Source organism: Anomaloglossus baeobatrachus, chromosome 2 (assembly GCF_048569485.1).
Source record: "Anomaloglossus baeobatrachus isolate aAnoBae1 chromosome 2, aAnoBae1.hap1, whole genome shotgun sequence".
Classification (NCBI taxonomy): Eukaryota; Metazoa; Chordata; class Amphibia; order Anura; family Aromobatidae; genus Anomaloglossus; species Anomaloglossus baeobatrachus.
The window spans coordinates 558,624,359-558,696,447 of record NC_134354.1 but is presented as its reverse complement, the minus strand read 5'-3'; the positions used below and the strand labels follow the sequence as shown (position 1 = coordinate 558,696,447).

Below are 72,089 nucleotides of genomic sequence, written 5' to 3'. Positions count from 1 at the left end.
TTGTTGAATTATTATGATTATCATAAACTTGTGGGTACAGGATCTTGTCTACATTACATTTCTTCGGCGCTCTATTGGGAGACCCAGACGATTGGGTGTATAGCACTGCCTCCGGAGGCCACACAAAGCAATTACACTAAAAAGTGTAAGGCCCCTCCCCTTCTGGCTATACACCCCCAGTGGGATCACTGGCTCACCAGTTTTCTGCTTTGTGCGAAGGAGGTCAGACATCCACGCATAGCTCCACTGTTTAGTCAGCAGCAGCTGCTGACTATATCGGATGGAAGAAAAGAGGGCCCATATGGGGCCCCCAGCATGCTCCCTTCTCACCCCACTTGTGGTTTGTAAGGTTGAGGTACCTATTGCGGGTACGGAGGCTGGAGCCCACATGCTGTTTTCCTTCCCCATCCCCCTGAGGGGCTCTGAGGAAGTGGGATCTTACCGGCCACCAAGCCCTGAGGCCGGGCTCCATCCACAGACCCATAGAACCTGCTGGATGTGGAGCGGGAGTGCCGTTCAGGGACAAGGCCCTGCAACTTTCAGGTACTCTGTGTCCCCGTATGGCAGGCCACGCGCACCCCAGGCTTGCTGGGTGTGCTAGTGCGCCGGGGACTGTAGCGCTGTGCGCTGGGCTTATAGTCCCCGCAGATTACTGGGGGACTTTATGTGTGTGGATCGCCGCGCCGACCGCCCCTGGAGCGGTGGCGCAGCTGCGACTTGTAGTGCGGCGGGGACGCGCCGACCGCGCTTTTACGGCGGCGGCGCTTCTAACTTTAGTCCCCGGCTTTCTGCGGCCTAGCTCCGCTTCGTTAACGCCCCCCACCCTGTCAATCAGGGTAGGGGAGAGACGTTATTCAATCGGCAGCGCCGAGGGCTGGGGCACGATTTACATGCTCCAGCCCTCTCACTGAGCACAGTAGGACACAGGCTTCGCGCTTTTTCTCTGTGCACGCCCTAGGCCCGCCCCCAGGCTTGCAGCTCCCCAGGACGCCGGCAGCCATTATACACATGCAGTCTGGCTGGAGAACGCACGCAGGCTCTGGGGGACCCAGGCGAGGGGTTTCTGGCGACCACACACCCGCGCTCAGCGGGCGGTAAGCAGCACATACGTGCAGCCCCACTGGTGCCACAGTGTTATATTTTTCGCTGTACATAGACACTGCTGTGTCTAGATATATTTAATACTGCACTGTAAGGTCGCTTCTTGGCTGTACACCCTGTATTGCTTGAGGAGACAACAGCATGTCATCCGCAAAACGCAAGGGTGCCAAGGCACGGGCTGTATACACTACTTGTACAGCATGTGGGGCTAATCTACCAGCAGGCTCCAACGACTCTCATTGTGTGCAATGTTCAGTCCCAGTGGCACTTCGTCAGCCAGAGCCTACTGTGGTGGTAGCCCAGGCAGAGACGCCTGTGAACCCTGCCCCGGTGACGGGGACAGAATTTGCAGTCTTTGCTGATAAAATGTCTGTGACTATGACAAAAATCCTGGAAACCTTGCAGTCCAGGCCAGTTGCTCAGACCATAGACACTGCTGTGTCTATGTTCCCCGGTCCCCCTCAGTTGGAACTAATCCGTACTTCAAGGGGGTCCCAGGCATCACAGGCTGAGGGCTCTGACTCCGATGATAGTCCCAGTCCGCCTAAGCGAGCTCGCTGGGAGAGACCCTCCACGTCCTCACGTGGATCAGGGTCTCAGCGAGAAGGGTCCCTATATGAGGGTTCAGAGGTGGGTGATCAGGAGTCTTGTCCTGACGCCGCACTCAATTTGGATACGCCAGATGGTGACGCCATGGTAAATGACCTTATAGCGGCCATCAATAAGCTGTTGGATATTTCTCCCCCAGCCCCTTCTGCAGAGGAGGCAGCTGCACAGCAGGAGAAATTCCATTTCCTGTATCCCAAGCGTAAATTGAGTACTTTTCTGGACCACTCTGACTTCAGAGAATCCATCCAGAAACATAATACTTATCCGGACAAGCGTTTTTCTAAACGCCTTAAGGATACACGGTATCCTTTTCCCCCTGACGTGGTCAAACGCTGGACCCAGTGTCCAAAAGTGGACCCTCCAATATCCAGGCTTGCAGCTAGATCCATAGTTGTAGTGGAGGATGGGGCTTCACTTAAAGATCCCAATGACAGACAGATGGACCTTTGGTTGAAATCTGTCTATGAAGCTATTGGCGCGTCGTTTGCTCCAGCATTCGCGGCCGTGTGGGCGCTCCAAGCTATTTCAGCTGGTCTGGCACAGGTGGACTCTCTCATACGTCCAGCAGTGCCGCAAGTGGCGTCCCTAACTACGCAAATGTCTGCGTTTGCGACCTACGCTATCAATGCGGTACTGGACTCTACGAGCCGTACCTCAATAGCATCTGCCAACTCTGTAGTTTTGCGCAGAGCCTTGTGGTTAAAGGAATGGAAAGCAGATTCTGCTTCTAAAAAATGTTTAACCAGCTTGCCATTATCTGGAGACAGACTGTTTGGTGAGCAATTGGCGGAAATCATCAAACAGTCCAAAGGTAAGGACTCCTCCTTACCCCAGCCCAGATCAAGCAAACCTCCACAGAGGAAGTGGCAGTCAAGGTTTCGGTCCTTTCGAGGCTCGGGCAAGCCCCAATTCTCCTCGTCCAAAGGGACTCAGAAAGAGCAAAGGAGCTCTGATTCCTGGCGGGCTCACTCACGCCCCAAGAAAGCAACCGGAGGTACCGCTTCCAAGGCGGCTGCCTCATGACTTTCGGCCGCCTCCCTCCGCATCCTCGGTCGGTGGCAGGCTCTCCCGCTTTTGCGACATTTGGCTGCCACAGGTCAAAGACCGGTGGGTAACAGACATTTTGTCTCACGGGTACAGGATAGAGTTCAGTTCTCGTCCTCCGCCTCGGTTCTTCAGAACTTCCCCACATCCCGACCGAGCAGATGCCCTTCTGCAGGCGGTGAATTCTCTAAGAGCAGAAGGAGTGGTGGTCCCTGTTCCTCTTCAGGAACGAGGTCAAGGTTTTTACTCCAATCTCTTTGTGGTGCCAAAAAAGGACGGCTCATTCCGTCCTGTTCTGGACCTAAAACTGCTCAACAAGCATGTGAACGCCAGGCGGTTCCGGATGGAATCCCTACGCTCAGTCATTGCCTCAATGTCTCAAGGAGATTTCCTAGCATCAATAGACATCAAGGATGCTTATCTCCACGTGCCGATTGCTACAGAGCACCAACGCTTTCTACGCTTCGTGATAGGAGACGACCATCTTCAGTTCGTAGCTCTGCCATTTGGTCTAGCGACAGCCCCACGGGTGTTCACCAAGATCATGGCGGCAGTGGTAGCAGTCTTGCACTCTCAGGGACACTCTGTGATCCCTTACTTGGACGATCTACTGGTCAAGGCACCCTCTCAAGAGGCATGCCAACTCAGCTTGACTGTTGCACTGGAGACTCTCCAGACGTTCGGGTGGATCATCAACTTCTCAAAGTCAAATCTGTCACCGACCCAATCACTAACGTATCTTGGCATGGAGTTTCATACTCTCTCAGCGATAGTGAAGCTTCCGCTGGACAAGCAGAGGTCACTACAGACTGGGGTGCAGGCTCTCCTTCAAAGTCAGTCGCACTCCTTAAGACGCCTCATGCACTTCCTCGGGAAGATGGTGGCGGCAATGGAAGCGGTTCCGTTTGCGCAGTTTCATCTGCGCCCACTTCAATGGGACATTCTCCGCTAATGGGACGGGAAGTCAACATCCCTGGACAGGAAAGTCTCCCTTTCCCAGACGGCCAAGGACTCTCTGCAGTGGTGGCTTCTTCCCACCTCATTATCACAGGGAAAATCCTTCCTACCCCCATCCTGGGCGGTGGTCACGACAGACGCGAGTCTGTCAGGGTGGGGAGCAGTTTTTCTCCACCACAGGGCTCAGGGTACGTGGACCCAGCAGGAGTCCACCCTTCAGATCAATGTTCTGGAAATCAGAGCAGTGTATCTTGCCCTACTAGCCTTCCAGCAGTGGCTGGAAGGAAGGCAGATCCGAATTCAGTCGGACAACTCCACAGCGGTGGCATACATCAACCACCAAGGGGGGACACGCAGTCGGCAAGCCTTCCAGGAAGTCCGGCGGATTCTGATGTGGGTGGAAGCCACAGCCTCCACCATATCCGCAGTTCACATCCCCGGCGTAGAAAACTGGGAAGCAGACTTCCTCAGTCGCCAGGGCATGGACGCAGGGGAATGGTCCCTTCACCCAGACGTGTTTCAGGAAATCTGTCACCGCTGGGGGGTGCCGGACGTCGACCTAATGGCGTCACGGCACAACAACAAGGTCCCAACCTTCATGGCACGATCTCGCGATCAAAGAGCGCTGGCGGCAGACGCCCTAGTACAAGATTGGTCGCAGTTCCGGCTCCCTTATGTGTTTCCACCTCTGGCACTCTTGCCCAGAGTGCTACGCAAGATCAGATCCGATTGCAGCCGCGTCATACTTGTCGCCCCAGACTGGCCGAGGAGGGCGTGGTACCCGGATCTGTGGCAGCTCACGGTCGGCCAACCGTGGGCACTACCAGACCGACCAGACTTACTGTCCCAAGGGCCGTTTTTCCATCGGAATTCTGCGGCCCTGAACCTGACTGTGTGGCCATTGAGTCCTGGATCCTAGCGTCTTCAGGATTGTCCCAAGGGGTCGTTGCCACCATGAGACAGGCTAGGAAGCCCACGTCCGCTAAGATCTACCACAGAACGTGGAGGATATTCTTATCCTGGTGCTCTGCTCAGGGAGTGTCCCCCTGGCCATTTGCATTGCCTACCTTTCTTTCTTTCCTGCAATCTGGGTTAGAAAAAGGTTTGTCGCTCGGCTCCCTTAAAGGTCAGGTCTCGGCGCTATCCGTCTTTTTTCAGAGGCGTTTGGCACGCCTTCCTAAGGTGCGCACGTTCCTACAGGGGGTTTGCCATATCGTACCCCCGTACAAGCGGCCGTTAGATCCATGGGATCTGAACAGGGTACTAGTTGCCCTCCAGAAGCCGCCCTTCGAGCCTCTGAGGGAGGTTTCACTTTCTAGACTATCACAGAAAGTGGCTTTTCTGGTAGCGATCACGTCTCTTCGGAGAGTGTCTGAGCTGGCAGCACTATCATCCAAGGCTCCCTTCCTGGTCTTCCACCAGGACAAGGTAGTGCTGCGCCCCATTCAGGAGTTTCTCCCGAAGGTGGTATCCTCTTTTCATCTTAATCAGGATATCTCTTTGCCTTCGTTTTGTCCTCATGCAGTTCATCGGTATGAGAAGGATTTACATTTGTTAGATCTGGTGAGAGCACTCAGAATCTACATTTCCCGCACGGCGCCCTTGCGCCGTTCGGATGCACTCTTTGTCCTTGTCGCTGGTAAGCGCAAAGGGTCGCAGGCTTCTAAGGCCACCCTGGCTCGATGGATCAAAGAACCGATTCTTGAAGCCTACCGTTCTGCTGGGCTTCCGGTTCCATCAGGGCTGAAGGCCCATTCTACCAGAGCCGTGGGTGCATCCTGGGCATTACGACACCAGGCTACGGCTCAACAGGTGTGCCAGGCAGCTACCTGGTCGAGTCTGCACACTTTCACCAAACATTATCAGGTGCATACCTATGCTTCGGCGGACGCCAGTCTAGGTAGAAAAGTCCTGCAGGCGGCAGTTGCCTCCCCGTAGGGGAGGGCTGTCTTGCAGCTCTAACATGAGGTATTTCTTTACCCACCCAGGGACAGCTTTTGGACGTCCCAATCGTCTGGGTCTCCCAATAGAGCGCCGAAGAAGAAGGGAATTTTGTTACTTACCGTAAATTCCTTTTCTTCTAGCTCTTATTGGGAGACCCAGCACCCGCCCTGTTGTCCTTCGGGATTTTTGGTTTGTTTGCGGGTACACATGTTGTTCATGTTGAACGGTTTTCAGTTCTCCGATGTTACTCGGAGTGAATTTGTTTAAACCAGTTATTGGCTTTCCTCCTTCTTGCTTTTGCACTAAAACTGGTGAGCCAGTGATCCCACTGGGGGTGTATAGCCAGAAGGGGAGGGGCCTTACACTTTTTAGTGTAATTGCTTTGTGTGGCCTCCGGAGGCAGTGCTATACACCCAATCGTCTGGGTCTCCCAATAAGAGCTAGAAGAAAAGGAATTTACGGTAAGTAACAAAATTCCCTTCGTTTTAACTGTTTTTAAATTGTATCAGTGCACTGCTAATAAAGGTTTGTTTTCATATTGTACTATGGGTTGTGCGTCGTATGCAATGTCTTTTCTCCTTTTTTAACCCTTTACGTGCTCCATTGCATTATCAGCACCCCTTTGTTTTGTTTATCTGGCTATTGTGGTGCATTCTCCTCCCCTTGCTGCTAATGTAAACAGCAGACACACGTGAGTGCTCCAGCCACCGGCTTCCTGCAGAGGCTAGGGAGACTGTGTCCGCTGTTTAGGAGGCAGGAGCAGTGTGTCGCTGCAGTCATGTGTGGCCCAGAGGAAGTGCAGATCACTGCAGTGTCCTGGCCAGAGCACGGCATACCATCACAGCACAGCCCGCAGTCTCTGTGCTGAATGCTCACATTGCTTTGGTCCTGCCTCTGCACTAGAAACAAAGTCTCCTGTAACAGGATCTGCAGTGATGCAATGGAGAGGTGGGACAGAGCAGCACAGAACAGCACAGTTCCCTGCCTCTTCATGACCTCACTGCAGGTCCTCGAGATATGGGAGACTGTTTCTAGTGCAGAGACAGGACCAAACTGAAAGCTAGGTGACATCACATCTGTAAAAGTAAGCAATAAATATAGTATATATATATATATATATATATATATATATATACACACTCTCACACACACATTGGACGATCACACATATAAGAACGGGGAACATACATATTTCACGATGGGGGCCATATATACCTGGAAGGGACCCAGAATGGGGGATATGAGTACAGAATTTGGGGATGTTATTACCTCCATAAGCGTCAGCAGCAGACCTCTTACCCCCCCCCCCCCCCTTTTCTTTCTATTTTTTTTCCTCCTCTAAAACAAGGATGCATCTTATAGTCCGAAATATACGGTATATTTTTGAGTAAACTGTAAATAGTTTTTTATTCTATAAACTTCTGACAACATGTCTCCGAATTTCCAAGCAAAAAATTTTGTATTTATTTTCTGAAAATGAGAAATCGTCAAAATAACAAAAAAATGCATTGCTTTCAGACCTCCAAATAATGTAATTTTGACCATTTCTCATTTTCAGAAAATAAATACAAAATTTATTGCTTGGAAATTTGGAGACATGTTGTCATTAGTTTATAGAATAAAAGAACAATTTACATGATACTCAAAAATATACCTATAAAGAGAAAAATCAGAAAAACTGAACATTTTGAAGTGGTCTCTTAATTTTTGCCAGAGCTGTATATATAATATAATTATTCAACCAACTTACAGTTGGCTTTTAAAGCACTTCTTCAACCCCTTCATAAGAGCCCAGCTGCCCTCCATACCTAAGCCAATGCTTTCTAAAATGTTTCATGCCATATGCTGATGTGGGCTGATCGATCTGATGAGTGTCACATCCTTGATGTAAATCCATGGTATCATGCCCACAGAGGTGTGATACCACGGAAAACATGCGAAAGCCCACAGGGCGATGAGACGCCCATGGGGCTAGAGCCTCTGCTCATTTACATACAGAACACATAAGTAATAACACACATTTTTATACATTCACATTACACATTATTACAACACAGGGATGGGTAGGGAGGAGTTACTAGGTCACACAGCCCCCTACTTGTAGGTCAGAACACACAAATATATAGGGTAAACAAGAGGACAAGAGTCAAAAGTGCCAAAAAGTGAAAATACAATTTTATTAATACAATCATAGATGTGCAATCAGCAAAAAAGGAGAAGTAAAAACAAGGGATGTGAGTGAACGTAAACAGGACCGCTGAATAGATAATATTTGGAGATGACTAGTCAGGTAGATCAAAAAAATGCAGGGGAAATGTCAGAGTAAATGTTACTGGGATAGTATATAAAGTGCACGTGCAAAGATACATGTAAATAACCTGCTCAGTCCGGTGATGAAGAGTGTGTGCACACTTATGTATGTCAGAGGAACGGGGCAAAGCTTACATGGTCAAATATCCCTGCACGCGCAGCGTGCCCGTGTCCTCCTGCTGTTGGCGTGCTTGCCGTCGCTATGGCGGCCGCACTCTCGCGGGAGCGGGATGACGCGTCCCCTCTCTCGCGCGTGCGCGTTGCCGCCCGACGGCTGGCCCACCTCCACCATGACGCCGCTGACGCGTGTGCGCGTCATCTGAGGATATGACGTTTGTGGAAGTAAGAGGGCAGTTTACGATATAAACCCCTAGGCTTGAACGAGCATGGCGCTGCCTTCTCCCTCCCTGAGGAAGCCGAACTAGAGCACAGGCTCTTAGTGGCGAAACGTACGTTGGTGGGTTATGGGGGAGCCTTTTTCTCTGCATATTCAGGATTATGTACTTTAGACTATGTACTGGCCACTTTTTTGATGCACTGGCCACTTTATTGTATGCATTTATTCAAGTGATTTGACTACATATTTTCCCTATGCATTTGGGGTATCTGAGCAGGTTATTTACATGTATCTTTGCACGTGCACTTTATATACTATCCCAGTAACATTTGCTCTGACATTTCCCCTGCATTTTTTTGATCTACCTGACTAGTCATCTCCAAATATTATCTATTCAGCGGTCCTGTTAATGTTCACTCACACCCCTTGTTTTTACTTCTCCTTTTTTGCTGATTGCACATCTATGATTGTATTAGTAAAATTGTATTTTCACTTTTTGGCACTTTTGACTCTTGTCCTCTTGTTTACCCTATGTTATTTTGAGTCTGTGCAATGGTCTTACCGACCTGTCTGGGGTAATTATTGCCCAGCATGATTTCTCATACTGCTGTATGGGGGTTCCTATATTTAATCACATAAATATATAGTTTATACAGGAAAAAACGGGGGTGACATTGATATGTTCCTTTAAAACTAGTCTTTAATTTTATTTATTTTTTTTTTAATTTAGACTGAGTAATTGCTCCATTAAGTCTGGAACAGATTTTTCTTCTTCTTCCTCCTATGCTCCTCCATTCCAAAGTTATGATCGTTGGTAATAAACATTGAAAATCTCCCTTCAAGTGACTGGGCGTCTACCAAACAATGTCTCTGTAAGTGTTAATTGGATGGGGGCACAAGACAAAAACTACCAGAATCAATGTAACCGGTGGAGGAAGTACTAATAATATATATATATCTCTATATCCATTGAAAGATCATCGTTATCAATTAGACTTGTTCATCTTTTTGGATATATTCTTTCAAGCATAGCTGTCCTTGTAGTAGTTTTCACGTTACATAACTTACCACTTTCTAGAAACATATAAGTAATCATATGACACATTGCCGAACTAGGCACATGAGCATACCGCAATAAATGTTTACAACAAACTACATGTTAGTTATATAGTACCTGAAAGATTGTGAGGAACATAAACTTTATTTCAGGAATATGATTTATAGGCTATTTTTGTTTTCTGGTTAATGTTTCACATGTACTTAAAATGTTTGTAGGGAGTTTCTGGTATTTTTTTTATCATAAAAATACCAATGCAAAACCTATGTTGTCAAATGAACACCTCCGAGCTCCCGAACTGTCACACATTGGTGCTGGAGGAGACTACTGTGATCAGTACAGTAAGTTAGACTATCCCCCTTCTGTCATTTTAATGGTATTTGCAAAATGCTTTATGATAGTAGACTCTTATGTATCAAAATAGCATTGCAAAAATGATCCCCCCTTTTGGCACAAACGTCCCAATATTGTACAGCTCATTGTAGTCTCATTGCAAAAAAAAAAAAAGCTAATAAATCTTCCTGTAAGTGCATGTAGACAGACATGTTCTGTGTTAAAGGGAATCTGGCTCCAGGTTTTTGCCCCCCCCCATCCCCCCATCTGAGAGCAGCATAATATAGAGACTGAGACCTGCTTCCAGCAATGAGTCACTTACTGAGCTGTTTGCTATCAAATTGATAAAATTAATGTTTTCTCTGCTCTGTAGATCTAGCAGTTATACAGAGCTGATGAATATGCTGGTAGCATATTAGCATGCGAAGTAGTCCTCTAATGATAAAATCACTGTTTAATCAGCAGTAGATTATCAAAACTACACTAAGCAGCCCAGTAGGTGACACAACACTGGAATCGGGGTCACTGCCCCTATATTTTACTGCTCTCAGATTAGGGGTTAAAAACCTGGTGGCAGATTCCCTTTGTCCCTGGTGAGAGTGCTTTGATGACTTGGAATGAATCAAATTGTAAATTCATTTTTATAATTTTTCAGGGAATTCAAAGGAGGAAGTTAATAGCTGGGGTCCCCTTTTCTTATTCTGAGGGAAGATTGGTTACGCTCTGTCCTCTCACCCTATCCTGTCTGGCACTGCATTGACAAGCCTTGATGTAAGAGGGTAATGTGTAATTCATGACTACTAGTTGGATGACACTCCAGTGACACTAAAGGCTGCTTTACACCAGACAATCTATCGTGCGATAGATCGTCGGGGTCACGGTTTTCGTGACGCACATCCGGCATCGCTGGCGATGCCGGCCTGTGTGACACCTCCTAGCGACGCAGTATCGCTCACAAATCGTTCCATAATATCGGTTCTGAAATCGGGCGCTGGTTGTTCATCGTTCCTGTGGCATTACACGTTGCTCCGTGTGACACCACGGGAGCGATGAACATCGCATACCTCTCTCCCGCATCAGCTGCCGGCTCTATGTGGAAGGAAGGAGGTGGGCGGGATGTTTACATCCTGCTCATCTCCGCCCCTCGGCTTCTATTGGCCGGCGGCCGTGTGACGTCGCTGTGACGCCGAACGTCCCTCCCACTCCAGGAAGTGGACGTTCGCTGCCCACAGCGTGGTCGCACGAGAGGTAAGTATGTGTGACGGGGGTTACCGACTTTGTGCGCCACGGGCAGCGATTTGCCCGTGACGCAAAAAGGACGGGGGCGGGTACGATCGTTTGTGAAATCGCACAATCGGTCGTACCATGTAAAGCAGCCTTTAACACTTGCTATCTGGTTTCTGCACAGATTACAACTGTCCGTTTGAGGTCTTTGCAGGTGGCCACTTTGATCAGCGGAGAACCATTTTAATGGCTACATATGATTGGGTGCTGGTTCATATATAATGTACATTTTCCAGCAGGAGTGAGTCTGCAATGATAGTTTGTCCTCTTAACTTAAATCCCTTAGATAAGAGGTCCCCAACCTGTGGCTCGGGAGTCACATGTGGCTCACAGCCACATGACTTCTAGACTGGTACATTTGCACCAGCACTTGCAAACAACTATGAAGAGCAGGTCTCCAGATGGTGACATTTGTGAATAGCCCCACACAGATCTGAATGGAGGTTGGATCCCCTGAATCTTGGTATACTGCCTTGGTGTGATTTCTGTGGAAAAGCTTTGGCTGTCATTATGCTGATAATGGGGGCTCTGGGTGTCACTACTGTGCAAGGCGGGAGCTAAATGTGGCTCGCAACCCTCTCTGAGAGCAGAATGTGGGTCTTGAGGTCACAAAGGTTGGGGACCACTGCCTTAGACATGGCCTCTATGTAATTTGTAATTGGTAAGAGGGAGTGGACTTTCTCTGTTTCACCATCAGCTCCTCCTGAGACTGAATTGTGGGCTATTGATAGGTTGCAATGGCAGGTTGGGGTCTAATAATGATCCCCTATGGCTGTCATCTTAGAACACGTAATTGATGGCCGGGCAGTTTTCCACTGGCTGGCACAATACACTGCAATACATAAGCATAAGGGTAATCAGGCTTGTATACGTACAAGTCCCAAAGTGAAACTGAAAAAAGATAGAAAATATCAAATAATGGAAATTAATATTTCCTCTATATGGACTGCTTTATTATATAAAAAGTAAGAAAAAAGTTGATATAAGTGGTAGCGTTGGTGTGAATGGATATGCGGGACCCAGTCTATTAGTGCCATCAGTAACCTGTCCATGTTGGATGGGAGCCTTGAGAACCATCTTCTACCTCTCATCATCCGTGGCTCCTCTTTTGATTGTTGACTTCAACAATGATGTTGTGCCGGGCAGCTAACCAAATCAAGGTCCTCTGAATACAAAGCGATCAAAAGTCACATGTACTCAGAAATTATACCAATAAAAAGATCAACTCCTCCTGCAAAAGACAAACTCCATCCGTGGAAAAATGTTAATCTTTTAAAAACTTTTTTAATATTCAAAAGTAATAAATGTGAAAAACTATATATATTTTAGTATCTCATTAATTGTGCTGACCTGCAGAATACGTTTAATGCCTTAAAACTAAAATCATCCTAAAAATTGCTGTAATGTTTTCCTTCCGTCCTCCATGCTCCTCCCAAAAAATGAAGAAAAGATAATCCATTAATTATATGTATACCAAATTGGCATCATTAAAAAATACCTTACTTGTGCTGCAAAAACAAACCCTTAGATAATATAGCTTTATTGACAGAAAAATTAAACTGCTCTTGGGAAAATAAAACAAAATTGGCTAGTCCTAAAGTGCAAATTGTGCAGATTCTTAAAGGGAATTTGTCAGCAAATTTTTACCTCATCTGAGAGGAGGAGGATGTAGGCAAATAGGCTCTGAATCCAACGTTGTTTCACTGAGATTACTAAGCATTATGATTTATCAAGCAGCAGAGCTGAGAGTCTGTCCCGTACACACCAAGCTCTTAATAGAGTTTGTATGCTAACAGGTGTTAATCACAGGAGAGGCCGTGTCAGACGCCCTGCGTTTGACATTGTAGTCCAGCAATCATAATTACTAGGTGATAAAGCCTTTAGTTTAAGTAAACAACAGTACACAGCCTGATGATAGGCATAGTTGATTCTTTAAAGGGAACCTGTCACCAGATTTTTCCCCTATAAGCTGCGGTCACCACCAGTAAGAGCTCATATACAGCATTCTGGAATACTAAATATAAGTGCCTAAACCGCTCTGTATAACATAAAGATCTTTTATTATACTCACCTGTGGGGCAGTCCGGTAGGATGGGCATCGTTGATCTTGATCCGGCACCTCCTCTCTGCTTGTGATCGCCGTCATCTTTCCCTTCTTTGTGTGGTTGACACATCCTACGTCATCCGCACAGTGTCCTCCATGAAACTCCTGCGCACTACTCTCTGTACTGTAATGCGCAGGTACTGGGAAAGGTCAAAGACTGCCCATGCATGTGCACTACAATGCTTTGATATGCCCTCATCAGGACAAAGAGAAGTGCAGGAGCGCAATGAAGGATAGGCGGCCCTGGATAAAGATCAGTGACGCCCTTCGGAACGGACAACTCCATAGGTGAGTATAATGAAAGGTCTTTTTTATGTTATACAGATCTGCTTTGGTACTTATATACAGCATTCAAGAATACTGTACATAAGGGCTGTCTGTTGGTGGCCGCAGTGTATAGGAGAAAAATCTGGTGTCAGATTCCCTTTTAGCCCAATAACCCCTATAGCATGCTGACCTCAGATTATTTAGTAAAAACCTGCTGACCAATTCCCTTTAAGGGGTTGCACATTGAGCTCTGCTACATGTATGACTTAAAAGAATATATATTTTTTTGTCAGATTGAGAAACTAGAAATAAATCTAGAATAAATCATTTTGCTGAAAGATATTATTGACAGCAGGCGTGTGCTTTTGGGTGGTGCCTGAATTTCATTATAAGGCTGGTGTCACCCTTGCGATTGCCTCGCGTGTATCTCGCGCAAGTCTCGCGGTGCATCACCCGGCATGGACTCACACACTCCTCACAGGAGCATCACAGCTGCATAGAGATGAAAGCAACCGACCCGCTCCTGTGAGGAAAGTGTGAGTCCGTGCCGGGTGATGCAGCACGAGACACGAGCGAGATACACGCGAGGGAATCGCAAGCGTGACGCCGGCCTAAAAGCGAGTATAGAAGTTCTTGTTCCTAATCTTCAGCTGTGGAAATTTGCTCTTGCCTCTTTACTATAAATGCTATTATAATGCTAATATACTATTGTGCAGAATATTGTAAGAAAGACTAGTGTACCAATATAATATAAGAACACGTTTCTATATTACCCATTATAATAAGACACCGCTGTATCTTATAGTTAGATAAGGAGGCCTGAGGATCCATGGTATGTTAAGTATTTCAGTTATTTGGGGATTTCTGTGTCCTTGGTGTTGGATATTGCTTAGAGATCCCAATCCCAATTGAAGGATCTTCTTCACCAACCATCCTGAAACAATTGTGTCCTGACAGGTTGCAGTACGTGATGTGCCAGGTGTATTTCCTTTCCTCTACTTTGATGGTGCTGAGAATCAAATCTTTGTTTTTTCATACAGACTTGGTTTTTCATCAAGAACAAAGCCCTCATTTGGCTGTTCGTAGGGCGATACGAGGGAATCATCCACTGGCACCTTTTTGCCACATATCCTTTTATAAATTTGGTAAGCTGGGAAAATAAAACAAATAAAAGATTATATAAAATACCTATGAATGCCAAATTCATGTCTGTAATTTGTGGTTCATGTTCGTGCTTTAATTACTAAAATTTGTCGCCTGGATAAATTGGACTTAACACTGGGAATCCTGAAAGACCATCCGTCATGGATCTGCCATTCTCCCTTGCTCATACAGTAAATGAAAAGAATCGTGCAGTTGTTCATGGCTTGTGTGGCCTAAAGTACAGTTTATTGTATCTATTGGTTAGTATAAGAAGAAAAACTGACTGAAGAGATCCAAACTAATTGGAGTTGAACAAATCGCTTCTCGCAACCCCGGTCCATGTCAGTGCTATCTGGTCGTGGACAGGAGCTGCTCAAATTTCCTTACACTTCGGAATACTAAGCTCGGCTTATGTTTAGCCAGTATGGTGAGATGTCACCTGTTCTCCACATGCCACACAGATGATATCACGTTAGGTCGGCCGGTAAACCCGGAAGCTCATGCAGCTCCTGTCCATAGCCAGAGAACACTGACCTGGACAGGGTTATGAGGAGCAATCTGCTCAATTCTAAAACTAAAGGGAATCTGTCAGCAGGTGTTTGCCATGTATTCTGAAAACAGTATGCTGCAAGGGTTAACATTCAGATTACAGCCCTGCGTCTCTTATCACAAAGTTTGTTTTTGTTTACTTATCACAGTTTGTTTTTGTTTATGGGCGAGAGCAGCTCCCAGAGCTCTGCTACATGCAAAAAAATTAAATCTTTGATTATATCAGAATGGCTGCAGCCAGTAAACTACATCATTGGATTCAGGATGTTTTTTCCTACATCATTCTACTCTCAGATGAAGCAGCAAACACCTACTGACAGATTCCATTTAATACTGAAGGGGCAATAAAACCTGTAGAAATTGATGGAAACTGATTTATTTGTTTTGTTTTTGCCAAATGTAATGGTAAAATACATAAAGTGTTAAAACACAGCTATTAGTTTCTAATTAACATCTAAAAAGCATTAAGATAAAGTTAGAGTAACCGTCATTGTAATATTTATTTCATAAAACAAAAGAATTTAGAAAATAAGAAACTTTGTTATACAATTTTCTCGAAGAAATCTTCTTTTTTCTCTTGTATTGGTATTTCACTCTCAAGTTATAGGTAAATTTTGTAATATGTGTCTTCGGTGAGTACAGATTTTCCCATTGCTGAGATAAGAGATGACAGTTAGTGCTTTTATTCTATGGAAAGAGGGAGGAGCTAGAGGCAGACAAAAGCATTCTACTGCAAATGCTCCTAACACTACAGTTAGGCTGTACAGTGCGTTTTTGATGCAGATTTGGTGCGGCCATAGCCTTACAGTTCTCTATAGAATTTTATGAGCGACAAGTGTCATCTCCTATGTCAGTAATGGGAAAATCCGTATTCACCGATGACAGATTTTACAAGTGAGTTCAGAATTGTGATAATGAAGGATCAGATCAGGAATAGAAAGAAGCAGATTTCTCTGATAACATACTATATATTACAAAGTATCTTTTGATTTATGAAAAGAAAAAAAATTGTAAAGACCATATTGTAACCAATATATATTTTCATGTCAGTGTAGTTGTCATTCTCCATTTCTACTCCTGATTTTTAGCTTCGCACTAAGAACAATAAAAGCTAAGCAGGAGACTTACCTATTAGGAAAAGGATGGCAATCAGGATTTGGAAAATACTGTATATTAGTGGGAATGTGAAGATCAGTCCCAGCTGCTCCGGTGTGAATGAGAGCTGTACAATGGTAGAACATAGCTGCGTGTTCTGCAGGCCGGTCTCTAGCGCCACAGTGCGACACCTAAATATATTATTATCAGTGACGTACAAGTAATCCATCATTCAAATGCATTTATACCCTTATTGCATTATTTAAAAACCAGTGTTAACTTTATTCTTTATTAAATTCCTTCCTCTTAACTACTTTGCACTCAATCTTTACCTCCTTCATCTTTCAGAAGGAGCGCTCATAAATAGGAGTAAAGGGTGCTTTACACGCTGCGATATCGGTACTGATATCGCTAGCGAGCGTACCCGCCCCCTTCGGTTGTGCATCATGGGCACATCGCTGCCCGCGGCGCACAACATCGCTAACACCCGTCACACGGACTTACCTTCCCTGCGACGTCGCTCTGGCCGGCGAACCGCCTCCTTTCTAAGGGGGTGGTTTGTGCGGCGCCACAGCGACATCACACGGCAGTCGTCCAATAGCAGAGGAGGGGCGGAGATGAGTGGCTGGAATATCCCGCCCACCTCCTTCCTTCCTTATTGCCAGTGGACGGAGGTAAGGAGATGTTCGTTGCTCATGCGGTGTTACACATAGCGATGTGTGATGCCGCAGGAACGAGGAACAACATCGCTACTGACCAGACAACGATTTTTCATAAATAAACGACCTCTCTCAGACAAACGATTTTTGCCACTTTTGCGATCGTTTAAGATCGCTCCAGCCTGTCACACGCTGCGATGTCGCTAACGATGCCGGATGTGCGTTACAAACACCGTGACCCCGATGATATATCGTTAGCGATGTTGCAGCGTGTAAATGGCCCTTTACTCTATGAGAACTAGTCAAGGACGATTACAACTGCTCAGCTACTTGGTCAGTCTGTTTGTTTATATCACTGTCCAGCATCATTCTCTACAGTAGCGATGTCAATAAAGATGGAATACATTACCTTCGCCATGATAAATTTGCCATCACTGCTAGAAGAAAGCCCATTGTGAATCCTATAGCAGGGAAGACAGTTCCTACAATCCACAATTTTGGATCGATGATCCAGGATCCTTTGTACAATACTCCTCCAATCACGGCTACGGTGACAATGAGAATTCCTCCTGTTATTGATCCCACCTAAAACAAAAAAAGACCATGATTTTTTTCAGGGAGGAATGCATAGCATTTTTCTGCCCAAATATTTTTAAATCCAGCAGTAATAAAATTATGGCTTCTCAGTTGATAGTGTGAATCTTCTAGTGGAAAACACTTCTGTAATATAATTTTTTGACATTTTAATATACCCATTACATTTTTATTTTTCTCAAAGTTCAGGAGCCATAAATTAATTAATACCCTATTCTAGAAATAGAAATGTATTCAGACCTGAGAGGATCCAAAAATAATGTGAAACCCAAACCAGCCAATACACTTAAAGGGAATCTGTCAGCAGGTTTTTGCTAATTCTTCTGAGAGCAGCATAATGTAGATAAGGAGATTCTGAATGTAAGGATGTATCAAATAGATTACTGGGTGCAGCCATTCTGACACAATCAGAATTTTTAGCTTCAGTCATGTAGCTGAGCCAAGATAGCTTCTCCACCCACACCAGGCTCTCTATAGAGATTGACATGAAGTGTCAATCACAGCAGGGGGCGAGTCAGACAACATGACAGGAGCCAGCTAGTCCCAGCAATGATAATCATCAAGTGATAAAGCCTTTAGTTTAAGAAAACAACAGCACAGGGCCTGATAAGAGAGGCATAGTGTTATAGGGATAGGGAGTTTTGCACAAACTTCACCAACTGTCATGGTGGCATTGGACACTGTTCAGATTGTAGATTCTGACACTCCGCCCGATGGTTTCTCTGGTGACTGGGATCAACATAGGCAGACTCAGTCAATGACCTGCTGTGTGCTGATTCATAGGCAGGCAGCAAGAGTTATTCTTTGTTGGTCTGCTTGCTCCTTTAAATATGTTGTGGGGAGGCCTAACACATCTGCTCTTACTCCTATTTATGCTGGTTGAAACTCAGCCATGCCAGCTATAGTTTTTTTCTGTGTTTGTCTGTGAGGTGTGGTGTTCCAGACTGTGAAAATTATCATATAAGAAAACGGGTATATGCCGCGCTAAAAGACCACTGATGTCAGGATAATGAAACAATCTCTTTTTTATTTCAGCAATCCAACGCGTTTGAGAGACAAGGACTGTCTCTTTCTTCAAGGAAAAAAGAAATCAACTTGATCGTTGAAATCGTTGATTTCTTTTTTCCCTGAAGAAGGAGACGGTCCTTGTCTCTGAAACACGTTGGATTGCTGAAATAAAAAAGAGATTGTTTCATTATCCTGACATCAGTGGTCTTTTAGCGCGGCATATACCCGTTTTCTTATATGATATATTTTACCACGTTTTGCACGGGGCCGCTGCTTGGACCACGCGGACACTCACATGCTTGCTAAGGAGTTGTGACTGGCACAACCCAATCAGGTGAGTGTACCTCTCTTTACTCCTAATGGTAAATACCGGGTAAGACCTATTGCGCCTTCTGTCTCCCCATCTCTAGTGAACTGTGAAAATTGTGCTCTTTGCTCGGTGCGGTTGTGGAGATTTCCCCTGTTGTTTAGTTGCTTGCCTCCTGCTCTTGTGTTTCCTCCTGAATCATTTATTGTCTTAACCTTTGTGTGTGAATGCTGTGTGACACAGTTTTTGTTTTCTCTTGTCTGTCTTTATCAGTAGGTTTTATCACACTCCAGTACTGTCCTTCCCTGGGGTAAGGGGGAGGGGAAATCAGATCAGGACTGGTCAGGAGCAGGGTCAGGAAGGAAACTGAGGCTTCTCCACCATCAGGAGTATCCCTGAGATTAGGGATAACAAGGGCCCCCTTAGCTTGAGGGACAATTAGAAGCCCCGTCTCCCCTCTATCCCATAGTCATCATGACACATAGTTGATTTTTGTCTTTTTCCCCGTGCGGCATGCTGGCTTCAGCTTACATAGCAAAAACCTGCTGACAGTTTTCCTTTAATCCAGACTACACCCCAAATGTAATTTAGACCTTAAAATAAATTCAGACCCGGTCTATTTAATAAATCCACCCATTAAATAATCCGGGGACTTATGATATCCTGTATATTGCATGACAGCTCCATATATTATTAGAGACTCAAAGCTCAGTCCCTACATTTAATTTTACTTTCACAATTGTCTTGACTTTTAATGGCATAAGAATCTAGTGAAGTATACTCTACCTGACAGGTATTTGGAGGGGTTACTGTGGTGTTACCTAATGGAAACCATACAGCCCCAGATAATATACAGTGGGGGAAATAAGTATTTGATCCCTTGCCTTGCTGATTTTGTCTACTGACAATGACATGAACAGTCTAAAATTTTAAGGGTAGGTTAATTTTTACAGTGAGAGATAGAATACCCAAAATAAAATCCAGAAAATCACATTGTATAAATTATATACATTTATTTGCATTTTGCAGAGAGAAATAGGTATTTGATCCCTCTGGAAAACAAAACTTAATACTTGGTGGCAAAACCCTTGTTGGCAAGCACAGCATTAAGACATTTTTTGTAGTTGATGATGAGGTAATGTAACGTCTGCCCTTCACCACATACTCAGGATGACTGTCATGGACAGTCTAGAGCTAGCCACCAAGTCGTCAGGATCTCAAGAACCCTGAAACCCTTTAACCTCTGCAGAGGGATTTGGAATTACACAAGGTCCAGGAGATTGCTGCCTATGGAAGGCTACAATCCAGGAAAGAGTGGTCATCAGGCAGGGTCCAAACCAGGAGGCACAAAAAGTGACAAAATCGGCAGGCAGGAGCATAGTCAGGAAATCAGGCAGAGGTCAAAACCAGAGATGGCAGCAAGGTACAATAACGGCAGGCAGGAGAGTAGTCAATGAGCAAGCAGAGGTCAAAACACAGGGATCAATAGTCAGAACAGAACAGGAACCAGACACTAGGAAGAATACAAAACTATCTCTGGCAGTGACCAGCTGACAAGAGGGGGAATTAGAACTGTGTGGTGTCTTCCCATTGGCTGCAGCTGAATGGTGGTAACTTCAGCTGGAAGACACACGCTACCTACAGTCAGCCTGTAGTACTGCAGGTCACAGGGAAACCAAGCTTAGTGGATGAGTGAAGCCTGCACCCACCAGAGCCACTGGAACCGACTCCTCTCCTATCACCAGCACAGACTATGGTGGGAATATGGTGGTGCCTGGTGACCGAGGTAGAAGTTGTAGGAGCAGACTCCGGTGAGGACGTGACAGGTTTCTGCACATGTCAAGAAGAATTTTGGTCTACTCCTCTTTGCAGATCACCTCTAAATCATTAAGATTTTGAGGTGGTCGCTTGGCAACTTGGAGCTTCAGCTCCCTCTATAAGTTTTCTATGGGATTAAGGTCTGGAGACTGGCCAGGCCACTCCATGACCTTAATGTGCTTATTTTTGAGCCACTCCTTTTTTTGCCTTGGCTGTATGTTTTGGGTCATTATCATGCTGGAAGACCCAGCTACGACCCATTTTTAATGTCTTGGCGGAGGGATGGAAGTTGTCACTTAGAATTTTATGGTATATGGCTCCATCCATTGTCCCATTGATGCAGTCCTGTGCCTTAAGCAGAGAAACACCCCCAAATCATAATGTTTCCACCTCCATGCTTAACAGTGGAGACAGTGATCTTTGGGTCATAGGCAGCATTTCTTTTCCTCCAAACACGGCGAGGTGAGTTAATACCAAAGAGCTCAATTTTTGACAAATCTGACCACAGCACCTTCTCCCAATCACTCTCAGAGTCATCCAAGTGTTTATTGGCAAACTTCACACGGGCCTGCACATGTGCCTTCTTGAGCAGTAGGACTTTGCGGGCACTGCAGGATTTTAATCCATTACGGCTCAATGTGTTACCAATGGGTTTCTTAGTTATAGTGGTCCCAGCTGCCTTTAGATCATTAACAAGTTCCTCCATGTACTTTTAGGCTGATCTCTCACCTTCCTCATGATCCTGGATAGCCCACGAGGTGAGATTTTGCATAATGCCCCAGATTGATGTTGATTAACACTCATTTTGTATTTCTTCCATTTTCTTACTATTGCACCAATAGTTGTCTCCTTCTCACCCAGCGTCTTACTTATCGTTTAGTAGCCCATTCCAGCCTTGTGCAGGTCTATGATCTTGTCCCTGACATCCTTAGAAAGCTCTTTGGTCTTGTCGATGTTGTAGAGTTTAGAGTCTGACTGATTAATTGAGTCTGTGGACAGGAGTCTTTTATACAGGTGACAATTTAAGACAGCTGTCTTTAATACAGGTAACAAATTGATTAGGAGCGTCTCAGTGGTCTGTAGGAGCCAGAACTCTTAATGGTTGGTAGGGGATCTGTGACGCCCTGGCAAAGCCAGGTTGTCACAGAAAGAGTTAATCCTCCTTGGTAATCTGATCTCACACCGGTGCAGCAGGACAAACCACAGCCCCCAGTGTAAGAGAAAAGCAGAGCAGAGGGGAGGGGCTGGAGCAGAGTGTTTGGAGAGGCAGATAGAAGAGGAGTCTGGAGTTGTAGCTCCCAGGCTGATGGTGAAGCGTGCTCCGAGAGGGCCGGGACAGGCTGCGAGTGAGGAAGGGGCCAGAGGTAGCCGGGCAGGGTAGTGGCCCCCCGGTACCTGGGTGACCCGGATCACTGCAGGGGAGTGTATTCCCCGTTCCCGGCTGAGGAGAAAGAGGAAGAGAGTGGAGAGAAAGGCACCTGGCTGCAGGGAAAGAACAACATGAGCTGCTGCACCGTGTGTGGGACACTAACACCCCCGTACCGAAGGCTGTGGACACCGGCAATTCCTAGTTACCAGTGACTCTGTGTGAAATACTTGTGAGTACGCCCGTGCCCTCGGGCACCGCACCGCAGCACTGCGCCCTTCTCCCTGCTTACCCCATCACCGGACCCCGGGACAACCAACCCCCTACCCACGGAGGGGAGGACTAACATCTAGCTGCTCCATACCATCGCTCCCGGGATCCCCATAAAGAGCAGCGGTGGTGTCCACAATCACCACAACCGTGGGTGGCGTCACGGACAATCTCCCTTAACAAATCCCCTTTTACTGTGGAGCCTGGGATCACAGACCGGGTCACGCCACCGTGATACCCACAGAAGTGACCCTGTGGCCCGGATCTGAGTACCCTCTGGTCCCCGGGCGACACATTTGGCGTCACGAACAGGATCGAACCCATCCAGTTACCTGGAGGAAGTGCGCCTTATTCTGGACTGTCAGCGGTGATCCGCTGCAAAAATTTTGAAAGTCGCCATCTTTGCCGCCATTTTGGGCGCGAAAATCTCCCGCCCAGCGCCTTCTTCCCCAAGCGGTGGGCGCGAAAAAGAGGCTCCGACCCCTGAGACCGCGGGCGGAAGTGAAGCTCCGGAGGACCGGAAGCGAAAGGAAAACTTTAAAAGTTGCTGAAAGGACTGCTCCCGAGTACCAAGGGGGAGCAGGAGGAAGATACCGCAGTTTATGTGACCAGGACTGTAAAGGCAGGGACGCCAGGACTTTGCCTAATTCCGTTCCTGGACAAGCAGTAGCCGCAACCCCGATGATATCTTACCCGGCTCCGGCAGTCCGCCCAGCCGCCACGGTGATGACGTCGGCTCCGGCAGTCCGCCCGGCCGCACCGGAGGTGGCACCCGATTGTAAGTCCGCCCCAGATGTGGCGCCAGCCGCTCCCAGGTACCCCGTCACGGCTGTGGAGCAGCCGGAGTGCACCTGCAGAGAGGAGGAGCAGGCCAGTGAGAGATGGAGCCCTCGGCAGTTAGCGAGGCCGGTTGTAGCCGGCGCCGAGGGCATCCAAGTGGGCCTGGCTTCTGAGCAGGAGGCAGAGAACGGAACCCGTGCCCCGTACTGGGAGTGGCGGCAGCGGCAGCGGTAGTGGAGCATGGACGGCTACCCACAAGTTAAAAAGTTGACTGTTTTATGGACTGTCACCCCTGTTGAACGCCCTCAAGTTCAGGAGGAGGCCATCTGCCCCGCAGGTGTGGGGTGGCAGAACGGTTTAAAGTTTTAGAAAATGTACCTCCCGATGTGGGAAGATGTATGATTGTAATGTGTTGATTTTTCCAGTTTTAATAAATGTTGGTGGCCAGACGGCCCGAGGACGGGCCATGTTTTACCAAGGGGGTGTGTGACGCCCTGGCAAAGCCAGGTTGTCACAGAAAGAGTTAATCCTCCTTGGTAATCTGATCTCACACCGGTGCAGCAGGACAAACCACAGCCCCCAGTGTAAGAGAAAAGCAGAGCAGAGGGGAGGGGCTGGAGCAGAGTGTTTGGAGAGGCAGACAGAAGAGGAGTCTGGAGTTGTAGCTCCCAGGCTGATGGTGAAGCGTGCTCCGAGAGGGCCGGGACAGGCTGTGAGTGAGGAAGGGGCCAGAGGTAGCCGGGCAGGGTAGTGGCCCCTCGGTACCTGGGTGACCCGGATCACTGCAGGGGAGTGTATTCCCCGTTCCCGGCTGAGGAGAAAGAGGAAGAGAGTGGAGAGAAAGGCACCTGGCTGCAGGGAAAGAACAACATGAGCTGCTGCACCGTGTGTGGGACACTAACACCCCCGTACCGAAGGCTGCGGACACCGGCAATTCCTAGTTACCAGTGACTCTGTGTGAAATACTTGTGAGTACGCCCGTGCCCTCGGGCACCGCACCGCAGCACTGCGCCCTTCTCCCTGCTTACCCCATCACCGGGCCCCGGGACAACCAACCCCCTACCCACGGAGGGGAGGACTAACATCTAGCTGCTCCATACCATCGCTCCCGGGATCCCCATAAAGAGCAGCGGTGGTGTCCACAATCACCACAACCGTGGGTGGCGTCACGGACAATCTCCCTTAACAAATCCCCTTTTACTGTGGAGCCTGGGATCACAGACCGGGTCACGCCACCGTGATACCCACAGAAGTGACCCTGTGGCCCGGATCTGAGTACCCCCTGGTCCCCGGGCGACACAGATCAAATACTTATTTCTCTCTGCAAAATGCAAATACATTTATTTAATTTATACAATGTGATTTTTCTGGATTTTATTTTGGATATCTAATCAGCAAGAAATCAAATACTTATTTCCCCCACTGTAGTTACTCCAATGACAGATGTGGTATTGGGGTTGTCAGAATTTTGATTGATGTCACCCCTATATCTGCACCAATGCTGATGGGCTCTTTCATACAGTGTTCATGCCTCTATTAAGAGGTTTGTTCTAGCTGAACAAACTAACTGATCAAATTAACTCATGTAGCATCCACAATGTGTGGTTTACAGTATGTCAATGCATCCATTTTTTATTCATAATTGCTTTCCATACCTTTAATATAATTTTTGCTTGTTTGGGCCACTTATAGTTTACAAACATTCCAATTCCAACAGGAACCACTAGAGTTGCCAAAGAAATACCTAATATAAAGAGAAAAGCATGTTGCGAGTATTAATAGTAGGAAAATCATCCTACTTGCCATGAATTAGTTATCATATGCTATAAGTAATGCAGTAATCTCCTCTCTGGTACTAATGGTCAACTTTTAATATTCTGTGAAAGTGCCTGTTTAAAAGAAAAAAATGATAGAAATAGCTATGGTCAGTAATAAACAGAGCAATTTATTTCAATTAGATAATTTATAACTAGTGGAAGTCATGTTAAATGTATCACTCTTGTTACCCTCACACTGACAAGCAAAAGGGTAACAATGTTTTGAACTTTTGACTTTCAGACTCCATATCTTACTATTTACTACAGCTTTGACCGTGAGATAACCATAATTGTATAGACAATCATCTTGGCTATCTCATACATAACTTTGACTTGTAACTATTAGGCATATGATTAGTTATGCAGATTATTGTCATGTCTGCAACACTGCTGAGTTTGGACCAACTGCGCCACGAGCAGAGCTCACCCCAGAGGGACATAGCTAATTGACTACCTGGTCTTCAGTAGAGCCTCTGGTGGTGAGGATAGGCTGGGCTGCAGGTAGTCCCCAGGTACCACTCACAGGGCAGTTCCCGGATCTGCAGCAGCTGACTGATCGGTCAAGGCAGACATACGAAGCACAAATGGTACAGGCAGAGACGGAGTTAGACGGTCTGAGGTCGGGGCATGCAGCATAGGTATAAAAGACGTAGCCGGGTTAGGAGTTGAGAGATCAAGATATACAGGTACATAAGTAAGGTCAGTAGCAAGAGAGACAAAGGTAAATGTAGCCAGACAGGGAACAAGACATAAACTGACTTAGACCAAACCTCGAGCCAAGTCTGGAGGGAGCCGTTGCCTTATAAATCCACTATGGACAGCATATTGGATAGAGGAGCAACACACACAGGAGGCAGAGTCTGATCACACCTTACTACAGCTGGGTTGAGACTGTCTAGCAACAGGTGGATAAAGCAGTGCTGAATGTTTCACCAGGAACAACTAACAAGGCAAATTGACAATAGAAGGAGCAGAGTGACATTCACTGCATTGTTTCTGTTTTGCTTTTAATGGTGGAAAAATATTTTTTCTTTCTATATAATACAAATTACAACCTCACATTCCCTAATACCTCAGTGTTTTATTAGGTTGATTCCCAAGTGAAAGGTCACTGGTTCGAATAAAGCAGCAGCCATGAAGACGATTTCCCAAGAAAAGAGAAACAGCATCATCCAGCTCATCGAGGCCGGTCTCCCCGCCAAGAAAATTGCCAAGCTACATTGTAAGGGGGTAATTGGACCCCCGAGCAGTAACAGAGAATCCCCCCCTGAAGACGCCACACGGTGTGGTGGTGAATGTTTGTCAAAAGTATTACAGTAATGATAAAATGTTATCTGCTGTGTTAGGTAGTAAATAGATTCTCCGCTAGGTGTCAGTAGAGAGTAGGTGGTTCCCCTGGTAACAGTGGCAGGGAGGGAGGAGATTTGTAGCCTAGTTGGGAGATGGGCTGGGAAAGTAGTGCAGTCAGACCTGACATGCCAGAGAGTCAGTGTGGGAGCTGATTAGAGAAGTGAAGGTGATACAGGAACGCCTGTAAGCAGAGAAGAGACCTTTGGGAAACAGGAACGCCTGTGACCAGCAAACAGAGTAGACCTTTGAGAAAGGTTAGAAAACTTGGAACTTGTCCTTAACCGGTAGTACATACTGGATCCACTTCATAGGCTGAGAAACCCCTGGGATAGGGCTTGACTAAAACCGGGTCGGAGTGCAGCTATCACGGGGATAACACGTTGGCCCCTGCAGGTGAAGGAAAGTGTCCGGAGGAGAGTGTTTAAGGCAGTGAAAAAAGGAAACCGTCAGTAAGAAGTGGGTTGTAAAGAGAACCTGTAACGTTAGAATTGTGGTACTGAAGTAAACCTGCTGCAACAAACCATGGAAACCTTGTACAATAAACTGTTGTCTAGTTTATCAGCTGCCTGTCGACGACTCTTGTCTGCGAGTGATGAAGGAGCCGGCGAGCCAAAGGAGAAAGGCGCTGCTGAGAGCCAAGGTGCTGATATGAATGTGTCCCTGCCACTCACACTCTGCCCACCACACACTCCTGCTTTACTAGTGACGGTCGGGCCGGGGGTCAGCCTGTCGCCCTTAGGGCTGAAGACCACGACTACACCCCTCGAGGCAGGCGCCTCCTGCCCCTGTTACAACATGATATGAGTGCCATGGCTGTTGAAATAATACAAAATGAACCTCTTCCATCCATTCAAAAGCCAAGAGGTGGACATATAGGAAAAATCAACAAGTCAGCTCATCACAAGGTCTATCAGTTCTAGTGCTACAAACACTGCAATGGAAGTGGCTCATATGCTTTGTAATAGTGAGATAACAGAATTTAATGCAAGCACTGTGCGACATACATTACGCAGGTCTGGAATAATGGCTGGAAAAAGGTGAAGAAGCGTCAACTTTAATATCGTCATAAAAAGTGGCGGCTCAAGTTTGTCAGGAAGGATGAAAAGTGGACAGTAGAAGATTGGAAACTGGTGTTTTAGAGCAATGAGATGAAAGTCAATAGACTGGGCTCTGATGGAAGCAAATGGGTCTGGAAGAATCAAGGGAAAAAAGGGCTAATGGATCGAAAAATTGAGGGAACTGTCAAGTTTGGTGGAGAAAGGCTGATGATATGTAGTTGTTTCACAGCCAAAAGACCGGTATCAATAGTGATCTCATTGTTGAGCTATATGTAATTATCCTACAAGATAGTTTACTTTGTACACTCTAGTACTGTGAGTATGAAAAGGATGAAATAGTGTTCCAGCAATACAACGACCCAAACATACATCGAGGTGGCGAAAAAATGGTTCATTGACAATGAACTAGAGGTGCTGGATTGGCCCCAACAGTCCCCAAACCTCAACCCAATCAAACACTTGTGGGTAGAGTTGAAGAAAAAGCTGTACACCTACCCAAATGAATCAGCAAGTATGCACCAACATTGGGAGTGTGTAGAAGAGACCTGGGATCAGATTTCGGTCGAGACATGCTTGAATCTGATGTAGAGCATGTTCAGAAGGATTTAGGCAGTGTTGAAAGCCAACAGTGGATTTACTTAATACTAACAAAATATTAAAAATACAATTTTAGATTTGTAGGTGTAAAACAGTAACAATGCAGTGACATGACAAGAATCCGCATAACTAATCATATGCTAAATAGTTGCAAGTCAAATTAATGTATGAGGTAGTCAAGATGATTGTCTATAAAATGAAGGTAGTTTCATGCTCAAAGCCATAGTGGAAGGTGAGATATGGAGCCAAAAGTTCAAAACTCTGTTACCCTTTTGCTCGGCAGTGTACATGATGATATTCTAATAGACCATATTGATATCATATAGTTGCTCATAGAAACTGGGTCTGTGGTCTCAAAAAGAGTTGTCTTTTTTGAGACAAATTCTTTATTATACTTGGATTCTTACAAATGCTCCCTTTAGGACAAGGTGCATCAATTTGTTAACAGACCAAGTTTGTGTCCATCATCACCTAATCAAAGAGAAACCTGTGCTTTAATGTATACCCTAGTCAAAAAATAAAAATGTTTCCTTATTCGCACTAACTGTATGCACTCGTTATAAGTGAGGGAATAAATATGCTATATATTCTTGCAAAAACAGTCTGTACCATTTGTCTCTCAATTTATTATTAAGCAATAAGGTCCAACATGCCATGAAAACTACACTTGAAAAATAAAGATTTGTAGCTTCAAAACTGTTGGAAAGTCACAGCAGTGTAAATGTATAAAGTCAGTCACCACTGTGGGCTACCAGGCAATTTATCATGCTCAGTAATATAATCAAGTGATTACATCATCAATTGGCTAGTTATTGCATTCAGGGGCTTAAGATGGTTGTGCACATTGGATAACTGTCAGGCTTGTAGTACAATTAATGTCATCTATTATGCTACCTGCAGCTGTCCTCTTATTTATATTGGTCTTACATCTAGGGAGTTACGGATACGTGTGAGGGAGCATGTGCGGGACATTGGCGCGGCCAGGACAGTGAACGATTTTTCCTTGCTTAAAACCCTACCCCGCCATTTTAAAAAATTTCATGATTGTGATCCGAGATCCCTGAAAATTCGGGGGATTGACGTAGTTCATAGTGGCATTAGGGGTGGCAATATTAAAAAGATGCTTTCCCAAAGGGAAACAAAATGGATTGTGGCTTTGGACTCGGTTGCTCCAAAGGGTCTGAATGAAACCTTGAGTTTTGCTTCATTTCTATAATAATGTCTCTGGTTCTCCAGTTCATTAGTGCCTGGTATCTGTGGTTTTTAATCTTCTGTTTTTAATTATTTTTCTATTTCTCTTGTTTTTAGTTCTTCACTTTATTTTTGTAACATGTCCTCTCATGACTCCTATTGAAGTGATCTGGACCTGATAAATTTTGAACATCTACTAACAAATATGGACGTCATCACATCAATTTGTCATCTTTGGGATTCTTCCGGCAAAGACCATCACTATTTATTATTATGGCGATATCATTTTTTGTGCTTTAGCCTGATGAATGTTCTTCTCATTTTTGAGCCTAAACTTATAACAAATTGTAGTGGTATATTGTTTTCCTTAGGCTTAATGTTATCCTATATGATCATCTCGCTTTTTTCTGTATATTTTTATACTTTGCCGTTTCCCTCTGTGTTTTCACGTCCCCTCCTTGTCCAATCACTGCTTTCGGAGTCTCGTGCGCATGCGCGTGACGGCCCTGCGCCTCCCGGCCGTGCCCCGGTGTCTTGACGGAGTCCGCGCGTGCGCGGGGGTCTGGGCCAATGCTGCTCGGGCTCCCGCGCATGCACCTGACTCCTTGACTGCCGGGTGTGCGAGACGGGGGGCGTTTTCCTGGCCGTCCCGCGCATGCGCCCCTTTGACTCCGGAACTCTGATTCGCGGTTCAATTTCCGCGGTAGTATTTAGGAGCCGCACAGACCGGACATGTGCACCCTCCTTCACTTTCCCCCATGATGAAGCGGCAAGCGACTGTTTCTTAAAGCCGCGAAACGTACGTCGGGCCTCTTTGCACCACCGAACTCAGGACTCAGGTATAATGTTCTCCATAGTCACCATCTCATTCAGGATTGTTTGAATGTTTTTTTGATTAAACTCCAGAAAATGTCAGCATGGATTCTTAAGCCTCCCCTACACCTTCTATAGGATAAACTGGTTTGGGCTTTAGTTATCCTGTTTATACCTCTTCTGGTCAAATACTTTGCCTCTCTGCCATAGTATTTCTGCTAGACACTAGTATATTATGATACAATCCCCCGTTTTTGATGAGGTTGCATGTATTTATACTCCCCCAAATTGCTTAATACTATATTACTGCAGACTTGGTCTATTATACAGGCTTTCTTCTGTGTTGTTTCTTCATACCTTCTCCCTTGCTTACTGGCTAATGATTTGAGTTCCCTGTCTCTGCTGGGGATTTCTTCAATTTACAATAGGGTATACCCCTGATGCCTACTTGCCAGTGATTGTGGCTACTTTGTATTATTAACTACATAGACCTATGATTGGTACCGTGTTTTAGGTGAAATCTTCTTTTCCTCATTGTCTGCACCTGGCCAATGCAGATTTGGGGCTAAGTCTTTTTCCCTTTCACGGGTATCACATCTACACCTATTTGTCTATGTAACTTTTCTTCCTTGCTTACATGCCGGTGATTTAGAGATACATATCCCCACCAGAGACAGGACACTCTTTTTCCAATGTTATGGTGCTTTACCAGTGATTTGGGCAATATTGCCTATATATACTACCATCTATACTATTATTTTTACATTGTGATTACTAACTGCCAGTGAGTTTTTGGGCCATCTTGTTTTTTGAATATTGTATTCACTCATCCTGATGCTTACGTGCCAGTGACTCTGGCTTTATTGTTTGTGAATATTATTTTCCTGTTGTCCGCACCAGGCCATTGTTCTGCCCTTTACCATCTGTCCCTATCCCCTCCTCCTTCCAATTTGTATATTATCAATGTGAATTCTTGCACTTGCACTTTAAAATCTATTTAATAAAATCTATGAACTTTTTTCAGCATATTTGCTCGTGTTCTCCTTTTTTGAAATGCTCTGTGAGCTGCTGTGAACCTGGGGTGGCCCCTCCACCTGGTTCATATTTTTTCTATGCCTTCTGTGGAATGTTTGATTGTTCATGCTTGAATCTGATGTAGAGCATGTTCAGAAGGATTTAGGCAGTGTTGAAAGCCAACAGTGGATTTACTTAATACTAACAAAATATTAAAAATACAATTTTAGATTTGTAGGTGTAAAACAGTAACAATGCAGTGACATGACAAGAATCCGCATAACTAATCATATGCTAAATAGTTGCAAGTCAAATTAATGTATGAGGTAGTCAAGATGATTGTCTATAAAATGAAGGTAGTTTCATGCTCAAAGCCATAGTGGAAGGTGAGATATGGAGCCAAAAGTTCAAAACTCTGTTACCCTTTTGCTCGGCAGTGTACATGATGATATTCTAATAGACCATATTGATATCATATAGTTGCTCATAGAAACTGGGTCTGTGGTCTCAAAAAGAGTTGTCTTTTTTGAGACAAATTCTTTATTATACTTGGATTCTTACAAATGCTCCCTTTAGGACAAGGTGCATCAATTTGTTAACAGACCAAGTTTGTGTCCATCATCACCTAATCAAAGAGAAACCTGTGCTTTAATGTATACCCTAGTCAAAAAATAAAAATGTTTCCTTATTCGCACTAACTGTATGCACTCGTTATAAGTGAGGGAATAAATATGCTATATATTCTTGCAAAAACAGTCTGTACCATTTGTCTCTCAATTTATTATTAAGCAATAAGGTCCAACATGCCATGAAAACTACACTTGAAAAATAAAGATTTGTAGCTTCAAAACTGTTGGAAAGTCACAGCAGTGTAAATGTATAAAGTCAGTCACCACTGTGGGCTACCAGGCAATTTATCATGCTCAGTAATATAATCAAGTGATTACATCATCAATTGGCTAGTTATTGCATTCAGGGGCTTAAGATGGTTGTGCACATTGGATAACTGTCAGGCAAATGCCTTGCTCTTCTGAACGCTTCTGTGATCTCTTTGCCAAACTCCTCTATCCTCCTCCATACTCCTCTGTCTTGTTCCAGATTGCTCTGATCTCCTGTTATCTTTTCTGTCCTCACACTGCTATGTCCTCTTCCAGACTCCTTTGTCCTCCTCCAGACACCTCTATCCTTCTCCGGACTCATCAGACCTCCTAGAGACTATTTTGTCCTCCTCCAAACTTATCTGTCATCCTCCAGGCTATTTTGTCTTCATCTATCCTCCTCTAGACTCTTCTGTCCTCCCAGAGACTCCTCTGTCCACCTCCACACTCCATTGTCCTCCTCCAGACTCTACTGGCACCAGCTTATCTCCGCTTTAAATAAAAGGGCCAGCTTAAAGGGGTGGTTCACCCATATTTATTATTTGGTAGATCGATATTATGTTGAGAAACAATGTTTCTCTCAAATACCTTATGTTGGTAATAGTGCCTGTGAGAGGCGCCACTGCAGACCGCTGTTCCCCATGCCTGACCCCTGGGGTCCATGACTTCGAGGTCCGGTGATGTCACGTCAAGTTCCTGTTAACCTGACATCACCGCGGCCGGCCCCAGTCTTCCTGACTCACTGGGCTGTGGGCGGTGTTTCATCGCTCGTCACAGCCCAGCATCCCTTCTGCTTGCAGCGCTCTGCTGTGAGGGAGGAGGGAGCAGATGGGCTGACATGCTGCACTGTGATGAGCGGGGAAACTCCGGCCACAGCCCATCACTCACGGACACCACGGCTGGTAATGTCAGGTGAACAGGAACTTGACGTCACATCACCGGACTCCAAAGTCACAGAGCCCGGGGTCAGGCATGGGGAACAGTGGTCCACAGTAGCGCCTCTCACAGGCTCTATTGCCAACATAAGGAATTTGAGAGAAACATTGTTTCTCAACATAATATCGATCTACCATATAATAAATATGGGTGAACCATCCCTTTAAGGCTTGCTCTTCCTTTCTCCCTACATGATGTATCGGGACAGTCAGGGTTGGTTAATCCCACCAAAATGAACAGTTAAAGTGTACCCTTCATTTTAATTTTTATTTCATAAATCAGCAGTACACATGAAAATAAGCAACTTTGTAATATATCAGACCTTTGCTTTCTCTGCCAGAATTGATCATTCATTCTCAGTGGTTAGCACTGCAGTCTTGCAGCACTGGGGTCCTGGGTTCAAATCCCACCAAGGACATCATCTGCAAGGAGTTTGTATGTTCTCCCCGTGTTTGCGTGGGTTTCCTCCGGGTACTCCGGTTTCCTCCCACACTCCAAAGACATACAGATAGGGACTATAGATTGTGAGCCCCAATGGGGACAGTGTTGTAATGTATGCAAAGCGCTGTGGAATTAATAGCGCTATATAAATGAATAAAATTATTAATTATATTATTATCAACATTCTCAGTTCTGAGATAAAATCTGCATTCAGTGAAGACTTTCACATTACTGAGATAGGAGATGGCAACTGTTACTGCTAAGATTCTATGATGATGGGAGGAGGGAGGAGCTTGAGGCAGAGGGAGGAGCTAGAGGCAGAGGGAGGAGCTAGATGGAGAGCTCCACCCCCTCATGTATCTACATAGGAGATGGCAGTTGTTACTGATGAGATTCTATTATGACAGGAAGGAGGAGGACCTAGAGGCAGAGCTCCGCCTCCTTCCTCTTCTATCTACATAGAATCTCATCAGCACTAACTGCCATCTTCTCTCTCAGTAATGGGAAAGTCTTCACTGATTACAGATTTTACCTCAGAATTGAGAATTTTGATAATGACTGATCAATTCTGGAAGAGAATGAAGCAGATTTGTCTGATAAGATATATTACACAGTTTCTTATTTTCATCTGTACTATTGATTTATAAAATAAAAATGAAAAACGACAGTTGCGCTTTAATAACTGTAATTAATAATTACATTTTAACTCATCAACTGTGTTTGATAACAATGTATACATCATGTATGCTATATTGTTATGTTTGGTGTTACAGTTTCTTCAGATGAGACTGATCAGTATGCTGAGAAAGTGTCCTCACCTCTCAACTCACTTAATTTTCCTTGTCCAATAAGCTGAAGCAGGCGTTAATCAGCTGTAATAATACATACCTTTATCTATTCTATTTATCACCTCAGCTTGATTTGCTTCTACTATTTCCTAGAGTCAATATCGCAGTGCCCTCAAAAATCACTACCTGAATAATGTAAGTGCGTTATGTGATTACTCTGCACTTTTCAAGGAAAGACTTCGAAATAATAGATTCCAGGCCAATGAGTTTACGTGTCAAAGAAGAGATAAAACAGGAAAGAATGAATAAGTAAATATTTTACTGCTCCCACCTCTGATTTCTGCAGCCCCTGGTACATTTCTGATAGACTCATGAAATGGAAGTAATTGTCTGGTTTACAAAACTCATTTCCAAACACTACATTATAATTGAGGATTTCTCTCATTCAGGAGATCAGTTACCAAACTCTCTTTTATTCTTTTGAACAATGGATAATGTGTAATGCCTAATTTCCCCTCTGGAGGTGCTGCAGGAAAAAAGAGAACACTTTTCTCCTAGATCTCACCAATAGGAAACCTTTTAACACTAGAAGTCCCAGAGAGGGGTCATTTGACATTTCTACCATTGGAATCCTATGGAGCTCGAAATTCCTGGGACTTCTCGTGTTAATTAGGACTTATAAAATTGACTGATAAAACCACCTCATTTTTTTCCTATGTTATAGGCTTTGTGCACACAGGCAATTGGCAGTTTTGAATGCAATTTTAAAGAGTAAAGGCCCCGTCACACACAGATAAATCTTTGGCAGATCTGTGGTTGCAGTGAAATCATGGACATATTGTTCCATTTGTACACAGCCACAAACCTGGCACTGATTGTCCACAATTTCACTGCAACCACAGATCTGCCACAGATCTGCCACAGATCTGCCACAGATCTGCCACAGATCTGCCACAGATCTGCCACAGATCTGCCACAGATCTGCCACAGATCTGCCACAGATTTATCTCTGTGTGTGACAGGGCCTTTACTCAAGAATAGCTGAAAAAAAAAATGTATGAATATTTTTGTTCTTACCTATGCTATCGTATGGTATAACGATGGAATTTGAATCAACCCATTTTTTGGTGTATATAAATAGGCATAACGGCATCATACCAAGCGCAAATATTGTTGAACAAGTGGTCATGCTCAAACTGCAAAGAATGAAAATATCAGGTAAGATAGTGTGTACAATAGTAAGTACAATATACTAGCATTACTACATACAATAAGGTACGGGACAAATACATTATTGCTAGTTTCACAATAATGTAATTGTCAGTGTTTATTAAAGCTGAATACAATAAAATTATTAGAATCTACCATAGTAGCTGCAAGTTTAGCTGAAAGGAAGCGGTTAACCCTTACAGTGGTGTATGTCACAGATATATTAGTCTTAAAGGAGATGTTCACTACTTTTACATTGATGACTTTAGGATAGCTCATCAATGTCTGATCGGCCGGGGTCTGACACCCCACACCCACCGATCAGCTGTTCTCAGTGCTGGCAGTTATAGCAGGTGGCTGGAAATGCTCAGTTACGGAACTGCCCCATCTTCTGATCATAGCCAGAGCCGGGTACTGCAAATCTGCCTCCTATTGATTAGAATGAGAGGCGGATGTACAGAGATCCTGATTCCAGCGATGTGTTACTTACTGGGCTGCTTAGTGTAGTTTTGACAAAATCACTGTTTAATGAGCAGTAGGTTATCATTATAGGAATGCTTGGCGTGCTGCCAAGTAGTCCAGCATATTCATGAGCTCTGTAGAACTGCTAGATCTGCCGCAGAGAAAACATTGATTTTATCAAAATGACAGCAAATAGCTCAGTAAGTGACACCGCTGGAATCAGGGTCCTTTTTCTACATTATGCAGCTCTCAGAATGGGGAGCAAAAACCTGCCGACAGATTAACTTTAAATAAATTTTAATATTTTCCACTTTTGGCCACTAGAGGGAGCTGTTGTTACTGTTTGCCTAGAAAAGCAAGGATGATAGAAATTTTAAAATTGCCCACGGCAGAAAAAATATTCCCCACCCCTGCAGTAAAGTAAAAGCTGTGAATTCCATATGCCAGTGAGTGTGCGCAGTGTACAGCTAATATTGCCATGTCACTGCTATTTTGCAAAGAAAAATAATCAAACATTTTAGCCTCTAGATGTACAAAGCTGGTGGAGACATTCCCCAAAAGACTTGTGGCTGTAATTGTCGTCCTACACAGTATCACTTTCTCACACTGGGCCCGGTAGGTTTGGATTTCTTTTTCCCTTAATAATAAAGACCTTCATTTTTATAAACTGTATTGTGTGTTTACGTGTGTTATCTTTATCTAATATTTCAATTTGTTTGGTGATCTGAAACACTAAATGTGACAGACATGGAAAAGAATAAGAAGTCAGGAAAAGGTGAAAACTTTTTCACACAATTGTGAGTTTGTGGGTGTAAAGTGAAAAACGTTGAAAAGTTCATGGGGCATGATTACTTTTTCAAGGCAGTGCATATGTAATTGGTCACCTACACATGAGCTTTTATGACCTAAATCCTTAGGCATTAATATTAAGGTGGTTCTCCATTTGAAGCTACGGGAGCTTCCACTTTTCTGGAAAGGCTTTTGTGGGAACTATTGCCCATTCATCCAGAAGAGCATTTGTGAGGTCAGACACTGATGATGGACGAGAGGTCCTGGCTACCAGTCTCCATTGTAGGTCTTTGATGCGGTTGAGGTCAGAGCTCTGGGCAGACCAGCAAGTTCTTCCACACCAAACTAATGCAACCATGCCTATATGGACTTTGGTTTGTGCACTTTGTAACTAATTTGTAGTATTTCCTAAGTGATTCATTTTTCAATAATATGACCCATAATTCATCTTAGAATATTTATGAGTGGAAATGTCACAACCTGACTTGTAACGGTGGCTTTTTTATTACAGTACTATGTGGAAATTCAATGAGCTGTTTTGATTGACCCAGCCCTGTAGGTCAGTGGTTAGCACTAATGCTCTGATGTGCTGGGCTTCTGGGTACAAATCTGGCACAGGATAACATGGAGATTGTACATTTTCCCTGTTTTTAGGGATTTCTTCAAACACTTGATTGCTGTGAGAGGGGTTTCCTCTAGCGATAAGCGGCCACTACCATGCTTTTGTTCTCGGCACTCATAATGAGCACTCAGATTCTCGGGCGGGCTTGACTTGTGTATCGAGTATAATGGAAGTCAATGCTGAACATAAGGATTTTTCTGGAAGATAAGCAGGCATTGCAATAATTATTTTACAAATGTTAGATGTGTGCCAATACTTGTGCCCATATGCTGTATGTCAATAGTTATGACCTTCCCCTTCTGTTTCCACCATTGGTCTGAGGTAAATTCACCACAGCTAGAAAAAGAAAAGCTTCCTGCTCACTTATCTCCATATCTGCTCTTTGAGGCATCTGCTGAGATATGACCACATTAAAATGTGTGCAGTAGATAAGGTGAAATGAATTTATCTCAAACCTTATCTCGTATCAGTTAAGAAGATACTTGCTCTGATAAGATCTTGTCTCAAAGCTTAAAGGGAATGAGCTAATGCCACCACCTTACTCAGCTCTGTGCTTCATTGTAAAATGTTGTATAGTATGTCCTGACCCCCCCTGTGTATTCTCAAAAAAACTTTTTAACACTAGAAGTCCCAGACAGGGGTCATTTAACATTTCTACCTTTGGAACCCAGAGACGGGTCGAATGACCTAAAGGATTTTTGCTAACATCCTATAATCACAGTCTTTTGTTCTGTAATTAAGGCCATTTCTGTCGCACCAAAGGAAGTTGTTGTTTTCCATCGAGTTTAGCCATTTAGTTTCTAGTTAGTTCTATTCAGTTTATTGTATTTTGGACTAGGGTCTTTTGACCCTCTTTTGGGACTTCAGCATCCGACTGGTCAGATAAAAGTCATTGCAGCGGCTTCTGCCCCTTCTCTCTGCTGTGAATTGCCATCCTCCTGATGTCATTGATGTGTACCACGCATCCTGTGTGATCTACATAGCTGAACAAAATCTTACGCCTGTCCATGGACATCCCTGGTTTGCGCAGGCGCACTTTGCTTTGCCCTGCTGCAGGCAGAGCCTGAAACCTAACTGCACATGCATACATACATACAAAACGTGTCCATTTTTTTTGGTTAAGTGTTGAAAAAAAATCAGAAATTTTGAAATATTTTTTTTGCAGTTCGAGTCGCCATTTTCCTCTTGACTTGTAACAATTTCACTTTTCAGAATATAGGGCTGTGTGAGGGCTTATTTTTTTGCGCCCTGAGCTGCCATTTTTAGTGATACCATTTTGGGGAACATACGATGTTTTGATCGCCTCTGACTGCAATGTTTCGGCAACCAAATAAACAAAACATGTACACCAGTCGGAAGCTTCTCAGCTGCAATAGAAATGACACGTCAGCTTCTCCAGAGCCAGTTCCTTCAAAGTGGTCAGACATAGTATGAACTATTCTAAGTCTGAACTGGGTGCAAAAAACCTAAAAAAACATCACTATGGGGAGATAAGGTATGCACACCAGTGACTATGTAAGGGGAATACATGGAATAGCAGAAACTGCTGTGTGAATACTGACTTGAAAAATCCAATAGCTATGTGTAAAAGTGAAAATGTGAAAAATGGAATCTGCATTACTGCCATGAACATATGAATCAAGAGAAATTTAGCTACTGAATTGATCAATGCAGAAGAGCCCCAACACTACGCCAAAGTATTTCTCTACGTTGGGGTCCCTAGCTTGTGTGTGTCCTCTCATGCAGTTAAAAAACTTACCGTGTATGGGAAGCTGAGACCCAGGCTATTTATGCGTATTGTATGGATTGGCAATAGGTGTGGTGGGGAGGGTTCACAAACGAAAAACTACTAACAATAACGAATAACGTTTGGAACACCATTCTAAGCCTGAACTGGGTGCATGAGAGGACACACACAAGCTAGGGACCCCAACGTAGAGAAATACTTTGGCGTAGTGTTGGGGCTCTATTGCATTGATCAATTCAGTAGCTAAATTTCTCTTGATTCATATGTTCATGGCAGTAATGCAGATTCCATTTTTCACATTTTCACTTTTACACATAGCTATTGGATTTTTCAAGTCAGTATTCACACAGCAGTTTCTGCTATTCCATGTATTCCCCTTACATAGTCACTGGTGTGCATACCTTATCTCCCCATAGTGATGTTTTTTTAGTTTTTTTGCACCCAGTTCAGACTTAGAATGGTGTTCCAAACGTTATTCGTTATTGTTAGTAGTTTTTCGTTTGTGAACCCTCCCCACCACACCTATTGCCAATCCATACAATACGCATAAATAGCCTGGGTCTCAGCTTCCCATACATGGTAAGTTTTTTAACTGCATGAGAGGACACACACAAGCTAGGGACCCCAACGTAGAGAAATACTTTGGCGTAGTGTTGGGGCTCTATTGCATTGATCAATTCAGTAGCTAAATTTCTCTTGATTCATATGTTCATGGCAGTAATGCAGATTCCATTTTTCACATTTTCACTTTTACACATAGCTATTGGATTTTTCAAGTCAGTATTCACACAGCAGTTTCTGCTATTCCATGTATTCCCCTTACATAGTCACTGGTGTGCATACCTTATCTCCCCATAGTATGAACTATAGCCGGCAAAGGAGAAAGTGAGGAGTGAGTTTATACAGCGGAAGGGCATGGCTGCATCTGGGATTAAAAGCTACAAGTCAATCTCAGCATTATAGAAAACAGACCTTAAACGCTTCAGTGTTGAATGGAATTAAATACGCTCCTACTATGCATTGAGTGGATTATAAAACGGATCTGTGATCAACTAAATGCTGTGATCTTCTGATCCCAGATCCTCCCGAGATCTCAGCAGGGCATGACACACTCGTAACAGTACCCCCCTGCTATGAAGAGCCTTTGGATCCTCCTCAGGATCAGGTTTGTCCGGATGAGGCTCATGCAAGGAATGCACCAACCTACTCTCATAAACTTTTGGTGGTGGTATTCTTTCTTCCAGACTATAACCTTCCAGTGTACCAAGTATTGCAGAGAATCATGAACAAAACAGGAATCAACAATGCTGGCCACCTGAAATTCTAAGTTACTGTCAAAATTACTGGAGTCGGCGGTAAAAGTGATGGGTCAGAGGACTCAACATATTTCTTGAGCAACGATCTGTGTAAAACATTGGGAATTTAAAGCGCTTAAGGTAACTAAAGACGAAAAGCCACAGTGTTGATACCGGTGATCAACTTATACAGATCAGTGAACCTAGGACCTAGTTTCCAAGAAGGAATCTTCAACTTAATATTCCTGGTGGACAGCTATACATAATCATTCACACACAGGTCTGGACCTGACAAATGTCTTTTTATCAACCATGTGTTTGTATCTGTTTCCCATAACCTTTAGGTTGCTTTGTAGCCCGTACAATACAGAAGAGAGCGACAAAGAACCATGGAAGATCCATCTCTACTGAAAGCACAGAACTGTGGGTGAAATCTTATGCACCCAAAAATGATGACCTACTGGTAGACTCATTGCGACGATTGCTTACAAACTCAGCCAAGAGTAAGTAAGACAACCAATCTTCCTGATTATCAGACACAAAACACCTAAGGTACATTTTTAGACTTTGATTCAGAAATGTGACCATTTGATTGACGATGATGAAATGCCAAAGGATAGATGTACCCTCAGATGAGTACTAAATGCTTTCCAAAATTGTCTCATTACTACATAGATAACCCGCAAGAACCGAGGAAGGAAAGACAAACAATGGAAATACACAGCAAATAGTTCTCCACAGCTACACCAGTCGGAAGCTTCTCAGCTGCAACACAAATGACACCTTAGCTTGTTCAGAGCCAGATTCCTTCAAAGTGGTCAGTTATAGTATGAACTATAGCTGGCATAGGAAAGAGTGAGGAGTGAGTTTATATAATAGAAGGGCATGGCTGCAGCTGAGATTAACAGCTACAAGTCAATCTTAGCCGGATAAAAAACAGACCTCCACCCCTTCAGTGCGGAATGGAATTAAATACGCTTCTACTCCGGATAAGCATTGAGCGTATTCTAAAACGGATCTATGATCAACCAAACGTTATGACCTTCTGATCCTTGATCCCCTTGAGGTCTCAGCAGGGTGCTACACACTTGTGACATTGACAGTGGGATTTAAAGGCCCCGTCACACTAAGCAACATCGCTAGCAACATCGCTGCTAATGAACAACTTTTGTGACGTTGCTAGCGATGTTGCTGTGTGTGACATCCAGCAACAACCTGGCCCCTGCTGTGAGGTCGTTGGTTGTTGCTGAATGTCCTGGGCCATTTTTTAGTTGTTGCTGTCCCGCTGTGAAGCACAGATCTCTGTGTGTGACAGCGAGACAGCAACAACTAAATGTGCAGGCAGCAGGAGCCGGCTTCTGCGGGGGCTGGTAACCAATGTAAACATCGGGTAACCAAGATGCCCTGTCCTTGGTTACCCGATATTTACCTTTGTTACCAGCCTCCGCCGCTCTCACTGTCAGTGCCGGCTCCTGCTCTGTGCACATTTAGCTGCAGCACACATCGGGTAATTAACCCGATGTGTGCTGTAACTAGGAGAGCAAGGAGCCAGCGCTAAGCGGTGTGCGCTGCTCCCTGCTCTGTGCACATGTAGCTGCAGCACACATCGGGTAATTAACCCGATGTGTGCTGTAACTAGGAGAGCAGGGAGCCAGCGCTCAGTGTGCGCTGCTCCCTGCTCTCTGCACGTGTAGCTCCGTGCGCTGGTAACCAAGGTAAATATCGGGTTGGTTACCCGATATTTACCTTAGTTACCAAGCGCAGCATCTTCCACGCGGCGCTGGGGGCTGGTCACTGGTTGCTGGTGAGCTCACCAGCAACTCGTGTAGCCACGCTCCAGCGATCCCTGCCAGGTCAGGTTGCTGGTGGGATCGCTGGAGCGTCGCAGTGTGACATCTCACCAGCAACCTCCTAGCAACTTACCAGCGATCCCTATCGTTGTTGGGATCACTGGTAAGTTGCTTAGTGTGACTGGACCTTAACTGTTTTACAGCTGCGGGCAGTTCTCTGATACACTCACTGCTGTTAGAGGCACATGATGGCAGATTTAAGTCAGCCGTCATGTGGAGAAAGATGTGGGTTCACATGCTGGACCCACATCAAAGCAGGGAGTAACAACCTTTAAATTGACATCACAGGTCGTTTAGGGGATTAAATGGGTTGTCCATTGAACAAAGTGCATTTTAATTGATAGATCTTGGAATAAAAATAAGTTCAACAGGTTTATTAAAAAAAAAATATTCCTGCGCTGAGATAATGTTATAAATGTGCTGTGTTATTGCCATGTCTTACCATACTACAGCTTCTGGAAAGGGAAGGAAACAAAACAGAGTATACAGACAACAATGTAGGGGCTTGCAGCTGATTCTTTTTGTGAGATAAAATATTGTTTAACAACAAGCAGGGAAATGTTTTACCTCATAGGAAGCAATAACTGTGATCCCATGTTGTAATGTCTGTATACTCTCTTTTGTGTCCTCCCCGGCCCAGAAGGAGTATGATCCGACCATGTCCCTGTATGGTCAGACACATCCATTACACAGTATGTAGCAGGTACACATATATAAGATTATCTCAGCACAGGAACATTTTAATATTCCGTAATCTATTGATTAAAATGTACTCTGTTCATGGGAAGACCCAATGCAGTGTAAAATATCAAAAGCAAAATGTGTTAATGTTGGCAAATGTTGAAAAATGTTAATAGTTCTACATTGTAAATGGTTAAGCTTAAAGTGTTAAACATTTACTGCTAACATGGATTGTGTATCCTTAAATCAGTAATCTAGATACAATTACCTAAGTTTCATTTTATAGATTCCTCTAAATAAACTTGAATGTATATCTGAATTGATATATTATTATTATTTTTTAATTAAAATTTATATTCCACTCCATATATTTCAATATATGATTTTATAAAAATGCAACTCTTTCTAAGGAAAAGCATAAATGGGTAAAAATGAAGTTAATGAAAAATAAGCTTTTTCTTTATATTTCTCACTTTGATGTAATTTCTGCATTATCTATATGTCTCCATTTTTTTTCTTTCTTATTTAGCTAAGAGTTTAGGCAGAAGGGACGAGAAGTATAAATGAATGTTATGGGTAGTCTTGGACTGGTGTTCGGTGCCAAGTGCTCACCAGTGATATTTATTCTAAGGGCCCACATTTGAGTTACATGCAATATACCTTATGCTTGTTCTACAATTTCCTTATGCTTCTAATTAATAATGAAATGAGTAGTTTGTTAATGTATCAGATATTATGCTTGTCTGTTCATATTTCATTAAGTGAACTGTGCCAAACACATGTTGGTTGTGGAAGGGCCAGTCTGACTTTGAGGCCTGCCAGTGAATTCACTGGTTCTCCTGAGGTCCAGAGCTGCTGTGAGGTCTCCCAGGGAATTCACCATTTCCCCTGAGGGCCAGTAATGCTGTGAGGCCTCCCAGGGAATTCACCAATTCCCCTGAGGACCAATGCTGCTCTGTGGCCTCCCAGGTAATTCACAAGTTCACCAGTTTCCCTGAGGGCCAGTCCTGCTTTGAGGCCTCCCAGGGAATTCACCGGTTCCCTGAGGTCCAGTCCTGCTGTGAGGTCTCTCAGGGAATTCACCAGTTCCCCTGAGGACCAGTGCTGCTGTGTGGCCTCCCAGGGAATTCACCGATTCCCCTGAGGGCCAGTCCTGCTGTGAGGCCTCCCAGGGAATTCATCGGTTCCCTGAGGTCCAGTCCTGTACTGTAGTGAGATATCTATGACAATCCCTACGTCTAAATCTACAGCCATTTACATGTAGATTTTGTTTTTAGAACTGATTTCACTCATTACAGTACAATGGGTGGAATTGTATAAATGGAATTTAGAAAATAAAAACTTAATGGAATAGCATGTAGCATCAAAACTTTTTACATTTTTTCTACCTATTTTGGACATAATTACTGTTTTGACATGAAGTTCACGAATCTGCACTTAAAAACAGCACAAAATGTGCAATTGTAATTATACATTAAGGGTTGCATTATTAATTTTACCCAACTCCTTGGAATATGGGTGTAACATGGAACAATTAGTATTATTTTGTGTTTTCTTTGTCTCTCTGTAATTTGCAATCATGTTAACACTTTCACCTTCTATAATCTATAGTTACTATTTGCCTCTTTAATTTTGTGGACCCATGACAGCTGCTATGCCAATTACCCTGACTGTTATTCCTACGCTTATAAGCTTTTAATTAATTTATCAAACAAAAGTATGTCTTTCTGTTGTGCAAACTGTACATACTGGAGACTTTTTTTTTGGTATGTGACATCATGGGGACAGCTGCTGCAGTACTATAATGGGTTTCTTAATAAGGTTGACTGATTCCCCTAGCCTGGAATCCACAATATTAGTCACAGAGAAGATTGGTTCCTGACGTCTTTACCTAGAGCAATGCTGGACTCTGCATTCATTCATTCTCCATTAATTGCTATGAAAAACAGGAAAAATACAATTTTGCAATGGAAATTTGTAACAGCCCAGATTCTTCCCATAAAACATAAAAAGTTGACAAAAGCAGTTACATTAGTAGGTCACTTCATAATAAGCTACCTGCGGAGGGGACATACTTAGGACCTTCACGAAGGAGCCAACTTCCGTTCTTGCATTTTTGTTTTTTCTTCCCCTTCTGCCCAGATCCATAACTTTTTTATTTTTGTGTGCACATAGACATATTAGGGATTTTTTTGCGGGACGAGTTGTACTTTTCAATGACACCATTCATTTTACCATAAATAAAGGGAAAAACTCTAAATGTGGGGAAGAAACACTATTCTGACATTTTTTTTGGAATTATTTTAACGGTGTACATTTTGTGTTAAAAATAACTACCCGTATTTTTCGGACCATAAGACGCACTTTTTTCCCTCAAATGTTCGGGGAAAGTGGGGGGTGCGTTTTATGGTCTGACTATAGGGCTGCGGCCGGGAATGAGGGTGCTGCGGTGGAGCGGGCCATCGGGGGCACGAGCAGGCTGCAGCAGCCTGCCGTGACCACGTGGGCCCGCTCATTTCATATGCACGCCCATCCTCCTGCCCATCTCTCAGCGCTAAAGCCGTCACTGACCGGTGAGCAGGGTGATGGGCGGGAGGTGCGTGCATAATTAACAGCCGGCCGTGATCACCCCTGGCAATTACAGCCTGGAGTAATCATGTGCGGCTGTATTCACTGCCCCCCGCGCATCATCATCAGCGCGGGGAGCAGTGAATAAGTACGGCATACTCACCGGACACTTCCGTGCAGCACCGTGCAGCACCGCACAGTCTGCCGGTCAGCTGATCTGTGTAGAAAGCAACGAGCACAGCGATGACGTCAACCCTGTGCGCCTCTAGTCACGCAAGTCAGCTGACCAGCAGACTGGTGGAGATCGGGTGCTGCACGGAAGTGACCGGTGATGGCTCCTCGCTGGTAAGCGGTGCTGCTGCCACCACAGACTGGAGGACGAGTGATGCTGCACGGAAGTGACCGGTGATGGCTCCACACAGGTAAGCGGTGCTGCTGCCGCCACAGACAGGGGGAGGAGCGATGCTGCATGGAGCGAGGAAAGGTGAGTATAAACGTTTATTGTTTTTTGTGTGATACAGGATACATGCCATATAGAAGCATGGGGTAATATAGCAGCACAGGGCTATATAGGAGCATAGGGCCATATAGGAGCACGGGGCCCTATAGGAGCATGGGGCCATATAGGAGCATGGGGCCATATAGGAGCATGGGGTAATATAGCAGCACGGAGCCATATAGGAGCATGGGGTAATATAGCAGGATGAGGGTATATTGCAGCATGGGGCCATATAGCAGGATGGCAGTATATAGCTGGATGGGGGTATATAGCAGGATGAGGGCATATTCCAGGATGAGGGTATATAGCAGGATGGCAGTATATAGCAGGATGGGGGTATATAGCAGGATGAGGGCATATACCAGGATGGGGTACCTTAGCAGAGAATTTGGGGACATTACCCCCATAATAGTGTCAGCAGCAGATCCTCGCCCAATAACAGTGTGTCATGACCACATTTTTTGCTTAAAATGTTTTTTCCCCTATTTTCCTCCTCTAAAACCAGGGTGCGTCTTATGGTCCGGGGCGTCTTATAGTCTGAAAAATATGGTATATGTCTCCTTATCAGTACGTTTACGGCAATATCAAACCTGTCCTTTTTTTTTTTTATTATCTTAGTGGTAAACAAATTTCAGAATTTTGCAAAAGAAAATTTGTGGGGCTGTGACGCCATTTTCCAAACCTATAACGTTTTCATTTTTCAGTCAATGAAGCCAAATAACGCCTCTTTGAAGCCACAGGGAGGATTTCAAAGGGGTGATGTACTAATGTAATGACAAGCACAGAGGTCTTTAACAGGCTACCTGCTGTCACAGCAACCCATCAGAGACACGTGATCATGTCATGGGCATGCCGATGAGGGCTTAGAATGGCACGCTCCATGCCAGCACATGTTAAATGTCAGAGTTTGTCAGCAAGATTTAACAGGTTAACAGCCACGGGTGGGAGCGGATCTCCACCTGCGATTATTAGAGGCAGATCCTGTCTGTAATACACAGCCATCATCTGCTGAGTATGGGGCGCGCCATACACCTGCTTCCGACTGACGCTGTACATGTACGGTGAATGTGGTGAAAGGATTAAAAAAAAAAAAAAAGAAAACCTCTTTAAACATTTGAAACTTTAGACTACAGTACTTCTAAAGAGTATGGCAATGTGGACATGTTTTTTTAAAAAATGACCATGCTCCGCTGATCGCTTTGATCTCAGTTTGAAATTTACATTTTCAGAGCTAGAATATTGTAACATTGCCCCAAAAGGAGAAAAAAAAATCACAAAGTTTTTATCTGTGTTATTTTGTTTTAGCTTTCTAACTTATTCTCTATTCTATAATAAACATTTTACTTCCTAATTTACAGCCTAGATTACCCTGAAAAATACATCTATGGCATTGTCTCAGGAAAAACAATTAGATAATATAGGTAAAAAAAAGAAAAAACAAACACATACAAAAGTGTTTATATATATAAGATAATGCAATCTTACCTTAAATCCATGTCCCCATCCACCCAGTATGACAAGATATTGGAACCGGTGCCTCCTGGACAACATCCCATGATGAGAATAACAATGGCTTGAAGTGGAAGGACATTAAATACAAGAGATAGCACAAAACCAGCGATCGGCATAATTCCAAACTGACAAAGGAAACCCACTATGATACCCCATGGCCATCTAATATGGCTCCAAAACTTCATAAACTCCACACTGCAGCCCAGGGAGAACATGACAAGAGCCAACAATGTTGTGATTGTTGCAGACAAGACAGTGCTAAGAATCTTATTGAAGTTGTCAGGAGGCATCAGACAGCTGGTGCCATTACAAATGGCAGCATTTTCGGGACAAAACGTCATGTTGTGATTGTCTGTTAGGCGATCCATGGCTTTTTAATTCTGTCTTCACCTATCAAACAAGAAACTACTCAACAGTGGCCTCCCATGTCTAAATTCTGAGCGATGTCGTACATGATCACTTGTATATATCCATTTAAAAGCCAATAAAAGGTGACAAAAATGTATTATGAGGTCAGCTCTTCACAGGACAACAGGAAGAACAGGAAAGACCAGAGCCAAGAGATAAGGTTCTTCAGATATATTTAGTGTAAAATTTTACAAGAAACCTCAAGTTTAATTATTTATGAAACCTTTCCTGGTTACAGGGTTGTACCGCTTAGAAGGGTAAACTTCAAGCTAATGTTTTGTCAAAAACTCATTCTATTTGCATAGTGTTTTTCTTGGTAGGCTGCAGAAATGATAATACATTTTAGTTCTCCATGTTTCTCCACCAAGCCCATTAGAGCAGCCGAGACTTGATGATGGAACCCATTCAGATGTCTGTTTTTCACACGAGTTCTAGAAACAGAACTTGTACCTAGCATAGTCTATGTGGCTGTTCACATGTCTGATTTTTTTTGCCGACTAATTGGTGCAAGAAAAATCATGGAGACTTCTGATATTGATCCAAGTATTGTACCAAATTTGGCAATATTAGTATATGGGCTTATGAAAAAATTGGACAGCACTCGGATGCTGTCCGACTGCTATCCATTACTCATGGACTGCTAGATCGGAAAAGGTGGAGAAACTTCTTTTTTTCTCATCTGAGAAAAACTGATGAAACTCTGACCAAATTTGGAACAAGCTGAGATGACACTGATGAAAATCTGATGAAACTGAACAAAATTAGGATGAAACGACGTACGTGAAACTTCATACATGAAAAAAAACAACAGATGTCTGAGCTAGCCTTTAGAGGTAATAGTGACAATTGCACTAGCCACAATGACTACCATAATAGGAACTTGACTTGGGTCTTCAGTAGATAACGACTCTAGGTTATTTCGTATGTTAAGATTAAAAAAAGAATGACATGTCTATGGAGAAAAAAAAATATCTGACAGCTGGGGGTCTTACGTGTGGCACCCCACACTTACTTTGTGGCCAGGCCTTGTCTTACTAAGCTATGAATGGAGAGGAAATACCGAAAACCTGCCAACTTTCTTGCTCAACAATTTCTGGTACTCTCACAGTAGTGAGAAGAGAGAGACATGCATTGCATGCGCAGTCACCTCCATTCACAGGGGTACAAGCTAAGGTCCACATTACTGAGACAATTGGATGTCCTAGTAGTGAGACTGAGACAAGAACCAGAGAACATACAAGTAGCTGGATGTCAACTCAAAATTTCAAACAAATGTATTAATATTTTATTAGATAATCAAACAATATATAAAGATAAGACATCTAAATACAATGAAGGCAGAGGTGTTTCCATGCTTTCTGGCAGCCGGGGCAAGAATTCTGTTTGGCGCCCCCCACGGTTTGGGTAGTTGTCATGTAACCGCTCTTTCATATATTATTTGCAGATACATGTGTAGACGAGCTGCTCTTCCTAATTCTCTCAATGTTCAATGAAAAATAAAGAAGTAGGAAGATAAGCAGGCTTCTGAACTCTCACAACGCATGCTCTTCACATGTTTAGAATTCTCCCATGCTGGAGACAAGAGTGGACAGTCAGGTGAGCACAAGTATGCCAGGTACTGCACATACGCCTCATTGATTTGAATAGGCTCGGATATGCAATACCCAGCCACGGCCACAATCAGAAAACGGAGCTGATCCGGAATTGAGCATTTACGGCCACCCGCTCCTCCCACCGGTACCTGGAACAGTTGATTGGCTGGCAAGCCAGACCCCGTCTGATCAGACATTGATGACCTGTCCTAAGGATAGGTAATCAATGTTAAAATAATGAACGACCTCTTTAATATAAAAACATATAACACAATCTTACAGGTTATGAATTCTTACTTGTATACAGGATCAAAACTAATAACAGCACAGGTATACAATCACCAGAACCACCATAGGTATAGAAATACATAATGAGAACCCCCATCAGAACAGAAACACAGCATCACAGCCACCAGCAGAAAATAAGTTCATCATCCGAACTCTCAATAGTACAGAAATTCACCACCAAAACCACCAGCAGTACAGAAATTCCCCTGCAGAGCCACCAGCTGTACAGATATTCCTCACAAGTACCACCAGCAGTACAGAAATTCTTCACCAAAACCACCAGCAGTACTGAAATTCTTCACCAAAACCACTGACAGTACAGAAATTCATTAGCAAAATCACCAGTAGTACAGAAATTCATCCATATAACCCCATTAGTACAGATACACAGCATTAAAACCCTGATCAATACAGAAATACATCACCAGAACCACCATCAGTATATAGTACATGAATTTTAATGTCAGGTCAGACCCATATACATTTCTATTGCATGAGCCTACAACTTTCAGTACATCGTTAACAATGGTAAGGAGATACTGGGAGTTGTAAGCAGTTATCAGTCTGCGGACTAAACAGGAACCACAGTACTGATGAGAAATAGTATCATAAATAATAATTTCCATCCAGGTACCTTATAGATGACGTTGTCTCTGATCCGAGACATTCTTTTTTTTTTATCTTGTCCAGACACCATAATGACTTTTCACATCCACAGCTGGTCTCTGCAGACTTCCATCTTCTCCGCTTTTCTGCAGCACACCTTGGCACGATGCCCTTAAAAATAGCAGAATAATTAATACTCCTATATATAAATATCTGCCCTATGCTGTGCGCCTGAATAAATAATTATCCCTCACTCTGTTCTCTGCACAAAATATGAGGCGCACACACTGTCCCTCTAATGCTACATGTCCTCCACAGTGCCCTCTCCCTTCTATATTGAGCCCCCTCTTCACACTGTCCTTTACACTGTGTCCCCACTATACTGCCCAGTCTTTATACTGTGCCCTCTCATCACACACTCCTCCTTGCTATGGCTTCACACTGTCCCCCCTTGCTGCCCCCTCTTTTTTCATCTCATACTGTCTCCTCAATACCTCCACACTCATTCCCCCTCACTGCCCATATTGTGTCTACGCACATTCTGCCAGCTTGTTCCCCATACCATGTCCTCAAAATTACTCCCTCACTCACATACAGTCCTGAAATTCCCCATACTGTGTCTTCAAAATTTCTTTCACTTGTTTACTCGCCATACTGTGTTTGTATGTACCCCCCCTCGCTTCTCATACTGCATTTGTATATATTCCTCCTTCACCCTCTCTCTCCATGCTGTCTGTTTACATTCTGTTACGGTTGCTGCGAGCACTGGAGACTATGTCCAGATTTCTTGCTACTGCACATGTGCGAGCGCTGGAGACAAAGTCCAGATTTCTTGCTACTGCACATGTGCGAGCGCTGGAGACTAAGTCCAGATTTCTTGCTACTGCACATGTGCGAGCGCCGGAGACTAAGTCCTATCTTGGAGCCATTGAATATGTGCGGGTTACATCATCGCTGACACGAGGTCACATGTCTCTGACACCTTCTATGCCGATTGGTCGCTGGTCATGTGCTTGTGACGCCTTGCTCGGTGATAGGCCAGCATGACGTCACTCCTGTCGTTCTGGCAGCGGATTGGCTCTGGTGTCCTCCATCTTGGATGAGGCACAGAGTCTATATAAGACCCTGACACACGCCGCATGGCGCTCAGTCCTGTTGGTTCATGCATAAGAGTAGACGCTCTGTGCGCGTTCCCCTAGGCATTCCTCTGTCTATGCTAGGTGAGCGCTACCGGCAGGGTAGCGTTCTTATACCTTACAGCTTCGGCTGCTGTCCATATCCTTACCTCTTAGGGGAGCGGACATAGGCAGGTGCCTGAGGCACATGGTCTGGCTGGGCCTATGGGCCTTGTGGTTCGACTCGTAGGTGGACGTTGCCGCTAGGGTAACGTTCCTTATACTGCGTCTGGCAGTTGTTCGTATCCTCGCACACTAGGGGAGCGAACAGAGGTAGGAGCTTTGTGCGGCATACGCTGCTGTTCGTCTCTTTTGCACCACTAGAAGAGCGGACCTAGGCAGGTGCCATATCTAGTGGCTCAGTCCTAATGTTATGGGGGGCTGTCTGATAATAACCTAAAGGAGTATCAGACAGTCAGGGTCCACCGTGCAAAGACTCTGCTGCAGACTATGGCAGAGTGCAATACCTCTGTTAACTCACAGAAGGATACAATAAGTAAGTAAAGCAATTCCTCCCTTACTTGGAGGGTGTGTGGAATGATCTTTGTTAATAATCACAGAGACAAAGGCAATGTGTGCGAAATGGCACCTACCTAGGTCCGCTCTTCTAGTAGTGCAAAAGAGACGAACAGCAGCGTAAGCCGCACAAAGCTCCTACCTGCGTTCGCTCCACTAGTGTGCGAGGACACGAACCACTAGATATGGCACCTGCCTAGGTCCGCTCTTCTAGTGGTGCAAAAGAGACGAACAGCAGCGTAAGCCGCACAAAGCTCCTACCTCTGTTCGCTCCCCTAGTGTGCGAGGATACGAACAACTGCCAGACGCAGTATAAGGAACGTTACCCTAGCGGCAACGTCCACCTACGAGTCGAACCACAAGGCCCAGCCAGACCATGTGCCTCAGGCACCTGCCTATGTCCGCTCCCCTAAGAGGTAAGGATACGGACAGCAGCCGAAGCTGTAAGGTATAAGAACGCTACCCTTCCGGTAGCGCTCACCTAGCATAGACAGAGGAATGCCTAGAGGAACGCGCACAGAGCGTCTACTCTTATGCATGAACCAAGAGGACTGAGCGCCATGCGGCGTGTGTCAGCGTCTTATATAGACTCTGTGCCTCATCCAAGATGGAGGACACCAGAGCCAATCCGCTGCCAGAACGACAGGAGTGACGTCATGCTGGCCTATCACCGAGCAAGGCGTCACAAGCACATGACCAGCGACCAATCGGCATAGAAGGTGTCAGAGACATGTGACCTCGTGTCAGCGATGATGTCACCCGCACATGTGCAATGGCTCCAAGATAGGACTTAGTCTCCGGCGCTCGCACATGTGCAGTAGCAAGAAATCTGGACTTAGTCTCCAGCGCTCGCACATGTGCAGTAGCAAGAAATCTGGACATAGTCTCCAGTGCTCGCAGCAACCGTAACACATTCCTTCTTGCTTCCCATACTGTGTCCAAATACATCCACCCTCCCCACCCACTCTCCTCATACTGTGTTGCCCTATATACATCCCCTTCCTCATCCTCTCTTCTCGCCATACTGTGTGGCCATATATACTGTGACAAGGCGACCGGACTGATTGTGAATGGTCGGTATGTACCACGGAAGTGGTGTGATTCTGGAACTCCATGCTGGTACCTGTAGTGCCACAGGTTCTTAGTATGGTGTTCATACGGCCCAGTATCATGGATGGCCGGAAAGAGGAGTGGATCTGGCCATTCATATACCCCACCCATGGGTATGTTGGAGGTGTCACTGCCGACTTCTAAAATGGAGTCTAATATTTGGCACATGGCAGAGAGTGTGTATGTCTGAGAAGCAGCCAGTGTGGAGAGGTTGCTCATCTGCCAACAGAGGTATTGAAGCCTCTATGAAGGAAACGCCCCAAGAGACAGAGAGGGTTCGCTACAGCTGACTGGGGGTCAGTGGGAACCTCTTGTGAGAAGCCTTGATACTGGTCTGACCCTGAAGTGCCATATTGGGAAATGTGAATGTTGCTTTCCTGCACTTAACTGCTGTTTTTTTCAGGGACCTGTGGCATGCTTTGAGGTGTGAATAAAGCAACCTGGACGGTTGTTTTTTATACAACCGTGCTCCTGTGTGCTACCTTGGAGACCAGCAAAGTGAGTGAGTAACCCCCTAATAATGCCGTGTGTGAAGTATGTGCAACGTCACAATACTTTCTCCTTTCCCATCCTCTTTCTGCATACTGTGGCCACATATACCTTCCTCCCCTCACACTCTCCATCCATATTGTGTCAATATATACTTCCCACACTAGAAAATGATGGCGGGCACCTGTTTCACTTCAGGGATCACCTCGGCCCAAAGAACATGAGGCTGGCAGGAAAAGGGAAAAGGTTGTACCATAAACGAGGGAACATCATATTAGTAGTGAAGCAGTGAATATAACAAATTTCATTACAACAGTCAAAAAATACGGAAACCTTACCAGACACACTTTAAAAACATTGAAAAAATGTATAGACTGCTAATTGATTGAACACCCTATATATATATATAAATATATATATATATATATATATATATATATATATATATATATATACACACACACACAAACTAGAGTTGAAAAGTTTAGGGTCACTTGGATATTTCCTTATTTTTGAAAGAAAAGCACATTTTTTTTCAATGAAGCTAACATTAAATTAAACAGATATGCACTCTATACATTGTTGATTTGGTAAAGAACTATTCTAGCTTCAAACGTCTGGTTTTTAATACAATATCTACATAGGTGTATAGAGGCCCATTTCCAACAACCACCAATCTAGTGTTCTATGGTACATTGTGTTTGCTAGCTGTGTTAGAAGGCTAATGGATGTTCAGAAATCACTTGAAAACCCTTGTGCAAGTATGTTGGTACAGCTGAAAACAGCTTTGCTGATTAGAGAAGCTATAAAACTGACCTTCCTATGAGCTAGTTGAGAATCTGGAGCATTACATTTGTTGGTTCCATTAAGCTCTCAAAATGGCCAGAGAAAGAGAACTTTCATGTGAAACTCGACAGTCTTTTCTTGTTCTAAGAAATGAAGGATATGAAATTGCCATGCGAGAAATTGCCAAGAAGCTGAAAATTTCCTACAACGGTGTGTACTACTCCCTTCAGAGGAGAGCACAAACAGGCTCTAACCAGAGTAGAAAGAGAAGTAGGAAGCCCCGCTGCACAACTGAGCAACAAGACAAGTACATTAGAGTCTCTAATTTGAGAAATCGACGGCTCACAGGTCCTCAACTGGCAGCTTCATAAAATAATACCCGCAAAACGCCAGTGTCAATGTCTACAGTAAAGAGGCGACTCCGCGATGCTGGCCTTCAGGGCAGAGTGGCAAAAAAAAAAAGCCATATCTGAGACTGGCTAATAAAAGGAAAATATTAATATGGGCAAAAAACACAGATATTGGACAGCGGAAGATTGGAAAAAAGTTATTGATAGACAAATCAAAGTTTGAGGTGTTTGGATCACACAGGAGAACATTTGTGAGACGCAGATCAACTGGAAAGATGCTGGAAGAGTGCCTGACTCCATCTGTCAAGCATGGTGGAGGTAATGTGATGGTCTGGGGTTGCTTTGATTCTGGTAAAGTGGGAGATTTGTACAAGGTAAAAGGGATTTGGAATAAGGAAGGCTATCACTCCATTTTTCAACACCATGCCATACCCTGTGGACAGCGTTTGTTTGGAGCTAATTTCATCCTACAACAGGACAATGGCCCAAAACACACCTCCAATATATGCATGAACTATTTAAGGAAGCAGGGATCTGGTATTCTATATGTAGTGGAGTGGCCAGCCCAGTAACCAGATCTCAACCCTATTGAGCTGTTGTGCCAATCAAGCCAATCCAACTTGTGGGAGGGGCTTCTGGAAGCATGGGGTGAAATATCTCCAGATTACCTCAGCAAATTAACAGCTAGAATGCCAAAAGTCTGCAAAGCTGTAATTGCTGCAAAGGAGCATTCTTTGATGAAAGCAAAGTTTGAAGGACAAAATTATTATTTCAAATAAAAATCATTAATTCTAACCTAGTCAATGTCTGGACTATATTGTCTATTCATTACGCAACTCATTTGATAAATAAAAGTATGATTGACTTTTCACGGAAAAGACAAAATTGTCTGGGTGACACCAAACTTTTGGACTGTAACGTGTATATATATATATATATATATATATATATATATATATATATATATATATATATATATATATATATATACAGTGCCTACAAGTAGTATTCAACCCCCTGCAGATTTAGCAGGTTTACACATTCGGAATTAACTTGGCATTGTGACATTTGGACTGTAGATCAGCCTGGAAGTGTGAAATGCACTGCAGCAAAAAAAGAATGTTATTTCTTTTTTTTTTTTTTTTTTTTTTAAATTGTGAAAAGTTTATTCAGAGGGTAATTTATTATTCAACCCCTCAAACCACCAGAATTCTGTTTGGTTCCCCTAAAGTATTAAGAAGTATTTCAGGCACAAATAACAATGAGCTTCACATGTTTGGATTAATTATCTCTTTTTCCAGCCTTTTCTGACTAATTAAGACCCTCCCCAAACTTGTGAACAGCACTCATACTTGGTCAACATGGAAAAGACAAAGGAGCATTCCAAGGCCATCAGAGACAAGATCGTGGAGGGTCACAAGGCTGGCAAGGGGTACAAAACCCTTTCCAAGGAGTTGGGCCTACCTGTCTCCACTGTTGGGAGCATCATCCGGAAGTGGGAAGTGTAAGGCTTATGGAACTACTGTTAGCCTTCCACGGCCTGGACAGCCTTTGAAAGTTTCCACCCGTGCCGAGGCCAGGCTTGTCCGAATAGTCAAGGCTAACCCAAGGACAACAAGGAAGGAGCTCCGGGAAGATCTCATGGCAGTGGGGACATTGGTTTCAGTCAATACCATAAGTAACGTACTCCACCGCAATGGTCTCCGTTCCAGACGAGCCCGTAAGGTACCTTTAGTTTCAAAGCGTCATGTCAAGGCTCGTCTACAGTTTGCTCATGATCACTTGGAGGACTCTGAGACAGACTGGTTCAAGGTTCTCTGGTCTGATGAGACCAAGATCGAGATCTTTGGTGCCAACCACACACGTGACGTTTGGAGACTGGATGGCACTGCATACGACCCCAAGAATACCATCCCTACAGTCAAGCATGGTGGTGGCAGCATCATGCTGTGGGGCTGTTTCTCAGCCAAGGGGCCTGGCCATCTGGTCCGCATCCATGGGAAGATGGATAGCACGGCCTACCTGGAGATTTTGGCCAAGAACCTCCGCTCCTCCATCAAGGATCTTAAGATGGGTCGTCATTTCATCTTCCAACAAGACAACGACCCAAAGCACACAGCCAAGAAAACCAAGGCCTGGTTCAAGAGGGAAAAAATCAAGGTGTTGCAGTGGCCTAGTCAGTCTCCTGACCTTAACCCAATTGAAAACTTGTGGAAGGAGCTCAAGATTAAAGTCCACATGAGACACCCAAAGAACCTAGATAACTTGGAGAAGATCTGCATGGAGGAGTGGGCCAAGATAACTCCAGAGACCTGTGGCGGCCTGATCAGGTCTTATAAAAGACGATTATTAGCTGTAATTGCAAACAAGGGTTATTCCACAAAATATTAAACCTAGGGGTTGAATAATAATTGACCCACACTTTTATGTTGAAAATTTATTAAAATTTAACTGAGCAACATAACTTTTTGGTTTGTAAGATTTATGCATCTGTTAATAAATCCTGCTCTTGTTTGAAGTTTGCAGGCTCTAACTTATTTGCATCTTATCAAACCTGCTAAATCTGCAGGGGGTTGAATACTACTTGTAGGCACTGTATATATACTGTATACATAGGGTGTTCAGACCATTGGCAGTCTATACATGTTTTTTTTTAATGTTTTACATTGTGTCTGGTACAGTCGTAATAAAGTTTGTTTAATGCGCTTCTCATATGGTGATCCCTTATTTTGGGCACAATATTTTCCCTTTTCCTGCCAGCCTACATACTTTCCCCCTCACCCTTTGTTGTTCCTCTTCATCTTTGGTGTCTTCAGCTCACACTGGAGCACTCACCACCACCAGCGTTACTTGCCACCTCTGCGGACTACGGGGCCGAGTGACGTCAGCAGTGTAATCAGCTGACCTGATTGGTGATGTTGCGCTGACCCGGAAGTGTTGGCAGTCAGAGGGTTTAAATGTGGAGTCTGAGAGACACAAGTACAGTTGATCTCAGGGAGCCGCGCCCTGCACTCTCTCTGAAGTTGGCTGTCAGCTGACAGCCGGGACTCAGAATAGCTAGCTCCAATTTCAGAGGGCGCCAAGAGACAGCCACTATGGTGACTCTGAGACCGCCGCATCAGGCAGCCCAATGGCACCCCCCTGGAACTGCGCCTAGGGCACATGCCCTGCCAGCGCCCCCCAGATATGCCTTTGATTAAGGCTTTGTGCCCTCTTGGCATTTTCTTTTGCATTTTTCACTTGCTTTTTTTAATAAATAAGAGCAAGGAAAAAGCATCCCAGCAAAGTTTATAAGAATCCTGACTTAATGTGTACACGCTGCTTCTTTTTTTGTTGCAGATTTTGTTGCTGAAAAAAGAAGCAGCATGTCAGTTGTTTCTGTGTTTGTTTCTGTGTTTCTATAATTTCCTGCAACGCTTTATCACTACAGGGGATTATATTGCAGCACTTTGCCTCACACATCATGCATATAGAATAGTGCGTGAGGCTTTCCGTAGCTAAGTAACCTGGGGTCATCATGGTGACGACCCAGGGTTACCATGGCAGCGATTGGGTCCCTGTGATCGTATTACAGGTCCCTGATTGCCAGGGAGAGGTAAGCGATTCCTCTCCCTGCCTTCTGAATACTGCGATTACACTTATCGCAGCATTCAGTGGGTTAAACTGTTGAGAGCAGCGTGAGCACCGCTACGGGCAGTGAGAGCTGGGTCCTTGCTGTAACATCAGCTGGAGACCCGGCAGCAATCGCGGAGGTACAGCCCCTTAAACCCTGCGATCGCCATGTCTAAGAAAAGCACAAAAAGTAGCAGGAAAAAACATATATGTAAAAAACGCAGAAACGCAATAAAAATATGCACATTTTTTTCTACTGCATTTTTCCTGCCAAAACATGCTTTTTTTGTGCAGAAAATAAGCACACAAAAAAAACAACGTGGGCACATAGCCTAAATCCACACATCATGGCCCTGGTATGATAATGTCAAAGGACTACCCAGCAACACATATGCCATAATTACCATAATAATCAAATAGAATGGAGTATCACAAACAAGCCAGACATTTATTATTTGCTGGTGTTTATGTGAAGGCTATTTTTTTTGCAGGATTAGTGTTATTTTTTAGTGTCATCACTTTGAGATCCGTATAATGAATTCTATTACATTTATTCATGGGGTCAATGGAAAAAGCGGCAATTACAACAGTGTTTTAACCTGTGCTGTGTGGTATAATGCCATGTTTACTTTATCTTGTTTTTATAATGCTAATACCAAATTTATAGTTTTTCTTTTCCTTTCTATTTTTGCAGAATAAAAACAATATGTTATAGTAATTTGACTTTACAAGATGTATCATTTTTTAATTTTTTGTCGTTTGATCTGCATTGTACCTTAGTTTTTTTGTAGGGCGATTTAACATTTTCAATGGTACTATTTTGGGATGCCTATGACTTTTTCCTTAATCTTTTTTTTTGACAGGGGAAAAAACAAGTGTAGACAAAAAATAGCCCTAAATAAGTCCCATATCTCTGGAACTGTATGGTGCATTTTAAAAAGTAAAATATCTTGAGGCAGTGGGAATAAAACAAAAGGACACGACTTGGCAACAGGTTCTCGTTAAGTATGATTGAAAATACAACACCCCGTTTATGAAAAGCTGAAAAAGATCTCTGACGACTGAATTACCCCACTTTATACTATCACGCATTTTACAGTTTATAAGTACAAGTTTAGCCAAGTTTACAAGTTTTTTTTTCAATAGTGCAAAAAGATTAGCATCTGTCATTCATCTCTGATGCTGCTTATTTTCCAGGGACATGTAATATCAGAAAGGTTAAAGGGGTTGTCTACTACTAGGACAACTCCTTCTGATTCCACATGTTAACCCCGGTAAAATAACAAAGCCTCTACTCACTGTTCCAGTGGTGCCGTGGTTTGTGTTCACGGGGCTCATGTGGGGTTGGGACGTCACACAAGCCCCGCTTAGAATCAGCTTAGAATCAGCGCTGGCTTCTGTCTCCCCGCCTTCGGACCAAACGAGTTAATCAACAGGAAGTGAGCGCTGCGGCTGTGCTTACTTCCTCTTTATAGCTCGATTGGTCCGAAGGTGGGGAGAAGGAAGCCATTGCTGATTGGACGTGGGACTCGCATGACGTCACAACCCCATCTGAGCCTCGGGAACATGAACCTCTGGAACAGCGCCCGTACGAAAGATAAGTATAGGCTTTGTTATTTTAATGGGGAAATATGGAATCAGAAATGGTTGTCCTAGTAGTGGACAGCCTACTTTATCCAGTAACTGCAATCAAAATCTAATGTGTATGACCTGCTTCCCATGTTCCTCTGTTTGTACAATCTACTTGTGAATTTTACATTTTCCAAATTAGATGTAGTGGTAAAATCTATAAGTTTATGTCCATAGCTATAAAAAAAAATTCTTACTGCCTTTCTTCCAATGTGCCAGGATAAGAAATACTCATAATGAACCAATATTCTTTTAATACAATACTATCAAATAGCGTGGTCATCCCAAAATCCTGACTCAATGCAGCAGGCAAATGACTATTGTGGAGAATTTTTATTTCTATGGATACATGTTTTATTGCCAGGTAGTTGACCTTTTTTCTTAATGTCTCAAAGCTCAATAGGAAACTTCAAGGCCAACTGAAAATGGATTAGTAATTTATTGAAAGCCAACTGTGTTAAACATTTTTTAGAAATACTTATAAAATCCAGGTCCCTGCAGAGTTGATTGATTTCATCTTTTGCCAAATATATTCATTGTAGCAATGTGATTCTTGGCTTTTAGAAAGTTTTTCTTTTTTCTTAATTTCTTGTTCTTTGGGCAGAAAAAGTCAGTAGGTGGCAGCAGCACAACTATATAAGCCGTGGCTCTGCCTCTGCCTCTTCAGTGTGTTTCAGCTGTAATGTAGCATTTGTTGCCATGGAAAGAATCCAAAGTAAGAGAGATAGATTATTTGTCATTCTGTTTTCTTCTCGACATTCAGGACAATCTATTTTTTTAATAGAAGGCGCTCTCCAAGAGAATTATTATACTGTCTTCATGACAATGTAATACAGGAGTAAACATTAGATTATTGACTTGATAAAGGACCATCTGGGGCCCATTCTGTTTTTTTTTTCTACAAGGAGAAATAATAACTGACTCCATACTCACCTGCTACTTATTTTCCAGCTAATCTACTTTTCTAATTTACCAGCTTTATTGCAGAGATAAAATATATGAGATATATATATATATATATATATATATATATATATATATATATAAAAAACATATTTTACCTCTGCAATAAAACTGGTAAATTAGAAAAGTAGATTATACTGTACATACAGATAGATAATTAATATGTATATGTATGTTACCTTAGCAATAGAAAAAGTAAGTTTTATTATTTCTATATATTAACTGAAAAGTTATGCCCATGCCTATATACACTCGAATTCAAAATTTAAGAACAATATGATCACTTTCTTTTTTCAGAAATAATGTAATTGTGACGGGGTATGTGACAGAGCAGTAAGGGACGCCAGGCTGATGAACAATGCAACAAGATTTAATGAGGCAGGGAGCATAAAACATCCAATATCCAAATGGTTCTTTAGAGTCCACAATGAGTCTACACAAAGAAAACAGATCTGGGGCGCCACACAGCAATGCGATGCCAAAGAAAAGGCAACAACAGTCCTTAGATGTGTTCCTTAAACCCGATAGTGTGGCTGAGACAACACAATCCCACGTGGCCACTGATCTCCAATCTGTGACAGTCCATACACAGGCTCTAGGATCCAGCCTCAGCTATAGATCCTAGTCCTTCTCCAGCTGAAATCCAACTAACTAACCTAACATGGGTCTCATTATTCTTCTCTCCTGGGATCAGCCCCTAAGGTGGGCAGAAGAGTCCAACTCCGCCTGGACACTTGATACATGAATGGACTTTAGACTCCTGGCTCTGTTCTGTTTATCAAGTTGTGGTTGGAAAAGTCCCATGCTGAGAGAACAAACAATCCCCCAGCAGAAGCAGCACAAAGGAGAGACAGACTATTACACCATGAGCACAGGCGGGGGAGGGACACGCTGTTACAACCCCTTACCCCCTCAATTTGTCTACGGACTAGTGACCTCAACAGGTTGCTTGTCAAGTGCACGTAAACATGGCGGACCTGACTCAGGGCTCCTCTTGCCTGGACAATCCGTCTGCATTTTGGTGTTGGCTGCCCCTTCTGTATTGTATTGTAAAGTTATAGGGTTGAAGAGCCAGGCTCCATCGTAGTAAGCGTCCATTGTCCCCAGAGACTCTGTTCAGCCAGGTGAGGGGATTGTGATCAGTAACCACAGTGAATTCTCGCCCATAAAGATACGGCCTTAGTTTCGTAAGGGTCCATACTACAGCCAGACATTCCTTCTCAACAGTTGCATAGGCCACTTCTCAGTCCAGCAGCTTCCTGCTGAGGTAGGCAATGGGGTGCTCCTCCCCGGCTGCATTCACCTGGCTGAGTACAGCTCCCAGTGCATAAGAAGAGGCATCCGTCTGCACAATGAATCTCCTCTTGTAGTCTGGAGCAGCCAGAACAGGGTCGCAGACCAAGGCGTCCTTCAGCCGGTTAAAAGCCTCATCACAGGCTGGAGTCCAGATCACCAACCGGGGCATCATCTTTTTCATGAGGTCTGTTAGGGGCTTGGCCACACTGCTAAAATGAGGAACAAATTTTCGGTGCCCAAGAAAGCCATAACTTGTTTCTTAGTTTGGGGTATAGGCCAGTCTCTAATAGCCTGGATTTTGACAGGTTCAGGACGTAACTTCCCTCCTCCTACTCGATTCCCTAGGTATTGGACTTCACCCATTCCCAATTGGCATTTATCAGGTCGGATGGTTACGCCCGCTGTGAGAATCCGGTTAAGAACAAGGGCTACTTAATTCAGATGTTCCTCCCATATGTGGCTGAAAATGACGATTTCATCCAGGTAGGCACAAGCGAAGTCGCCACATCCCCGGAAGATCTGGTCCACCATTCTCTGAAAGGTTGCAGGGGCATTTTTCATTCGGTCTAGAAGTTCATCAATGCGGGGCATTGGGTAAGCATCACTGATTGTATGTTCATTTAGTCGTCTGTAGTCCACACAAAATCGAGTACTCCCATCGTTCTTGGGTACTAACACAACAGGAGAGGCCCAAGGACTATGGGAGGCCTGAATCACCCCAAGCTGTAACATCTCCTCCAGCTCATGCTGCATGGTGTTTCTAACTGATTCTGGTACCCGGTAGGGAGCCTGCTGTATCGGACGGATACCCTGAGTGTCCACATGATGTTGGGTTACTGTGGTTCGACCTGGTGGGGATGAGAAAGCAGCCTGTCTCTGATGGAGCACTCCCAGCATTTGTTTTTTCTTTAAGGAATCTAACTGATCTCTCAGAAGAACCTGTTCCACAGTGGATAGGGCTCTGGCTGCTTCAACAAGATCAGGTAATGGGTCCTCATCCTCCGTACCATCTTCGGAAGCCAGCCGACAGCTTGCTATCATAGGTAATGTCCGGTCATGGTACTCCTTAATCATATTCACATGCACAGTCCTTTGTCTTAGACCCTGATCATCTAGAGCAAGAAGGTAATTGGTGTAGTTTAGTTTTCTGAGAACGCGGAAGGGACCCTCCCATGTTGTCTGGAGTTTATTTTGCCGATGGGGAACAATCATTAAGACTTGTTGTCCCTCTACAAATTCTCAATAGCGTGCTTTGTGGTCATACCACGTCTTCTGTCTGGTTTGAGCCATCCGCACATGATCCTGAGCAAAACTAGCAAGTTGAGCCAGGGTTTCCCGAAGCTTGAGGACATATGGAACAACAGGGGTTCCTGTATCTTCCACTTGCCCCTCCCAATATTCCTTTAGCAGAGTTAAGGGTCCTCTGACCTTACTTCCATAGAGTAGTTCAAAGGGGGAAAACCCAGTGGACTCCTGGGGAACTTCCCGATAGGCAAACAGGAGATGGGGTAGGTACTTCTCCCAGTCGGAATCCCTGTCAGTGAAGGCCCTTAGCATATTTTTCAGTGTTTGATTAAACTGTTCACAAAGTCCATTGGTTTGAGGATGGTATGCTGTAGTTCGAATTGCTCATACTCCACGGGTGCGCCACAGGCACTGCACCAACTGTGACATGAACTGGGAGCCTTGGTCCGATAAGATCTCACTTGGTAATCCTACTCAGGTGAAAATGGTAACAAGGGCCTCGGCTACCTTGGCTGCAGAAATACTTGACAAGGCCACGGCTTCTGGACATCGGGTGGCGTAGTCCACAACAGTGAGAATGTACTGCTTTCCAGATTTACTTGGTTTAGCCAGAGGTCCAATGATATCGACAGCTACTCTTTGAAAGGGCTCTTCTATTATAGGGAGTGGTTGCAAGGGTGCCTTTGGGTGATCTCTGGGTCACCCTCTACGCTGACATATGTCGCAAGTTCGTCAGAAATGCGCCACTGCTTGAGAAATTCCAGGCCAATAGAAAATTTGAGTCAATCGTCTCGGTGCGGGTTTTCCCTTGATGGCCAGCAGTAGGAATGTCATGAGCAAGGTGTAATAGGGAAATTCTGTATTTCTGAGGAACAATCAGCTGTTTGCTATAAGTCCAGGGTTTATCTAGGGAGTCAGCATTGGTAACCCGATATAGAAGTCCATTTTCCTTGATCATTTTTTCCCCATTTTCTCCTAACTGCCCTACATCAGCCCGAGCTCTAAAGCTAGCCAGGGTGGGGTCACTCTCTACCTCTTGTCTAAACTGAACTTTATCCCAAGTGACATTCATATGAGACCCACAAGAAGAATCACTCACCGGCTGTGACGGCAGTTCGGGTGGCCTCATTTCCATTGATGGGTTGAACACGTCCACATCTGCTGCTCTCTTGGCTTGACTTCTGGTTATTGCACCGACAAAGTGGCATTGAAGATTCCCCACATCATTCCCTAGAAGAATTTCTGCAGGAAGGCCGCTCATCACACCAATCATGCATTGTTTTGCTCCAAAGCCATAATCCAGGGTCACACTCGCTCTTGGAATGTATCTTTGAGTACCTCCAGCCAATTCAATGGCAATTCCTGGTCCCTTTTGCATTTCTTCTGGTTGAATTACTCGGGGATCTGCGATGGTAAGAAAAGCCCCAGTGTCTCGAAAGCCAACAACTCTTTGGTCATCTAGCACGACCTCCTGTAGATGTTTATGCTGAAGATCAGAAGGGGCGGCTGTCACTCGCACCCCATAGACCCCTGGTAGGGAAGTCAACATATCAGAGTCTTTTGTTGAATTATCAGGGAGTGAATCCAGCTCTTCTCCTGTTGAGGTGTCTGTAGATAATGGACAAGCAAAGGGGGTCTGTAACTGTTTTGCCTCTGAACACCTGGACAGTTAGCTTGCAGATGACCAGGCTGCCCACATCCATAACATCTACGTTTTATAAGTCTTTCTCCACATCGTACTCCCAAAGAGGAGGCAGGAGTAATAGGAGGCACATTCACATGGGTATCCACATGAGGTGGTGATCTAGGAGGTTGAGGAATATTGGGCACTGAAGGACAAGGAACCTCTGGTGTTGGGGAGCTGGTCATTTTTGCTCCCTCTGCTAGCAGCTTCTTCCACTGAGGTTTGATAGTGAGCACCTCATCAGCTAGAGCTGCAGCTTGTTCCACTGTCTCTGGTCTCCTCTCGCGCACCCATTCCCGGATCTCAGTAGGGCACTTGGCATAAAACTGTTCTTTTAGGATGACCTGGATGAACGTCTCCCAAGTTAAGGCCCCCTCTCCCTCCAGCCAGCGATGACATACTTGTTTCAGTCTGTGGGCATACATCTTGAAAGACACTTCCCCATCACAGGCTAATGTACGGAACTGAGTCCTATAAGTATCTGGGGTCACGGCATAATGTTCTAGAATGGTCTGTTTTATCTCCCCATACTCACAATTCCACTGAGGGTCCATAACTCTATAGGCGTCGGCAGCTCCACCCTCCAAGAGGCTTATCAGGTGTCTGACTCGCTCTCCTTCTGGGACTTCTATTAATTGGCACTGATGTTCAAAGTCCTTGAAGAAGCCCTCAATGTCGCCTGCAGCTTCATTAAATGGCTTAAAGTCCTTGCGGGACACTCTGGAGAATTCCCTCATAGTTGGTGCTGTGGTTACAGTTTGTCTGGAGCCTCTAGCTGCTTCCACAGCAAGCCTCCTCTCTAGCAATGCCCTCTCTTGAGCTCTGCGAATAGCATCCATCTTATATTCAATGGTCACCTCATCTCCAAGCAGTGCCATCTCCTCCTCATACCACACAACCCACTGACTTTTTTGGGTATTTACCTCCAGCTCCCGTCTTTCCTGTCCTTGCTGTGGAAATTGTTCCTCGGTGCCAACTTGCAAGCGTTTTCCAATGCCTCAATTAGTTGCTCCTTGGAGAGTCCTTTGTAGCCAACTCCTAATTCACGGGCCTTTGTTTTGAGGTTCGACATAGTCCAGTTCCTGTATCCTGAGGTTCTGGCTTCAGACGTTGATGGGCCATTGTCCTCCATTTCTTCTGCTCTGATCCCGCCGCTGCCACCAGTTTGTGACGGGGTATGTGACACAGCAGTAAGGGACGCCAGGCTGATGAACAATCCAACAAAATTTAACGAGGCAGGGAGCATAAAACATCCAAGATCCAAATGGTTCTTTAGAGTCTACAATGAGTCTACACAAAGAAAACAGATCCGGGGCGCCACACAGCAATCCGATGCCAAAGAAAAGGCAACAACAGTCCTTAGATGTGTTCCTTAAATTCGATAGAGTGGCTGAGACAACACAATCCCACGTGGCCACTGATCTCCAATCTGTGACAGTCCATACACAGGCTCTAGGATCCAGCCTCAGCTATAGATCCTAGTCCTTCTCCAGCCGAGATCCAACTAACTAACCTAACATGGGTCTCATTGTTCTTCTCTCCTGGGATCAGCCCCTAATGTGGGCAGAAGAGTCCAACTCCGCCTGGACACTTGATACATGAATGGACTTTAGACTCCTGGCTCTGTTCTGTTTATCAAGTTGTGGTTGGAAAAGTCCCATGCTGAGAAGAACAAACAATCCCCCAGCAGAAGCAGCACAAAGGAGAGACAGACTATTACACCATGAGCACAGGCGGGGGAGGGACACGCTGTTACAGTAATCTACATTGATCAAGATTTGAAGGTTTTTTGTAAGGAGTACCCCATGCCACTAGAACAGTGTTTTACAAAAGATCCAAAGTTTATCAGCATAAAACCTTTATTTTGCCCAAAAAGTGATGATCATAATTGGAGAACAGCAATGACTGTAGCACAGAGAAAAGTAAGTAAATATTCTGCAGGTAACAACAGTCACCAATCAGTAGGAAGTGTACAGGCCTTTGTTTTAATTGACTTCAGCACATCTGTGGCTACAGGACATCATTAGTCTCTCACACTGCTCTGGTGTGATTTTGGTCCACTCTTCTTCCAGTCTCTTCCACAGTTCTTTGACTGTTGTGGGTTTCTTGGCATTACTTTTGTCACCAAGGATTTTCCAGAGGTTTTCTATTGGGTTTAGAGCAGAACTCTAGTTTGGCCATTTTTCTGTTTCAATGTTTTCTGTTTCAAGGAACTGCTTTACCCATTTTGCTGTGTGACAGGGGGCATTGTCCTGCATGAATATTGCTGGCTGATTGAGTGATGAACACAAGTAAGGAACCACATGTTGTTGAAGAAGGTTCTGATACACACTTGCAGTCACTCTGCCATGTAGCTCTATGAGAAGTCCAACTTCTGCTGCAGAAATCTTTCCCCAAACCATGACTCTTCCTCCACCACTTTTCAATGACTTCTTAAGACACTGCAAATTATTTTTGCAAAGTCAGTGCTATCTGGAATGTTAGGCTGCCAGTTAAATAGGGTTCGTCAGATAATTAAAGAAATTGGCACCAGGTGCCAGATTAACACCAATAACTTGCAGGTATCTGAAAGTATTTGCTAATCTTGATCTGTGTTGTTTAACATTTATCTCTCACAGAATGACTTTAACATGTAGGAAACTGTGTGTTCTCTAATTTTCATCTCCAGTGTAGGTATATGTATGCGTGTGTATATATATATATATATACACACCGTACATATCATACCTGAACATATTTGACTGTATTGTTATTTTAAGGGCATATTTCTCAATGCCATTCAACTGAGTTTCAAGTTTAACACCATACTTATCAAACCACTTGGCACTAAATATTGTGAAGTTACATAAATGGCAATTATGTATCCCTATCAGCTATTAATCCTTCAAGCTGCTGCATCCTTGAAGACCTTACAATTGGTCGCTTGGTCAGGAGTATATGATACTTGATGATAAAGTGCTTTTTTTCTCTAAACTTGTGTATATGTGTATGTAGTGTAGAGTCAGTGTGCTAATATGCTCACCTGCCACCGATCTAGGGCTGTGTTCCTTTTCTGAGTGACATACCCGATCTTCAGATTATGCAGCTCATGCATAGAGTGCCTTTCTAAATGTTGCAGTGATATCATGTGTCAGAAGCACTTGCTGAGGTTGCGCTGAGCAACAGTGGACCAACTGGACCATAGAGAGATCCTAGGTCAGTCATGGCGAAACTTTCACAGGCTGAGTAGCCAAACTGTAGCCCTAAACCCATTTTTTTTTCCGAAGTGCCAACCAATCCTATTATGTAAATAATTATAACCTTACATTTGCAGTTTTCTCTTCTCTTCAGCAGGGGGCATCATGCTCATGCATGCTTACCACACATTATTGAACCTGAGCCACTGCCCTTTCCAGACACAGCAGCTGGATTGATCTTTCTGGAAAAATTGCAGCATATTAGACAGAGATTAGCATGGAATGCAATCAGATTTCACCCTGTAATCCACATCTACATTTCAAAGTCTGAACATCTTGAAATCCCATAAAGACGTGCGAGTTGCTCCCCTCCCCCTCCCCTCCCCCTTCATTGTGTAGTTATGTCCCCTTTCTTAGCCACTTCCTGGTATACATGTCCCCCATCCTTATATATATTTCCTACATTCTGGTATATTTGTCCCCATCATGGCCCCGTCCTGGTAAATGTACCCCATCCCGGCATATTTCCCATCCTGGTAAATGTACCCCATCCTGGTATGTACCCCATTCCTGGTAAATGGCCTCCATTCTGGTAAATGTACCCCATCCTGGTAAATGTACCCCATCATTGTAAATGTATCCCATCCTGGCATGTTCCCCCATGCTGTTAAATGACGCCATCCTGGTAAATGTACCCCATCCAGGCATGTTCCCTTATCCTGGTAAATGTCCCCTCATCCTTGCATGTTTCCCCCATCTTTGCACGTTTCTCTCCATCTTTGCATGTTTCCCCCATCCTTGCAGTCATGTTTCCCCCATCCTTGCATCTTTCCTCCATCTTTGCATGTTTCCCCCATCCTTGCATGCTTCCCCCATCCTTGCATGTTTCCCCCCATCCTTGTATGTTTCCCCTTATCCTTGCACGTTTCTCTCCATCCTTGCACGTTTTCCCCATCCTTGCATGCTTCCCCCATCCTTGCATGTTTCCCCCATCCTTGCAGCCATGTTTGCCCCGTGCTCTCCATGTTTGCCCCGTGCGCTTCATGTTTGCCCCTTGCTCTCCATGTTTGCCCCGTGCTCTCCATGTTTTCCCCGTGCGCTCCATGTTTACCCTGTGCGCTCCATGTTTAGCCAGTGTTCTCTATGTTTGCCCCGTGCTCTCCATGTTTGCCCTGTGCTCTCCATGTTTGCCCCGTACTCTCCATGTTTCCCCCGTGCTTTCCATGTTTGCCCGTGCGTTCCATGTTTGCCCCGTGCGCTCCATGTTTCCCCCGTGCTCTCCATGTTTCCCCCGTGCTCTCCATGTTTCCCCCGTGCTCTCCATGTTTCCCCCGTTCTCTCCATTTTTGCCCTGTGCTCTCCATGTTTGCCCCGTGCTCTCCATGTTTGCCCCGTGCTCTCGATGTTTGCACCGTGCGCTCCATGTTTCCCCCATGCTCTCCATGTTTGCCCTGTGCTCTCCATTTTTGCCCTGTGTTCTCCATGTTTGCCCTGTGCTCTCCATGTTTGCTCCGTGCTCTCCATGTTTGCCCCGTGCTCTCCATGTTTGCCCCGTGCTCTCCATGTTTGCCCCGTGCTGTCCATGTTTGCCCCGGGCTCTCCATGTTTGCCCCCCTCGTGCTGTCCATGTTTCCCCTGTGCTCTCCATGTGTGCCCCATGCTCTCCATGGTTGCCCCGTGCTCTCCATGTTTGCCCCGTGCTCTCCGTGTTTGCCCCGTGCTCTCCATGTTTCCCCCATGCTCTCCATGTTTTCCCCATGCTCTCCATGTTTGCCCCGTGCTCTCCATGTTTCCCCCATGCTCTCCATGTTTGCCCCGTGCTCTCCATGTTTGCCCCGTGCTGGCACTGTCCCCGCACACCTTGGCACAGCCGCACACAGTTTAAAAATAAAAAAATAAAAAAAACCCTCACCTTCCAGCACCCGCTCTTCTGCTGCCTGCCGCTGGGTCCTCAGTCAGTTCCCGCATGGCCACAAGACACCGGCGCCGCTTTCTGATGCTCCTCCGTCTCCTAGGCAACAGGCCTGCGGCCTAGGAGAGGAGGTGTGTCAGAGGGAGGAGAAATGTCTCTGCTCCAACACAACTTTGAACTGCTGGTGCAACCACACCGGCAGTTCAAAGTGGCTGAATGAGGCGACAGCGCGCGTGCCGACAGAAAGGGCTCTGCATGCCTAGTTTGGCACGCATGCCATAGGTTCGCCATCACTGACCTAGGTCTACCTCAACATGAGAGGGGCTTAACTAAGCACCTACTGGGTATTTGCCAGAGCCTCTGATGGTGAGGATGAGCTTGGCTGCCAGGACAGTATCCGGGACTGGTGGCAGCTGACCCCCAGGGCATGAATGGGCTCAGGTGCGGACAGGTACAGTCTCAGGTGCAGGCAGGTGCAGCCGGGATGGCTGATGCAAACAGGATGACTGGAGCAGTCAGATACGGAGGGTTTGGCGGATACTGACAGGAAAGGGATAGACACAGGTACAGATAATGGGGACAGGATACAGGGGACCTGATACTGGGTAGAAAGCGGGTAACTAACTAACTGTACACGTTGTTCAGACACCTCCCCTAGGGGAAGATGCCTTAAATACCTAGTGCCTTTCAGCTATAGGCTGAGAGGCAGTTCCAGGTAATGGTGCGCTGGCCCTTTAATATCAGGGAAGCGCATGCCCGTTAGACCTGTGCGGCATGCACTGGCTCTGGGAGCAGAAGGCAGCAGGAGCACATGTGGATGGCTGTGGAGAGGCGTGGGAGGTCACAGACCAGTTGCGGTGGAGACTATGTCGGCGTACCTACAGGGATGACAGCCTTACAGTGTCACCCGAAGCAGGCATGCCGAAGTTAGCTTTCGGCTTCTGCACTGGGTACAGAATAGGATTCTGCTTATCTTGGGTATGGGGAAGGATGTGAAGAATCATTTTTTTTTGTTTGTTTGCTTTACATGTTACAAAAAATGTCATAACAGAGAAACTTATTACAGGAAAGGCACAGGTTGGAGGATATTAGACGAGGAAGGGGCCCAGGATGGGGACATTGTTACTGGTACAGGCCCAGAGTGGGGGTCCTATATTTCTGGAAGGGGCCAGGATAGGGACATTACACCAGAATGGGAGATATTATTACTGGAAAGGGCCAGGATGGGGGCATTACAGGAAGGGGCTCAGGATGGGGGACATTATAGCAGGAAGTTTATCAGTATGTTGAACATTATTTCTAGAAAGGGCCCAGGATGTTCTTACTGGAAGGGGCACAGGATGTTAGACATCATTACTGCAAAGAACCTAGGATTGGGGTCATTATTACCAGAAGGGGCCTTGGAGGGAGGATATTATTCCAGCAGTAGTACAGGATGGGGACATTATTACATTATGGAGCATGGTAACTTGTATGTCTTTATAAGATTTAGAGTGATGCAAGGGATGATACATCTAAACAACATGCAGATGGGGACCCAGGCCCAAATTTTGCCTCTGGACCCATCGGACGACCCTACACAACATACACAGAGATATAGAGCAAACAAAGGTCATGGGAGTGCTTCTTTAATAAAAAGCTGGGCTGAAAACTCCTTATGTCACATAGTGTACTTTACAGCAAAATTGTGGGGGGACCAATATCTGCTACAAGAGAATAAGGAGGAAGAGAGCCAAATATCTAACTGCATATATTTACTGGATATCGGGAATATTTCAAGGTATATACATTCCTTTTCTTCGTATTAATTAATTAATTAAAAAAAAAATAAGAACATAAATAAATCCTGTTAGGTTAGTACCCTGAGAGGTATAGCTGGAGAGGTTTCGATATAGAAGTAAGAATACAGCGGCCAAGCCACATGTGCAGATGTTTACGTATATATATTCTGTAATCTTCTCCTGACACAGAGGAGATGACAATCATCCAGCGTGAGCAATAGGTAAATATAATATTGTGATTCACCTTTCAACTGAATGTCAGGTGGATTCCATTTATTTACACTGACTTCCACATCACATAAGTTTTCACTTTATCCCTTTAATCCATACACCTTTGCAGGCATTTCCTGCCATAAAAGGTTTACAGATCTTATTGGATGACATTTTCCCTTATTTTGTTTGCATATTGTTTCTAACT

General features: G+C 44.5%; 1 protein-coding gene across 1 annotated transcript; it reads right to left on the bottom strand.

The window, feature by feature from the left end:
• Positions 1–11,917: 11,917 nt before the first annotated feature.
• On the bottom strand, positions 11,918–47,633 carry LOC142290383 (ileal sodium/bile acid cotransporter-like). The gene is made up of 6 exons (XM_075334347.1): positions 47,027–47,633; positions 34,897–35,015; positions 24,592–24,680; positions 17,203–17,378; positions 16,168–16,325; positions 11,918–14,497 (listed from the first exon to the last, which is right to left on the bottom strand). The coding sequence occupies exons 1-6, from the start codon at positions 47,419–47,421 to the stop codon at positions 14,364–14,366; spliced, it is 1,071 nt and encodes a 356-aa protein (XP_075190462.1). The 5' UTR covers positions 47,422–47,633; the 3' UTR covers positions 11,918–14,363.
• Positions 47,634–72,089: the final 24,456 nt, after the last annotated feature.

Excerpts from the sequence above, each read along its gene's own strand:
- LOC142290383 (XM_075334347.1), bottom strand. The coding sequence starts at position 47,421 with ATGGATCGCCTAACAGACAATCACAACATGACGTTTTGTCCCGAAAAT. Across the intron at positions 24,681-34,896 it reads TATACCATACGATAGCATAG|GTATTTCTTTGGCAACTCTA; the intron begins GTAAGAACAAAA and ends TCTTTATATTAG. Across the intron at positions 14,498-16,167 it reads TGCCATCCTTTTCCTAATAG|CTTACCAAATTTATAAAAGG; the intron begins GTAAGTCTCCTG and ends TTATTTTCCCAG.